This window comes from Mercurialis annua, linkage group LG1-X (genome assembly GCF_937616625.2).
Source record: "Mercurialis annua linkage group LG1-X, ddMerAnnu1.2, whole genome shotgun sequence".
NCBI classification, from domain to species: Eukaryota; Viridiplantae; Streptophyta; class Magnoliopsida; order Malpighiales; family Euphorbiaceae; genus Mercurialis; species Mercurialis annua.
Genome location: NC_065570.1, coordinates 56,270,094 through 56,341,075, shown reverse-complemented (window position 1 = coordinate 56,341,075; position 70,982 = coordinate 56,270,094). Strand labels below are relative to the sequence as shown.

The window sequence follows — 70,982 nt, the reverse complement described above, 5'->3', positions numbered from 1 at the left end:
AATGATATTGCAAAAGCTGCGGGTCATGCAATATGATGTATGTTACATGCATTTCTGCTCTTTTCCCCTACTCAATTTGGCGACATTGCTGGAACTGGCGCCTGCTGGTTCATTTATAGAATCTATTAGCTCAACTTGCTGCCTTCCATGTCAATGATCTCAGATGTGTTTATAGGCTTGTCTAGTGAATGTGGAAGTTAATACAAAGTGCAAGCTAGGAGTTTGTATCGGTGCCAGATTTTCATGGCAACACCATAGAAATCTATACCTCAATTTAACGTACTTATTTTGGGCCTAAAAGCTGAATTGTGATCAAGTAAACCTTCAACTCTTTCATGAGAGATTATATGCTATAGCATATCAGGTGACCTATTCCAATCTCATATTTACCTGTTTGGTTAATGATGTCGACATCTATAGTTACTGGATCGGTTCTTTGCTTACAAGTTTTCTTTTAATTCGTTTGTTGAAGCAGAGTTGTTCTTCATCTTATTTTAACCCTTTACAACACATTATGCTTTTGTTTTGTGGTTTCTTGGCTGGTCTAGCATGGTTTTGGTTGCAGTTGATTATTTGCATTGTATATATCAACGAAAAACATGGGTGCTTGCTACAAAATATGGATCTACTGTCATACTAGGACCGTAAAACTAATTGTCCGAACAGAATTCTATGACATGATAGGATAATTATGCTGATTCTAATATTCATTATCGTACGAGTTTGCAAAAATGGTCCTGGTTAGACAAATGAAGCCAGATGGGCAATGTGGAAACAATATTGTAGGATGTGCAGTTGCATAATTTACCAGATGCAAGGTGGTCCTTCTCATTAAGTAGACACGGTTCAAGTATGCATTAAAAATGGTTGTATGGGTTTTGAATGTTTCTGATTATGGAAATTGAAGATTGCTCAAACAGATTGTACAGTTTAAAGCTTATGGGCATGGGGTAGGGTGGCATGTAACTGTCGAACTAAAATTGTGGACAGAATCATCAAGATGGTTGTTCAAATGTTAATGCAAGATATTCTCTCACGCTTAAATCCTGCAATTTTTCTATTTCTATTTTCTGCGAAAATCTACCTACCTTTAAATTTGATGAGAATGTAATCTCATCATTTTAACTTAATTTGGTGAATCCTGCCTATTATGAATATGATGATAGTGTAATCAATATGATCATTTCAAATTGCTGCATTAACCTGTATGAAGTTTGTGAATATTAACTTCCCAATTTTCTCTCTCAATTAATAGTAAATTAGAAAATCAATTTCCAACTTGGGAATAGTTTAATAAAAAATATCATGTTTTAATTACGTCATGGTGATAAATGATACTAAAACTTTATACTTGCATTTCAGAAGTGTTGCTAAAACTTTAGGTTATGTAATTGATAAAGAAGTGATTATTGGGAGTGGGGCAGAGGTAGTAAATTAGAGAGTTCAAAAAGTGATTTGAAATTGAAAAGGGAGATTAAGGTAGTTTTAGGATGGGATGGTATCTTTGGACAGCAGCAGAGGAAGTCTGCAAAAGCTCGTAGGCGTTTTCAAAAAGAGCTTCTCTAGGAAAGGTTTTGGACTTTTTCTGTCACACCTTTCAGATTCCCATTTCTTTTCGTCCTTTTTTTTCTTTCTTTTATACGAGTATTATTACTATTATTTGTGTTTTTCCTATTGCTTGCTATCTTCTCTCTTTTATTTTGAAAAGGCCTTGCTTCAGTCTTCAACTCATGATACTCACACTACACTGCCACAACAGAATCTTGCTCTAAGGTTTCTTACATTATTCACTGCTTTTTTCAACTTTCACACTTTCTTTTCTGCTTTCTTCTTATAACCATCAAACGAGACATACATTGCTGACCCTTTTCTCTTCAAGTTGCAAAAAAAGCTTTGGCTTTTGTTTCTTCACTAGCAACCAAGAAACTCTAAAATGTCAATGCCAGTAAACCAGCTACCACCTGGAGTGACTGTTGCGCAAGAGCCTCTCAACACCCATTCAACTCATGGCTCAGTTGGTCCGGTTATTGCGGTGCTCGTAGTTATAATGATTTTAGGCGTAGTTGCTGTTATCATTGGAAGGGTCTGCTCAGGAAGGAGAATTCTGGGTTACGGTCGGTATGATTTAGAGAGCTGGGCAGAGTCAAAATGTTCTTCTTGCATTGATGGAAGAATAAGCATAAGCTCACCAGCACCAAGGTCTAATCTTTTTGCTGCCTCTGCTTCAGCTCCAATCCCTGTCCAAACCCACCAACAAACTAAGCATGAAGAACAATCTCCTCAACAACAAAATGCAAATCTTTGATCCTTCAGTTGGGTTTTTTTTTTTTTAATCTTTCACGTTATTAGCATGGTAGATTATTGTGGCATTGTTGTACACGAAAACACTTCTAAATGAAGGAGCCATCACTTATGGATGTTAAAATTACCATGCTTTTTCCATTCATTTTCTTTTGGTGAATCACTTGATAATTTTTCTAATACGGTTGAATCAACAAGTTCAACTCCATTGCACCATTCAGCTATTAAAATAAGTTTCTTATTCCTTTAGTTTGTGCTGGACTTTAAGTACAACAATCACAGAAGTTGATGCTGAATTTGTCTAAGGCGTGTATAATTAATTAATTCAACTTCTTGGCCAGAAAATGTCTAATAATTCAATGTTTTTGCCCTAAACTAATTTTGCAAGGTGACAAATTTAAGTGGGCTAGTCATCACGTGATACAGAACAAGCAGCACACTTGCGGAGCTTTTATTAATCCCAGCATTAAATTTGCCATTTCCTAAATACAGCAGGAAGTTAGAATGGCTGTCTCACATCATGTGCCCTGCACAATTATCTTCAAACTGAAATGGTCCAACATCTATGATTGATTCCAGCAGGAAATGGTAATGAGGCAGTGAGAGAGATTCAAATGTAGGTTGTGTTCTGAATTGGAAAAAAATAAAAATTCATATTAAAATTACAAAACGGAGTATAGTTATGCCCGCATTTTTTAAGAAAGCATGGAATAAGCATATCTGGTGCATCACTGTTCTTATAGTTATCCCCCTCACCGAGCTAAGCAACACTGATTAAAGTCGAGAATACGCAAATAATAATCTAGAAGAGCTAAATATAATGCAATAACTAAGTCAAGAAGTAAATAAGACGATCTCTTATAGCAATTGCAAAACGAAGCCATTGTTTAGTTACAAGGACAGTAATTTAGACTGATCCAAACACAATTTAGTCTAACCATTGTTACTTTGAGGCCGCTTCAACTTGAGAAGATGTGATAGACCTGCAATTACATGTAACCGGCTGCTTGGAACGCCAGTTTTTGCCAGTGCCCTCCCATCTTTATCCAACAGTACGAAGCAAGGAACATATCTTATGTCATAATGGAGGAGCTGCATTAAATCAATATCAAATATCAGCCAAAGCATCATATCCGGAGATAAAATGATAATAATACGGGTGGGAAACTCGCCGAAGAAAATCAAACGTTCAAAAGCCTAATATCTAAGGTAGTAATCTATCTCATTCCTCACATGCCTGCTTAATATTCCTATATTTTTATTTTAGGCTGGTCTCATTATCAATTATAATAACACAAATAACAGAAGCAGGGGCTAGGAGCTAACATTATACCGATTTTCATGAGACTTTTCAAACATATCTTAGATTTAAGAATCACTTCAAAATTCTGTAAAAGAACAATAAAATCATTCCCGGCCTCTACAAGTCATTGAAGAAGAAATAGAATGTTTTTTCATTATGATTAACTATAATTGCACAACATAACTTGACAATATTCTTGACCAGCAGAATGAGTAATGTTTACACACAATAATCAAGAGGCGAGTATAATATATACCTCAGGCAGCCATTTCTCATTCTCTGCATCAGCCATAACAACATTGAGCCAACCTAAGTTCCTGCCTTCGACCTCCGACACAAAATTAAGCAAAGAGTTGCATAGGCTGCATTTGGGTGAGTAGAATTCAAGAACTGTAGCTAGTTTCCCGCTAGCTAACGCTGAGGCAAACGCTCTTTGCTCAGCTTCTCCTTGCTCGTCAGGAGTCAACACCTTCAGTGGTTTAGTTTTGCTTGTTTGGGGATCCAATTTAATGGGATTAAAGTTACTGATCCAAGAATTAGAAATTGAATTAAATGAATTGAAAGCAACTGATCCAAGAGTGTGCATAGATTTGAATACCCAAGGAGTCTCAAATGAACAGCCATTAGGGTTTTTAGAATGTTGTTGAATATCCCAAGGCAATTTCAAGCAAAATAAAGGATGATTAGGAACAGAATCCTTCCTCATCTGCGGTCAAAACCAAAATCAACACAGCTTTAGCTTATAATGGCAACTAATTAAATAAATTAAGCACAAATTTGAATCAAATTGCAGCAAAAATAAACATTGAAAGAGACGATGACGGAATTTAGCAAACTCACAGGTTAACGATCCGTGAAAGCAGGTGGCCGCAACCGAAAGAGCGAGGGAACGACGTTGTCGATTGGGACAGTAAAAAAAGAAAAGTTGTCTTTCAACCGTATAGCTAAAAATAATTACTACGCAACTACCAGATTTTTATCAAGCACAAAAAAACGTTTCCTTGGTGCAAGAAACTGGTCGTTGATCAGCAAATCAATCCCCGGTCGATCAGGCAAGTCATGGCGTTTGCGCTGGAGCAATCAACTGTCACCGTCGTACACTGCCGCCATTGAAGAGATCAATTCGCCGTCGTTGGAGAGATCAATGATGGTGTGTACTGGATTGTATAAATTATCATTTCTTACTGCTTTTCAGTAGCTCACAGCCCCGCAGTGATAACGCTTTTGACACTTGCGAACCGTGAATAACTTGACAAAAAAAAACCGTGAATAGATATTTGTTTCCTTTCTCAAAATAATATATTTCTGACTATGTCTAATTTATTTATTTATTTTGATTACAACTGACTATGTTTATTAGTATTATTATTTATCGTCACTTTTTTCTAGTTATTTTATATTCATTCTTCATTTTATTTTTTATTTATATGAAAAACATTATTAATAATATAATAAAAATTATTGTCTCTACATGAAAAATATGTATCATATTAACATAATAAAAAATATGGAAAAATAAATTCAAGAAAAAATATTTAGTGTTTAACAAAAAAAATATTTTGTTTTCGGTTAACTTTATTTATACCGTTAATATTTTTTTCATTTATACCTAACGTGGGAAAACTTTCAACTATACCATTATCAGGGTTTTCATGTTTCTACTCTATCCCAAAAGAAATGACAGTTTAATTAATTTGAGGATGAAAACATTAAAAATAATTTAATAGAATATTTTTTATATTTGAAAAAATATAGACAAATTCTTCACCTTTAAAAACATTTAAATAAATTTTAATAAATAATTAATTTTTAAAATTTTATTAAATAAATTAAAAATGCTTCCGCACACCACCGTACTCCTTCGATTTATGAACCCGCTATCGTCCACCGGAAAAATCGTCGCTGCTCAAAACTTACCACCGCCTGAAAACTGAACAGACCCATAAAAAAAATGAACAGACCCCTAAGCGTATTCATCGTTGAAAAGATGAAAAGATCCCTAGGTCTGTTCATCGTTGAGAAGATGAACAGACCCAGATCTGGGTCTGTTCATAAGTTGCAGAGAGAAAATAGTATGACAGAGTAAAAAGAAAAAAAAAGCTATATTCAGGGAATATACATTAATAACGGCTTTTAAATTTGAAAGAAAGCTTTTGCAAGTGAAAAAAATTTAAAATGACACTGTAATTGAAATTGTGTTTAAAAATAATGTTAAAAAAACAAGATTGAACTAAGAAAAACGAAAATTGTAGTATAAATGAATTCAAAAAACTAAAGTGTTTGATATTGATTTCTTTTGAGAGTTTATGAGCTTTTGCTGATTTTTGTTGGGTTCTAATCCTTGTCTTTTTCTGCTTTTATAATGTTTCTTCATAAAACTGTCAAGTGCTCACTTATTTTTCTGTGTTTTTTTATTTTTATAGCGTTTCTTTTAAAAATCGTTAGATGCTCATTTCTTCTCAACTACCTACGTTCTTCACTTTCCACTTTATCCACTTTCATAAGAACCGTCATTTTAATAAACTATCACTACACGTGTTAAAATTAGAGATTAGGCTTTAGGTAAATTGGAGATTATAGGCTATAAGCTTTTGTATTTAGAATTTAGCATCTCTTTATTTTTTTTTTGGACTCCTAAACTTCTGGATTTTCAAATTTTGATGTAAACAGTTCCAATAAAATTTAATAACAATTAGTTATGCCCCATTCAATAAATATTTTAATTTTATTAACATTAACTTTTGGTTTATGGGTCATTTTTTAAAATGTTTTGTTATTTATTTCTATTTTGTTTATTTTCTACTTTTTCTCTTTTTAGTAATTATTTATAAATCTAAAACTTATTAACCATCACTGATGATTTATACAATGTGCTAGAAAGGTCATAAATTAAAATATATAATTGCAACAAATTTGATTTTTTTTATCAACGAAGACTATGATATTAAGGAAAGGCCTAATTACTTAAAAACCACCCACCTTATAACTTTTTTTCATTTATACCATGACCTAGGAAAAAATTTAATTGTACCCTATTTTCGATTTTTATGTTTCGTTTGTACCCCAAAAATAATTTTTTTGATAATTTAATTAATTTAAAGATGAAAATATTAAAAACAAGATAGATAAATGACTAACATTAACGTTTAATTAGAATATAGGTTAAAAATGAAGGAATAATTTAAACTCTTTTTTAAAAGAAAATAGGTCAATTCAACTCATTAGGGTAGAGATGAAACATAAAAATAGAAAATAGGGTACAATTGAAAATTTTCCTAGGTCATGGTATAAATGACAAAAAGTTACAAGATGGATGGTTTTTAAGTAATTAGGCCTTAAGGAAATAAAACAAGATTACACAGTAACTATCTCAAAAACTTAGCAATGTAATATACAAAACTTGGCTAAGTCATGAGCTTTTGTGTTGAAAATCCGAGAAACTAAACTAAATTGTGATACTTGAAAACTATTTTTGAGTAACATTAAAGGCATTCCCTTCAAATATCACATGATTCCAACCTTGAGAGATTGCCCATAACATTGATTCCCTCAAAGCCAAACACTGTAGATTCCAAATGTGTCGAAAGAACGCTGACTTGAATATGTCTCCAATGATCAACTGGGATAGCTCCCATTATTCCAAATTTCAATTGGGCATTAACTACCGCATCACAATTCACCTTCAAATAACCTGGAGATGGAAAAGCTCCAATATTATATATGAGGGGAGATAGAGTTAACTGAAATTGAAATATATAGCAGTTTGGGAAATATATGAAAATTCTACTCAGACCTTAAATCCTTAAATACTGATATCTTGAACAATAGGAGTAAGATGTTCAAAGGCGTTTGTGGGAGAAATTGAACGCACAACCTATCAGTTTGCTGCTTAGTCTTATACTAGATATAGCTTATTGGTCACTAAGGATTAATATCTCTAATCATGAATTTATATTTCAATGAAATCTCAATATTGTTCTATCATATGAAAAATAATATAATACATGCATAGATCAGGATTTTGTCATGCGATAAAATTTTCCACAAAAACAATTCCTCACCAAAAAACACTAATAATAAAAAAAATCAGTCATCAAAATAAATTCATTTGGATATATGGCATTATTGAGACTTAAAGTAATTAAATGTAAAAACTAGATTATCTATAATAGGAGCCCGACGGTGGTCTTATCTCTATAACTTTTTTGAGAAGGTCTTATCTCTATAATTTAGAGAGAGAGAGAGAGAGAGAAAATTTCATAGAGAGAGAAAGAAAAAAAATTGATGTTTTCGTTAGGAGATAGTGATCTTTGATTTTTAGCTGAATATCATATCTTAACTCGTTTATTTCACTATTTGTGTTGTTTTTTTGAATAATATGCTCTGCTTATCGGAGCTTTATGAGTTTTTTAGTTAGAATATCAGTTTATTTGTATAAATTCCTGGATTGTTAAAAAAAATCAGCGTTTATTCAAATTTCGGATTCAAGTTCTTGAAGATGTAAGGTTATCATATCATTGTTTGAAGTATTAGCAGCGGAACATGCGGTCAATAGAAGTTATAAGGGGATAATTGATATCAGAGAATTCTCAACGCTTGAATTCGTCACATTTATTAGTCACCCGTAAAAATTGGATATTTAGATTTTTATTATTGTTTCGATTCTAATTCGTAGAACGATTATAGAGTTTCATATTGTTTTTCATTTTTGTAATTTAATCTGCGATTTATTTTGATGTTTGGTTGTACCCACTTAATACTATCAATATAATTATTTTTAACAAAAAAAAAACTAAATTCTAATATGTTTAAATTAGAAAAAAGAGAATAATTTAAAATATTATATGGAATATTAAAAAATGAGATACTTAATAAACAAATATATGTTAGGGATGGAGTGGGTGCCAAATTATATAAAAAATTCAGTTTCAGTTTTCCCAACTGGAGCCAGGCTGTAACATGGAGTAAAAAATTTGCTAAGCCACCAAGTTGATCTTACATTTGAACTTTGTGAATAAAGAAAAATAAATTTTAACAAAAAAGGATAAGATCATCATATTAACAATAACAGCTAAAACAAACTAGAAGTAACTGATAGTCTCATTTGAACCAGAACTCATGTAATCTCTCACTTCCCTAGCAATCACATTCCTCATCGCATCCCAAAACCCAGCTGGCAAACTCTCCGCCCTATTCTCCGCCACCATTCCACCACCACTACCGCTATTCCCACTACCAAGCCCCGGCGGCGCCAGAGTCAACGCGGTCAACGCATCTTCCTCTTCTACTTCCATTCTTGGAATATTAGATCCCAATGGCGAAAACGAGTCAACACCACCACAAACACCACCGCCAACAACCGTTTCATTATAATTTCCGGCGTCATACTTAATACTAGTATGTTCTTTGGCCCTACGTTTCAACGTAGAATTCCAATGATTCTTGACAGCATTATCGGTCCTCCCCGGAAGCAACCGAGCAATGGTGGCCCAACGGTTACCAAACTTAGCATGAGCGGCCAAGATTGTCTCATCTTCTTCAGGTGAAAATGGACGGTGCTCTACATTTGGACTGAGCTGATTGCACCATCTAAGCCTGCATGATTTGCCTGACCTACCCTTTATGTATTTGCTAATTAAAGACCAATTTCTGGGTCCATGCCGCTCAACAAGACGAGTCAGAATCCTGTCTTCCTCCGCACTCCATGGACCTTTTATTTTTTCAGCTTTACCTGAACCTATTCTTGGCGTATTATTATGATTAAAATGATTGCCATTGAGTGAAGATTCTGAAGAAGATGATTCTGATGAAGAAGAAGAATTAGAAGTAGAGCACATGTTATTAGTCATTCCTTCCATAATCACACAGTTGAATCAAGAAAATGGAGTGAACTAGGTTATAAGAATTTAAAGAAGAAGGGGACAACAGAATAAATGAAGTAATTGAAGAAGAGAATGAGTGTATATATATATATATATAAAAAGAGGGTACGGAAATGGGACAGAGAGGTGCATGAACTTGGTTTGGTGCCCAATGAGATGTGTGTATTTTTAATTTTAAGCAAATAAATTGGGTTTCTTCCAGGAAACTGGCTTTTATAAAGTTGGTTTAAAAAACTCTCTAAATCTTAAACTGGACTTGGGCTCTGCTACTATTTTTAATATTTTTTCAGGATTTTCTTTCTGTGACCAAATTTTATGGCAGTTCTGTGTCTGTCTGTCCTTGTTATTTGACCATTTTAGGGCATCAGACATGTTTTATGTCTAGCTAAAAGATATGTATGTACACTCAAATCTTTAAACCAAAACTTTATCTTAGTCCTTTGACAGATAAGACTATTAACTTTTACAAACTAACTTGCATGTACGTATTGGTTTTGCTAAATATGAATTGTTTGGTCAATTATATTTGTACATATATTTTAGAAGTTTTCAAATTCTCTATATAATATAGTTTGGTAATTGTTTTCATACTGAAAATACATTTTGTGTATGAACTAAAAATTAAAAGATATGAGAGAATAAAAACTATTGCAAAAAAATGAAATAAAATATTTCAATAAAAGATTATATTGAAAGAGAAACACAATAATTGACGATTAAAGACAACCACTTATATTTTTACGACGCATGTGAGTTGGTAATGCTGTTTTTTTAGTTTAAATGATGTTCCAGTTTTAAACTATACTCGTATATGTATCCACTTAAATTTTGGGATTGCATTTTACCTCCTATAAGGGAACTATCCAATTTAAGTAGGAATTATTCTGGATATATACAACTTAAAGATGTCGTTTGATAGTTAAAATTCATCTAAGAAACCTCTTGTAGCATGTACTAAAAACGATTGTCGCTTATCACATTCCTTAATTCCACTATATATGTCTCTTAGTTATATTTTATATATGTTTAGTACCTCGACTACAAAATAAAAGAGAGAAAAATATGACAAAAATAATCGAAGGATGAAATGAGATATATAAAGAGAAAAACTACTAATAGAGGTAAAATATAATTATTTGATAGTAATAGTGATCAGCGACTAAAGTGCGTCCTCTTAGCTTATCCTTCGTTTCTGTTTAGGGATTAAAGAATTAAATCGGACCAGCTAGTTAAATTAAAAATTGGCAAATTGTCTAAATTGGTGATTGAACCGGTTCAACTAACGGTTGAGCCATGAGCTGTACAAGTTAGGTCCATAAATTTTATTTGAAAAATTATTCAACTAGTTCAATTGACGGTTAACCGATAAAACCAAAATTAATGGTCTTACAGATTGGGCGATCTATTTGATTTTTGAAACACTGCTTTCGCCCTCTATATACGTTTGAATTGGGCATTGGTAAATTGAGCTTATTTGGCTTTAAAACAAACTAATAAATTTGGATACAAATTAACGATAACTCTATAAGGGGATTTTGTATTCAAATTTATTGCCTCAATCACCATATATCGCTAAAAAAGGAGAAATTTTTGAGGGAACCAAGTTCATCATAACTTTATTTAAACTTAGTCTTTTTTGTTAGCAAAAGCTATTAATTTATTGCCACACTAGATGAACCGACTCTTTTTTAAGGAACTCGAGTCATTGGAAATTTTTCAATTAATATAATTATAACAAAAATCTTTGTAACCTTTTTCCTAAAAAAGGAGTTTAAAAAATAAATTTAGCAGTAAATTATACATGAGGTCGAGTGAATAAATTATTAGCCTACTGGTATCTATTTTATAATTCAATGCCATTGAACTTGCAATGTAAAAAATAAAGCAAAATTAACATTATTTAGAATGGGGGCAAAAACAGGAAATAATGGAAACTTGAGGGATCTAAAATGCAGGAAAAGATAATACTAATAAAATCATTCTCGTACTCGCACCGTAAGGAGAAAATAACGAGGCGTTTAAAACATGAGCTGTTTGACACAAAACAAACGTTTCCAAACCGGAAAGTGGGTCCAACGACTTTTTTGACTACTTGGGATAGATTTACAGCTGTAAGTCCAAATCCGTTAACTCAGTCACTCTAATCAACGGCCTCAATTAACCGTCTATAAAGTGACTCTTCTAAAATAAACTTTGATTTTCTTCTTTGGAAGATGACTTCAACATTTTTAACCACGTAGGAAGGGCCCACTCCAGCCTGTACGAATCTCACGTGATCTCTAGTTGAATTCCTTTGACTTTGTGGTCTAATCCCAATTTTGCTCACTCACTTCTGTTTTCGGCGCGTGCTTCGCACTACGTGAATAATGGTTTAACACCTTGTCTTGTACTTAAAATAAATTAAATTATTCTCTCTATATGATAAAGTTATTGAAAACTAATCATATGGACGTTTTTTTAAGCATTTTTTCATCAAACAAATTGGCCCTTTCCATACAAAAGAACAAGAAGCTCGCAAATGCTTTTTTCTTTTCAAATCATTAGTAGCAATTTAAGTGTTTTTATGTTTAGTTCCAATTCATTTCATTTTTTTGGCAATGTAATGTTTAAGCATTTTAATTGTCAGTTATTTCAATTTCAACATCCAAATAATTATAATTTTTCATCTCAAAATAATTGACGTTTTTGTCATTTTAAGCTGTATGTAATTATTTACTATTTAAACTATATATATAGTAGTAATTATACTAGGATGTATTATGAAAACAAATATTATTAAAAGCTAAAAACATTATTACTGCACTAAATAAAATAAGCATAATATTTTATAAATAATTTTATTTTGTTTGAATAAACTAATATGTATAATAATGTACATGTCTTAAATTGTACATCAATTTGAAATGAAAAAATAATATATTTTCTAGTAAAATTTATAAGAGATTTTTATGCTGAGAAAATAGTTTAACAGATTCGAAGAAACTAATTTTAGCAAATGAAAACTTTTCATTAACAAATAAAAGTTAAGTTTAAATTATACAAAACTTGAAATAATAACTTTGCATGATCATTCTTTTATTTAACTTTTTCTTTTTGACAATTGGGGAGAGAAGTGAGCGTTTGTGGAAGGAATGAATCCCACGACTTAGCAGATTGTTACTCAGTACTTATACCATTTGAGCTATATATAGTAGATTATGTTTCGAATGTAATTATGATATCAAAAGACGCTTGATTAAAAAATATTGAAAATTATTTTAAAATAGGCCTAATTACTTAAAAAACCCCCACCTTGTAATATTTTTTCGTTTATACCCCGACCTAGGAAAAAATTCATTTGTACCCTTTTTTTGATTTTTCGTTTTCAACTGTACCCCAAAATTTTATTTTTTGACAATTTATTTAATTTAAGGATGAAAACATTAAAAATAATTAAATAGAAGGATTATATCATCTTTTTTCTGTTTGAAAAAATACAAATAAGTCCTTCAACTTTAAAAATGTTTAAATAAATCCAACAAATCAATTATATTTAAATTTTTATTAAAAAAACTAAATAAATTAAAAAAACATTTCCGACAAATCACCGCACTCTTTCAATTTATACATCGCTACGGATTTTTTTACAAAAAAAATTATTTTTTTATTTTTTTCCGGGTCGCTCGAAAGGAGGAGCGACCCGCTCTTCCTCCATGGAGGAGGAGCACAGATCTGCTCCTCCTTCATGGAAGGAAGAGCAGATCGCTCCTCCTTCCATGTCAGGGAGGAGCAGATCGCTCCTCCTTGGCAGGTAAGGAGGAGCAAATATGCTCCTCCTTGACAGCAAGGAGGAGCGATCTGCTCCTCCTTGACAGCAAGGAGGAGCGATCTGCTCCTCCTTGCTGTCAAGGAGGAGCAGCTCCGAGGAGTCCGCGGCTCCTCCTCCGACGAACGGAAAATTCGATTGTTTTTTTTTTAAAAAAAAAATTATATAATTTTACGGTTTTGTGTTTAAAAATTATTTATAGATAATACAAATTTAATAATTATTATAATTTTAATTTTATAAAGAAGAAGGTATTTTTGTATTAATAATAACATTAAAGTCTAATTAGAATATAGGTTAAAAAACGAAGGACTATTTTAAATTTTTTTTTAAAGAAAAAAAGTTCAATTTAGTGCTTTAGGGTAGAGTTGAAAACGAAAAATCAAAAAAAGGGTACAAATGAATTTTTTCCTAGGTCGGGGTATAAACGAAAAAATGTTACAAGGTGGGGGTTTTTTAAATAATTAGGCCTTTAAAATAATGTTATCACCATCTATATATATATATTAATATTCTTTTGAAAAATAAGACATGAGTTTATATTCAGCTTGCATGTCATTTTTGGAAGGCATTATTAATTCAAGATGATAGAGATGTGATTTTTTCTTTCTGTTTCGATTGGAATTGGCCAATATTCTGTGATGGATTAAATTTCTAATTTTAGGATACAGTTGAGGTAAAATAATATCACCAGTGCACAATGGTAGTATACGCGCTTAAAAAGGAAAGGAAACTACATCCCGGAAGCAAATTGCTACATCATTACATCTTAGCCACCCACGTGGCAGCATTAATGGATTTTTGGAGTGATCTGGTGGACTTGTGATGTAAGTTTAGCAAAGAAGCAGTTGGGCAGTTGATACTACAGCTGGCAATCACCACTCTGACTCACCGACTGATAGCTTCACATTCACTTAACATTATATTCAATATTCACCTCCAAAATCTCCAATAAACTAACAAATTTCGGAGAATAGATATTCTCTTTATAAATTGAATCTACAGTCATTTAACTTCTTTTTTTTAGGAAATCTACAGTCATTTATCAGAAAAAGCATAAATTTAAAAATAATTATTAAAATTACCTTAAAATTATAAAGGATTAACTATATAAATATGTATTTAAATTATAACTGAACAGCCTTCAAAATTTAAAATAAATTTTTTAAATAAAATTAAAATTGATTAGAAAACAAAGATTTAAGTTATTAAAATTTATGTATAGATCAACAAGCTCGAAGTACTAGCCTCTCTGCTCTCCTTTTTTTCTCTGAAAAAAACCTAGCCGTCTATAGCTTTTTTTTTCGATTCTTCTTCGGTTGTCGTCAATAGTTTAGATAATACCGTTGACGGTAACCATTTTTTCTTTTATGTTATTTTAATTTCACATAGTATAATAAATAGCCAAATTTTTTCATTTTTTTTTTGAGGGATTAACATTTATCGACAAAGCGCAAATCCAATTCAAATTTTCATAAATCAAGAATCAAAGATAGAGTGCAAATCTTTCAATAATAAAGATGAAATCGTTCATGGGCTATAATAGTTTCTTTATTGTTTTAGTATTGTAGTATTCTGTTTTGAGAATTCTATTTTGTCCTTTTTATATGAAGGGTTTGTTGTCCTTTATATGTGAAACGTCCTTTCTATGTGAAAGATTGTTGTCTCTTTTTTACGAAGGGTGTTCATGTGTTGGTTGTATGCGATGTCACAACTATAGTTTCTGATTTCATAAATCAGTTTGCAGGTGATGGTGAAGATTGAGCGAAGATGACACTTTATTGGCGAAACAGTTAGATAATTTATTTTTTATTTTCATAAGTAGATCTGGAAATCAGACAGCATGTTGTCTGTTCCATGTCAGGTTATCGGATTCAATTTTTGAATTTTTCCGAATTTCTTACAAATGTAACTGTTTCATATTTGATTAATGAAGTTTGATGAATTCTCAAAAAAAAAAGTTATTAAAATTTATGCTAAAAAGTACCACATGTTTTATTCAATTTTTTATATAGGTATTAGAACTATTAAATAAAATAAAATAAATAATTTTTTAAAGTTCTTTTATTTAAATAGTTTGATGAACTCTTATTTGTTTAATATTTAAAATAAAATCTAATTATATGTATATATTGAATATTATTTTAAACATATATGGTTGAATAATTAAATATTAATTATTTAATATGTGCAGTCTTCAAGCCATATGTGATGTACTATAATAAAATTTGAATACAGTATTGTTATTTATAATATAAGTATGGCATAATGTTATTTATATAAGTATGGCATAATGGCATAATTTTAAATACATAAATAACTATATTACGTTACATTTCAAATCAAATACGGCCAAAATATATAATTGATGTAGTTATTTTATACATGTCACGTTTCTGATCATATAAATAAGACAGAGTGTAGCTAATAATTGTATATGTTCGAATTTATTGCCAAATAAATGTTTAGTATGAAAATAAGCTGATCTAGGTTTAAATTGGCAACAGCCCTAACAAATGAAATAAAGAATAAAAACAGTGTTTGGGAATTGGGAGTTCAATAATAGTCTACTAGCAGTTGCAGAATGACTGGTCTGTATTTTGCAAGAGAGTAGATATTTTAGAATGATAGATGCGATGGAGATAAATTGTAGCCATTTGATCTGTAACAATCATGGCCCACCGTGTTCCCTTCCAACCCAATTGCCGGTGGGTTTGGATTTTGGTATTGCTATTGGCTTATTGTCTGAAGCCGCGTGGTCGTTTTAAATAGTATAGTTTTGTCGTTTTATTGAGTTGGTCAAACTCTGTTGACCTTATTTGTTCTTTGCTTTGCCTTCTTCTTTCTCTCAATTTTTTGGACCTATTTTCATGTGATAAATATGTAACTAATATCATACATATTGTCTTGGTATTAATGATCACAGTGTTGACTGTTCACACCATTATAGTTTAATGACTTTTACATAAGAGAACGAAACGAAAAGCCAATGAATAGAGCTGTAAATGAACCGAGATGTTTGCGAGCAGCTCGACGTTCGACTCGATACGAGTTTAGTTCGTATTCATTTATATTCTAAACAAACTGAATGCAAACTTGGTTTTATGTTCGTTTATAGTGGTATTCGGCTCGTATAGGAGCTCGGTTAAAGAGTTTGCAAACATACTCATGTAGAAGCTTGATAAAGACATTATCATGTATTGTGTTTAATTTGTTCAGTTTGTGTTCATATTCGTTCATTTATCTGCTAAAAAACGAGCTCGTGAATAAGCTCATTTAGCCTATTTGCGAATTTGTTTGTTTTATCAGATAAATGAACGAGTTCGCGAACAAACTTGTAAACAGGCTCATTTATGTATTAATTGAGCTCGTCCGTGAATTCGTTCACGAGTTTGTTTGCATAGCTGCTAAATGAAAGAACACGAGCAGAAAACGAACTGAACATGAACATTATAAGTTTTAAATAAACAGAACATGAACACCTCGTTCAAGACTCGAACGAACATAAACAAAAAATGAATACTATAAATTTTAAATGTACCGAACATGAACACTTGAAAACTCGGCTCGGCTCGTTTGCACCCCTACCAGTGAGGTCTAGTTCAAGTAGTTAAGGCTCTCTGGTGCATTTCTGAGATCTAGGTTTCGAACTTCATTAGGGCTGGTGGTTTACAGCCATTTAAAATTTAGAAAATCTAATCTCTCACTAATTGTTAATGTAACTAGATTCTACCTCAATCCAAAAAAAAAAAACGAAAGCAACACATTGTATATTTGTACTGTAATAATAACCTATTAGCTTACTGAAGTTATAATAAAGCGGACTCGGAAACATTCTTACTGAGGCGGATCTATCAATCACCTCTTGTTTGGTAACTATGATGACTGCAGCAACATATATTAAAAATCAATCACTAACCTACTAGAAAACATTACTACAAAATGGCAGTCATTATTAAAAGTAAGTTGCAATGCGGGCAAAGTTAATTGTTCAAGTTTGATTTTTATAGATCGGATGGGACCTAACAAACTCTATATATTCGTGCCTACAACTAAGAAGTCATAAGTGTCAATTGAGTTCGAGTTAGCTTTCTTTTGTTTCAAACTAATAGCATTTTGGATAGATACGTAAAAAATAGTTATAATTAATAAGATAGTTATAATTTTTTTTAATCCATTTTTTAATTTTTTTTTCCTTTTACATTTTTCAAGATATACTAATAGCATGTTAATGATTAAGCTTTTTATTAATATTTGTTATTCAATAAATTGAGTAATCTAAAATTTTGACATTGATATTAAATTTTTGTTGCTCTAGATCACATGAGAATACTGTCGGTTCCTATCAGTCTTAACAACACACCGGACAGCTAGATTTGGACTTAGGACGAGAAGAAAAAGGTTATCGGTGAAGAGTGTCTACCGTGCATTGCATGGAGAATTTGTTTAGAACCACCATAACCAACCGACGATAAGTTGGAACCGTCTCTAGAATGTTAATGTACCGCTGAATTTAAAAAATTTTATGGAATTTATGTGCAAGTTTTCTCCCAACGGCAATAAATTTGGCAACCAAACATTTTTTCATCTAATCTCACTGTGCTATTTATCATGAGGGAAGACTCAACATCTTACATTTTTAGCGAATGTATCTTCGTAAGGAACTGCTGGAATCTTGAAAAGTCAAACGTTCCTAATTGTTGCAACTCGAACATAAGAGTTTGGTGCGGTTAATGGTTGGAAAGCTTGTAATGAGATGAAGCATACATGATGGCGATAATTTGCTGGAAAATCTGGCAAAACAGAAACAACCTAGTCGGGAACCAAAGGAACATTGAAATAGTCATCGTCAATCCAGCAAGTCATTAGGAAAAATGTGAGAGAACTACTGAAAGGTGTACCAAAGCTTGGGGTTGACAATGAGTACAAAGTTATAGCCCGGAGAAGACCTACTACTGGTTGGGTAAAAATCAACGTTGATGTATCCATTTTCCACAAATGAACATCGAGTTGCGTTAGGTTGTGTCGCTCGAAATGATAATGGTATAACCCTTGAAGCACAACGGGACGATTTCTTGGGGATTATAATACTCAAACGATTAAATTAATTCATAAGTCTCTTAGCTAGATGAAAAAGAAAGGATAAAATTATTATAAAATCAAACCCTCTAGACGTCATTTCATATATCATAAATTCTAAAGGGATCGAAGGTGGAGTTTTATTCAAGGATTATACTTACCTAGCAATTTTTTTTATTAATTTGTCTTTTGTGTTTGTAAGGCAATTGCGTGTGAGGCTGCATGTTTATTAGTGCGCAATCCCCGTTCCTTGTCAAGTCATCCGGATTGGTTTTTAAACTTTCCTGAATATTTTACCGATATAACTATTTTCGCTATTTGATTAATATAATGTCAATACGTTGTCAATGTCAACGTCCAAAAAGTGTCAATAATTGAGTTCTTATAATTTGAAACAAAATTAACACAATTTGGGACAAAAGGAGTATATTTTGCAGAACATCATACGCTATATTAGGTATCTTAATTTTTTATTGGCTTAATCACTCAAAAGCCCCTCACCTTTAATTTTTTTTTTCAATTGCACCCCGACGTAGGAAAATTCTCTCAAAACCTCCCACCTTTAAATTCTTTTTCAATTGTACCTAAAAGTATTAAATTGACCTATTTTCACATGAAAAAAATTTAAAATAATCTTTTATTTTTAATTTATATTCTAAATAAACACTTATATTATTAATAATGTAAAAAATCATTCTTCCTAAAATTATATCCAATTATTTTTTAAAATCAAAACTATAAATATTTTCTATTCAGGGTACAACTGAAAAAAATCTAAAACTGGAGGGATTTTAAGAGAATTTTCCTACGTCAGAGTACAATTGAAATAAAATTTAAGGTGGGAGGATTTTGAGAGAGTTTTTCACCGTCAGGGTGAAATTAAAAAAAAGTTTAAAGGTGGAGGGCTTTTGAGTGATTAAGCCTTTTTTATTTAATATTCCCTCCATCCCAAATTGATAGGCACTATTTTATTTTTTTTGTCCCAAATTATAGGCAGTCATTTATTGCTTAAATGATAAAATGGCGTAGATACCCTCATTAGTTATAGTATATTACATTAAAAATAGAGCAAACACCGCTAAGATTCAAGTCAACACTACATTAAATAAGGGTAAGTGTGGTATATTTTTATGCAATTACTCATTTTATATAGATTTACTAAATATTTTAATACTTGTGTTTGTCCTAAGCTGTCTATTAATTTGGGACGAAGGGAGTATTAAATTAATTAAAATTATTTTATATATATTTATATTTTAGTGAATGTTATAATTTTTAATGATATATATAATGTACGAGATATAAAAATAAAAATTAAATAAATTAATTAATTGTTTCATCCGAAAATAATTGTCTACTATACTATTTTTACACAGTTTAAAAAAAAACACAATTAGTATATTAAATTTTTATGAATTTATCTTTTTTTTTATATGCACTCGTTAAATATTATGATTAACTCTTTTTTTTTGTGAGATAACAATAGTAAATAGTAGACTTAAAATGAAAAAAATATTTAGAAAAAATAGCAAACAGTTAGTTTAAGACAAAAAAACATCTATTTTTAAATTATATTTGAATGTTAAAGGTCGTATTTCTTTTTGGAAATGGAAGGACTTTTGGTATCAATACATTGTTAGTGTCAATGTTCCAACTTTTTTACATTGACACAAAAAATAGTTAGTATAATAGAATTGAAGATTTGAATTATCTCAATTTTATTTTAATTTGGAGTTTAAGTTCATTGAATTTACACCATTCATTAATAAATAATTAATATAGATTAAAAAGTATAATTTTAACTAAATTAATTTATACCATTTATTTAATAATGAATGCTATACATAGTGAACTTAACATCCTTAAGTTGAAATGAATTTAAAAAAATCTTAATGCATAGCGTAGCACATCTATTATCAAGAAAGTTCTTAGCAAAATTTTTTTAGAGGAAATTTCATCAGACACCACCAATTATCTATTTATTCTCACAATACAAATACGCATGTCTTCCTTCATAAATACATCAATTTTCTTCCTCCTTTTTTCTTTACATTTTTTCTTAATTTTTTTACCTTCAAAATATTAAAAGGTACAGAATCCTCATCACCGGTGAGTGGCGTTGATGGACAATGAATGCAATATTCGTATTTTGTTGACCTTTTCCGTTGAGCTTTCGGTAATTTATTTATTTATTTTTATTTATTTAATTGTTTTTTTCTTCTAGTCGTTCGTTGTTTCGATCGTAGTTCGATTCGCGTTTGATTTGGGTTGAGTCGGTTTGACCCATGAATTACTTAAGTTCATGCAAGACCATGCTAACAAGACCATTTAAATAATATTTTCCGAAACAGATTTTAAAGCGGAAACTCAATAAACTTGTTTTGCTTGTGATTTATAATTTGTTCGAGTATTGTGTTTATTCTGTGTGGCTATGTCTTGACTTATTAATTGTGATAGTCCTATGTGGTGTCTAGTACTCCCTAGAGTTAGAGTCTGTTTTAATAATTATTTATATTTGTTTAAACTCGTCGACTGTTCGTGTTTCGAAGACGAACCATGATTAGTTGCTTGCCAGTTGTCACGGGGATAGCAAGCAGTGATTTTATATTTATTATTTTATCGCTTTATTAATTAAATTGTTATTTTTGTTATATATGCAGATTTCAAACTGTCTTTAGCATTATGGCTTTTAGTTGGAACATGCTACCTAACGGGCATCATTAAAACTGCGTGCGCACCGGTATTGATCTAATTAAGGTTTATTGTGAATTGGGGTAACTCGATGTGAGCCTAGCTCTCGGGACCCGGTAGAGTAACTCGGTGTAGCTCAGCTCTCGGGATTAGGCCTTTTGGATTAAAGTATATATATTTAGAATATTGTGTTTAGGGTTCCAACTATTAATCGTAATGCGTATATAAAATGTTTTAACCGTTTTAAAGGTTTTCCACTTAATAAATGCAAATAGTGGTATGGACTCATCTCAGTATATCATACCCCGTTGTTTTCCCCATTTTTTCAGGTTTATGTTTTGAGCGAGTTAACTGATCTCCCACTCTTTATTTTCCTCGGAGGTTCTTTTATTTTAAATAAAGTTGTCAAACTGATTTTATTCTTAACCCGCAGTAGAAACTAGAAGTCTTTATTATTCTAGTTTATTGTCGGATTAGTTCAACTAGGTTTATTATTGCTTAGGTATATTATTGTTAACTCTGATTTTATTATTTATGCCATATTGGAGACTCGGATTTGGTCGAGCATTTTTTATTTAAATGTTGAATATTATGAACTGCTAGAATTAGGTTGGAGTCTCGGTTGCCCCCCGAGCAGTGGTTTTTTGCAGGATTATGTGTTTGTATGTTATCCGTAAGACTAGTTAGGGGTTTTGGTACTACATTACCCATACCCTAGGGCCGGTCGCGATCCACGAAATTGGACCGTAACAATGAAGGAAAGGTTTTTAAAGGGTCTTCCCTCTGTTTTTCTCTCTGTGTCGTAAGGCTGCGGCTAAAGCGGCGATGGGTTGCTGGTGTTGGGTTGTCGATTGATGGGTTTGATGGCGGCATGCTGGGTCGGCGATGGGTTCGTTGGATTTGCTGGTGGAGGTGTTGACAGCGGTGGGATTGTTGACATCAAGAGCAGCGACAACCACAATAACGGCGCTGGATCCGGCTGGGATTATGATTAAGGCTGGTTAGAACAGATTTGTGAGTTAAAAATTTGAGTATACCAAAATTTTGTCTATGTTTCAATTTGAAATTCAAAATTTCAATTCATATTAAAGAGGTACCAAACGTTCGCCTATATATCAATTTGATTTCAATTTTGCTACCAAAGTACTGTACAAGCTGACTTTCTGTTTACCATATTCTTAAATATTTACATTATTTTATATTTATGAATCTTAGGAGTCTAATTTATTTTTAGTAAAATAATAGTAAACTGTTGATAAACGGTTTGTAAACTAACCTATCCTTTAGTAAACTGAATTATCTTTTAGTAAACTGTTAGTACATTAACTTATTTTTCAATAAACAGATAGTACATAAGATAAAATTTATTTTTATTATAAATAGAAATAATAAAGTTGAAACTAATTTAGAACAAGTTTTATAATATTTTTAGTAAACCAATAGTATGTCTTTAATAAACTGTTAGTGAAAACAGATATTTAGTAAACCGTTTGTAAACTGCTAGTAAATTGAATCGCATTTTTGCAAATGAAAAAAATATTTTTATAAAAAGATTTAGTCAAATTGTATTCAACGAGTTTTGGTCAAAAAGTACTTCTAAAAATGAATATGTGTTTGATAAGTATTTTTCTAAAAATTATAATTTTTTATTATAATTTTCTAGCTTCCACTTACGGTTAGATTCGAATATCTTTGAGTCGGATCTTCGTATTCAATGAAATGATATCTTTAAGCTAAAAGAAACTGTCAATTGCTTTTATTTTAAAATAATATAATTGATAAAGGACAGGTAACCATAATTTTTTTGATAAAAGCAAGATTCAAGATTTAACATGTCTTAATTTTAAACTTTAACAAATTTAACACAATAATTAAATACAATATTTAGAAAATAAATATTATATCTAATTTTTATTTTAAAAATCTGTTGACATCTGTTGTAACATTTACAATTCGTAAATAATAATCCATCTTTCTTACTCTATCTCCAAAAGAAAAATGAACATGCAATTATTTTGACCAGCAATTAGTTTTAGATGATAATGGTGGTATGACTGACATTATTGATTGGACTCATATGAGCAGTCATCAAAATGGGCCTTTAGTCTATCTCGGACCATTAGAGTTGCTTCTTCTAGGAGCACCAATTTGGGCCTATTAAGCGACTTCCTTCTCTTTGCCCACTTCCCATAAAGTTTGCACTATAATTATTTATTTAATTTAGAGGAATTTAGGGTAATTTACACAAATCCCTCAAAAGTAGTCATGTATAATATTTTTTTTTATTTTTGCAATAATCTCTCAAAACAATAGAAAAGTTTTCACAATTCTCTCATGACAAAAAATAAGCTGATTTTATGTTAAACTAGGACAATTATAACCCTTCAAAGAAATATTTCACTACACGAAGAGACAACCTGCACGTGGTGTATTTCGTTACTTATATCCCTTCTTTGTCTCTGCCAACACGAATTGTGCATGTCTCATGCCCTTTTCACTGTTTTTATCCCAATTTCTTTTTCAATTTCAAACATTGTTTCTTTAAATATTGCATTGTTCAAATAAAAATTGTTATCCACGTGGTAGAAAATCACTTATAGTGAATGTGTGGTGATTATTATCTAAATGGTAGAGATTTTGTTTTTTCATAATAATAAATAGAGATGATATATTCTATTTATTTTTAATTTCTTTTTTTATTTGTAACATTATATGATGAGATTAGTCATATTTATCGAGAGGAGAATTTCACGGCGGATCATTTAGCATCGCTTTGCAATGATCATAGTGTGTGTTCATCCCCCGATCAGCTTAATGCAGTGGCTCAATCACAATGTGCAGGGGGTTCGTATAATCGAACAATTCATATGTAGTTTGTTATAAGCTTTTGCTTTTTTCCTTGTAAAAAAATAATTCCACCATTAAACAGAAAAAGAAATTAAAAAATGAGGTGTTTTTGAATGATTACGCCTTATTTAAATTGAATAAATTAAAATTAGAGTTTATGGAAAGAAATGGATTATAATAATTTTAAGCCAGTGCATGTGTATAAGACCAGCTATACTACATTTGTATAAACTTATTAGTCTCCTTGGCATTTGATCATATAGGTGCATTGGTAAGGCTGTTCTCTCATTATTGTAGGGCAAAGTCATGAGTAAAGAAGGCAGTTATAACATTTAAGCATAAATTTGAATCATGAATGGACAGATGTAAATGGTTGCTTAATATTGTACGAGTTTTCTTATGGATTCACACAGGAATTTCTTTTCTTTTATGCCCAATATACATTAATGTATAATCATCTTATTGGAGAGTAACTAACAAAAAAATGAGTGGTCCATATTTATGCATAAACTTGTTAACTGGAGGTGACTATGTTTCTCAAGATAATGATGGACATTGCAGTTGGAAACATCATTTCACATTTGGTGCATCCCTATATTCATCTCCACTCCCCACTGCAACTGCTTCATTTACGGCTGTGCACTTTGTGCTAATCGAATCATATTAAAATTCCAATTTTTAAAAAAATTCAATCGAACTGAATTTTGAAAGAATTAATTTATTTCTGATTAAACCGTTTCGAACTAATCGATTTGATTATTTTAGCTTAATTTACACTTAATTAAACTGAAATTTTATTATGTCCAAAACTGAACAAAAATGCCTAAAAAGACTATGATATCAAACTGAACTTAACTATATTTTACAATTCGATTTGGTTCAATTTTTATGCACGTCCAAGCTCGTAGCTTCATCAAATCTATTGATTGTTGACAATGTCCTTTGAATTGTATTTTTGTATCAGGCTCAGATTGTAAAATTGAAAACATTTTAAACATACACTTTATCAACCATACTAGACATTTTAAATATTCTAAAGACAGTTAACAGAAGATACATTTTTCATCCTCTGTTTTTCCCAAAGCTAGTCTCTCTGCAAGCATGAACTTAAAAGCAACTGTAATCCATCACCATGGATCAATAACGATAGCCTATGACTTCCAGGGATTTTGTTAAATTTAGTGATTAACACTGAAAAGTAAGATATTAACAAGAAACAGCAAATTTCAAAACCAAACCAACTCTTATCCTCTCTGATCAATAAACAAGCAATTCAATAAGTTTGTTGGGTAAGTCAAAAATACATACATATATTTATCCTAAAATGATCTATTGACCCCTGACTAAGAAAATGCTTAATTCAGGCCCTGCAACACCATCAGGATTAATCATATACAAAGCTTCAGAATCCTTAGAACCAACCACTCTATCAAATCTCGCTCTTATATACGTCAATTCCCCATCTGCTGTCTCCTTCTCATTAGGGCTCGGAAGAACACCGGCGCCCATGGAAACGCCTCTCAGGAGCTGCATAACATGAAGCTCATCATCAGACATTTGTTTCCTTCTTATAGAGTATCCAATTTTTCTTCCATTACAATACACAGCCCACACAAATTCCTCCATCACCTTCTTCTTATGAGTCCTGGTTTCGCTTTCCAGCGCGATTCGAACTATATCTGAAGCCATTTCTTTGTGAAACGACGCAGTGTGAATTGGTAATTCTATAACGAACATTGGGACGCAATGAGGATCTTCTTGTATGGCTAGACTTACTCGGCCTTTACGATAACCGAAGAGTGTACCTGTGGTTGCGCTGTCTTTTAGTAGAGGCTTTCGGGGTCTGCCGAGAAGTGCGACCATTTTGCAACCTGATGTTAGCATAGGGAAGAGCTTGAATATCTTGAAAAGGCCACCGGAACTACTGGATTTTGATCGCTTCTCTGTGGTTGTTTGGCGGAGTAAAGATAGTATGGCTGGATTATCCATGTGGAAATATGGGCTAGAGTGTACTGGTGGCATTTTGTAGGACTTTTGTTGCGAAATTTTCAAGAAAATGTTTTCAGAGTAGTGAAAGGTGTATTTTGAAGTGGCTAGTGACAACTTATGAGATACTTATAGAGAAATGGAGAGAGAATTCAGGAGGCGGGCTTGTCTGTGTTCAGTGACAGGTTCTTCATTACGAGTTAGATTGAATCAACTAAGTAGTGTGGCCTAGTGGTACGGACTCTCTTCCATGCTGTGGAGGTTTTGTGTTCAAATTTTCACACCCACATATATTAAATTTCTTAAAAAACACAAGTAAAGCCACACTGAGAATATGATGACATTAAATATCTAGCTATTAACACCTGAAAATCTAGCAGTCGATTACCATCTTTGTTAAAAATTAATAATAATAAAAAAAGTTAAATTGAATCAGAATGGTAACTGATGATTTAAGTTGTCAGTTGAGATTAAAATTGTAATTTTAATATTTTGTATACATTGATAGACAAATATTTATCGAAATTGAATCGTAAATCTACTTTTTATGTGATTAATAAATGACTAAAGAATAAAGATGAAGTTATAAACTGCCAACAACGGATTTTGGAACTTTTAAAGATTGATCAAACTCTAAAAAAGTATCATAAAGACTATTTAATAATTAATGTTATTCTAAATCTGATTTAATTATCTGTAAGAGGGAAGGTAGTTGGTCACTTTGGTTGTGTTGTTTTAGAAATAGGAAAGAAGAGGAGAGACCCCTCCAAGCGAAGTGATGTGACCAAGTTTAGTGATTTTGAAAGTGATAAGATAAGAGAGGTCGGAGTCGGACCACATAATGTGGGGAAACTGAAATTGAAATGGTAATGTTGGGTTGAGCATGTGCCTCTCTCATTATCACACTCACAATCACTCCCCTTTATGCCTTTTCCCAACCCCATCCCTAACTAACTCTCACTAATTATTGACTTCCATCTATTTTTTCTTTTTAAAACAATTGCTATTATTCTCTTCAGTTTCCATCTCAATTACACTTTTTTTTATTATAATTTTTAAAAAATTACGTTAGAGCTGAGTATCGGTTTGGTTCGATCGGTTTGGTTCGGAATTTTCCAAAACCGATTAACTAAAGTTTGAAAAAATTTCAAACCGAACCCAACTTTTAGTTTGGAGGTAAAAAAAACGAACCGTGCCGCACCAGCTATAATTGAACATGACGTGCTTGTTAACAGAAATTATTATATCATTGATGAGCAACAAATAGCTAAAAGAAAAAGTTATAATTCAAAAGAATAAAACGATCATATTCTGAAGTTAGAAACTTGTCAATTTTATCCTATTTCGCATTTTATCGTTTCAATTTTATCCCAATTTCTTAATTTTTGTCAATCTTTTTACTTAAATGATGAAATCATTCAATTAACCATGTTTAAAGATAAAATTAAATTCATTTTCATTCAAAAAAAACAAATAAGTACTTTATTTTTAAAAACTAAATAAAAACTATAATCAAATTAAAATTAATTTAAATTCTTAACTAATTTAACTAAATCTAAATAAATTTTAAACATGTACAATTAATAATATGCTATACATGGAGAACGTTTTTGAATTTTTTTCCAAATGAAAAAGACGTCAATTTAATATTTCAGGTTACAATTGAAACGATAAAATGCGAAATAAGATAAAATTGGCAAGTTTCAAACGCCAGAGTAGGATCGAAAAGGGATTATAAGGGCGGATTTTTTTAAAATATTAGGCCAAAAATAAAAGTTTGTAGTATTATTTAATTCTAATTAAAATAAAGCGAAATATATTTGTAGGAGTTAAGAAACAATTTTAATAAAAATTTAACCCAAAGGAAGGGCTTAGCGACCTCTCACATGTACATCCTGAGGTGGGGAGTTCGACCTCGACTTTTGCACATAATCTGATTTAAAATTTGATTAATATTTATCCACTAACAACTAACTGACATGTATACTACTTGAAGTTGATGAAAAAAACAAAGCAAATTTAGATCAAAATAAAAGCCTTCAAAGGGCCTGAATAGTGCCTTAAATGATAAGTTTTAGACTTAAAAACGTAAAATTACGGTTAAATTTAATATCTATTTTAGTCTCTTTTTGATTATTTTTAAAATATTACAAGTCTCGTAATTTTCAATTAAGTCAAAAGTTATGTCTCTCAAAAGATTAATCCTCCCGAGTCAATTGATTTGAACCGTATCAGATAAACCATGGAAGAATTTCATTCATGGCATTAAATTTTGGTTATTATTACCATATATATCACCTTCATCGTTTTTCTCGATTCAACCTTTCCAAATTTTTCATCAATATACTCCGTTTTGCGTTTTATGTTTTATTATTTGTAAAAGTAATGTCGTTTTTGGCCATGTGAATGACTAAAATGACCTCGTATAAGATATTTAGCTTATATATGTCATATACTGAAAAGTTGGAATATATAGTAGCACATCTTAAAATTGTATTTAAATCGGAAAAATGCGAAAAATGTTGATATATGATAACAATAACCCTCAAATATTCCAGCAAACTCAAAATTGATATTATATTATATATGAAACATATAATTTTTTAAGTGATCTTTGATGCACATGTTTAGCAGAAATGTCCAAAGAAAACAAGTGAGTCCAAGAGGGGGTATCCTTTCGATGCAGACTTAAATAAAAAGAGGCAGCACTGTCGGCATCGCCTTCTTGCACCTTCAACATTTTGACAAATACTAAATGAAATGTTTGTTGAACCAGGAATCTTTCTCTATATATTTTCTTGATTTCTTCTGTCTCTAATTTTAAGGGTCAGTCTGGTCCAAATAAATGGTACATTTTTTATAAAATCTAAATGAATTTCGATAAAATATATGTTTGATATGTTAATAGAATTCTAATTTATTACTATTTTTAAAATATTAAAAACATAAATCATATAATATTAGTATTTATTTTCAAATAAATTTTAAATAAAATTTATTTAAACAGACGTTAAAAAGGTTTGTTTGATTCAAATGAATTTCCAACTTTTTATAAAATTCAATTGAATTTTTAAAATATATGTATATGGTTTAAATGAATTTTTACAAATTAAATTTGTATTTTACAGTCCTTTATTTTATTTAAAATTAGATACCAAACATAATAATTTATTTTTAAATAACTTTTAAATAATTATTTTTAAAAAAATAAAAAAAATTGAATTTTACACTAAAATTAAACCAAACAATACGTATACTTGCTTGATCTTAGAGTGCAACTCAGTATAATCAATTTGTGAGTGCTTATTTGAAATTAATTCAAAATATTCAATATTGATTTGATATTAATCAAGTCACAATAATTGAGTTTGAATTACTTGAGTCAATCATTAAATGCAACAACTCTTTTTACTTTTTGAGAGAATATATAACAAATATGAAATAGCAATTTCATAAAATTATTATTCCATAAATTAAATAGAATAAGTATTCTATTCCGGACATATTTCACAAACCAAATATAATCTTAAAGTTAAGTTGAATTAAACCATTTTACTCGACTTGATTGCATCCTACTCTATCGGATGACTCTTTCACAAAAGAAAATTGTGAAAGATTGTTATCCTTTTTCATCCACATCAAGTAACCGTACATCTTTTACATCCATATATGATCAGATTCACTGCATATATGATCGCAATCTTTTTGACTTCAAGCTCTACACAATTATCTTTTTGCTAGAAAATGATGATTTATGAAAGTATTTGGCAATTTATTCGTTTCCAGAGCAATTATATGTGGCAATTGATATGTTCGCAAAGCAATTGTAGGGCCACTTGAAATTACTGATATGTTCCATCGAGCATGACATAAAATTAACAATTAATGTGAAAAATAAAATTGAATGCTAATGTCTGGAATGGTTCCTATCATATATCCCTAACATTCTAGTTTCTTGAACAAGTGGCCCTCCTTAAAAAGCATACAAACATCAAGCACATGTATTGGCAAAAAAGTTTGACATGTAACATATATTTTGCTCAAAATCATATGCCAATAAAGAAAGATAGGGATCCATATTATAGTAAGTGGAGTCACAAATTCTTCATTGATGCAACATAAAGCTGAAATAACCCATGATCCCATGACTTTCGATCATCAACTGAGCATCACTTTTTTTATTTAGGATAAATTATCGATCAAATTCAGTGTCACTTTAATATTACGTTGCTCTATTTACTATCACTATTTTAAAAGTTGAAAGGATGGAATGATTTTATTTGATCGAGCATGAAAAAGTTTGATCATTCGTTGCCAATAGTTGATTTAATTCCAAATGTATGTTAGAGTAATGTATGAATTTACTCCTTATATAGCAATTTAAAATTTGATTTCAATCTATGTCTTGTATATCCATATAGCATTTGGATATGAAAAGTACTTTAGATCTATCCCTCATTTAAGATGGAAAAAATTATATTTTTTGGTGTATTAACTTTTTTTATTATAAAATTTTAGTGTTTCAACTTTTATTTATCTTAAATTAGTTTTTCAATTTTGTTACCATTTTTTGGATTATCAAACTACTCATAAAATAAAAAAATAAATTTTAATTTGCTGATATTGTTTGTTAGTTTGATTCAATATAGGCGAATACACTATTTGCACAAACTATCATTATTTTTTACTTACATGACAACGAAAATTAATTAAATACATAACTTATGTTTTGTTTTTGCAGCGCACCAATGGCCGAAAATGACAAAAAAATCTTCTTTTACATACTTCAAAAAAAGAATAAAAATTTAAATTCTGAACTAGTAGATTTAAAAAAGTTCACATACCATTAGTATACTTGTTTCCTTTAAATTGCCATCAAATTTGATTCAAATATGACTAGATTAATATTTGATTTTATTAAAATTTACGGTCAACGAATTTATAAATTAGTTTGATTAAAGGCATTGTTATTAGGGGTGTCGAAAAACCGAACCAAATTGAATCGAAAAAATGAATGGAATGGTTAAAACGGTGAAATTGGAGTGATTTGGTTTAGAGTTTTAAAAAATACCGGTTTGTGGAGATGATTTGGTTTCAGCCTGCGGTTAACCGAACCGAACCGAAAACCGATTCACAAAACGACGTCGTTTTGAATACAGGTAAAACTTCCTAAAAACCCCCAGCATTTGTAACCCTAACATCTACCCCCTGATATAAAAGCCTAAATTTTTAACCCTAACCCTCATTTCTCTCATCAGCCGCCTCTCTCTAACCTTATCCCTCTCCTCTCTCTAAAACCTAACATCTGATCTCTCCTCCTTTCTTCTCTCTCGATGGCGATTAAACCTAAAACTAATCTCTCATCTCTGCTCTCAATCCTCTCTATCGATTGATAACCTCTCATCATCTATCAATCTGTTCATTTATCCTCTTTATTATCGATTAAAACTCTCATCATCAATCAATATGAACATCAATCTGGTTCTACTCTTCTCTGTCGATTAAACCTCTCATATTGTGTTCCTGGCTCACTGGTTTTCATCTTTGTTCCTCTGGTTCTCATCTGGGTATTTCTGGTTTGCATTCGCAGAGGTTTTGGTTCTAAAATACCTTTGAATCATGGTTGTATGTCACTGTTTTGGTGCTCAGAGGTTTAATCGATAGTAGTTTAAGGTAAATTTTTCAACTTTTCCTTATTTCTCTTTTTCATTTGAAAATAGTTTATAACTTCCCTGTTCTAACAGTTTTCTTCCTTTTCTTGTTTGTTTACAGGGGGATCTGGGTATTTCTCTGCTTAAGCCTTGATTTTAAGACAAGGCTTCGGTGGAAGTTGTTAACTTTGATTGTGTTTGAGGTATTTTAACATTCTGTGACCTTTGATATTCTGACTTGGGTTCTATATTTTGATTTCTGGTTATGTTATTGATTTCTGGATCCTAATGTGATTTCTATTCTGTTTTGCATGAATAAATGACTGGATTCTCAAAAGGTTAAAGCTTTGGTGGAAGCTTGTTTCTTTGATAGAGAGGTATTCTGTTTCATACTTTGATAGAGATGTATTCTGTTCCTTTGTAGTTCTTATGACCTGTTTGCTAAATTGTTGTTTATGTTCTGTGTTGCATGAATATATGGCTGGATTCTTTTAGGAAAAAAGCTTTGGTGGAAGCTTGTTTAATTTGATTGAGAGGTAATCTTTTCCTGTGTGCATTAGACCTTTAATGTTTTTGTAATTCCCTTGTAATTTGTTATTGGTTATGGACTTGATTTCTGATGTTTGGTTCTCTCTATCTTGCATGAATTGTTGGTTGATTTCTGTAAAAAGAAAGCTTTGGTGGAAGCTTTGACTGTGTTGTATATAAAGGTAATATGTTTTTTTGCAAGTTGCATCCATTATTGCTTTAAGTTTTAAGTCTGGAATTTGCATACAGTATTGATCCCTTTGTTCTTTTCTTGTATAGATGGACCCTGAAATGATTGATTTAGCTGCCCTAGAAGAAGTAGCAGTTGATGGCCAATCTCATGTTGGTTCAGATGCTGCTGCTTCACCTGGGCAGTCTCAATCTGGCAATGTGGAAGCCAATACTGACCCTGTTGCTGATCATGTCCCTAATGTGGAGGCAAATCCTAAAAAAAGGAAGGAGAGTCAACAAAGATCAGTTGTTTGGGAGCATTTTGATGCAATCAAAGATGGCAAAGGTACTATTATGCAAGCAAAGTGTTGCTACTGTGCTAGGGTATATAACTGCCATGCTAAAAAAATGGTACCTCTACTTTGAGAAGTCATTTAATTAGATGTACTAAACACCCACACAGTGTAGAAACTAGGCAAGCTTTACTCTCTTTTCAACCTATTAATGTGGAAGCTAGACCTGCTGATAATCTGTTTTCTGTTGCTACTTGGAAATTTGATCAAGAAGTAGTTAGGAAAGCAATTGCATATATGATTATAGTTGATGAGTTGCCATTCAAATTTGTTGAGAAACAGGGGTTTAGAAGAGTGATGAGTCTTGCTTGTCCTATGTTTAAAATGCCTTCTAGGTGGACTGTGAATAGGGATTGCTATGCTATGTTTGTTGATGAAAAGTTGAAACTGAAACAATTTTTTAAAACTCATAGTCAAAGAGTTAGTCTAACAAGTGATTCTTGGACTTCTAATCAAAGATTGAACTACATGTGTATTACTGCTCATTTTATTGATAATGATTGGAAGTTGCATAAAAAGATTATCTCTTTTGTTACATGCTCAAGGCATAAAGGTGAATATTTGTCTAAGTCTATGGAGACCTGTTTGCAAGAGTGGGGGCTAAAAAATATATTTTCTGTTACCTTAGACAATGTTGAGAACAATACTACTGCAATGGGGTTTTTTATTAAGAAAATGTTGACTTGGGGTAGTACACATGTTAGATGCAAGTATGCTCACATGAGATGCATTGCACATATTTTGAATCTTGTAGTGTCTGATGGTTTGAAAGAGTCTGGTTCATCTTTTCAAAAGGTTAGGGGAGCTGTTAGGTATATAAAAAACTCACCTCTCAGACTTAGCAAATTTAAAGAATGCAAAAAATCACTTGATTTTGAATGTAAGCGTTCTTTGTGTCTAGATGTGCCCACTAGGTGGAATTCAACATACTTGATGTTAGACACTGCTTGTTTGTACCAACCTGTTTTTGAGGAATATGAGGATGTGGAAGCTTCTTTTAGAATTGATTTGGGAGATGAGGTGCCTGATAAACATGATTGGGATAAGGTTAGGCAATTATGTGTGTTGTTACAATATTTTTACAAGATGACTTTGAGAATTTCTGGTTCTCTTTATGTCACCTCTAACAACCACTTGAATGAGATTTCTGATTTGTCAACTATTTTGCAAGATTGGATTAAGTCTAGTGATTACTGTCTAAGATCAATGGCAACTAAAATGAAAGATAAATTTGATAAGTACTGGGGTGATCCTAATGTGATGAACAAGTTGATTTTCTTTGCAAATATTTTAGACCCCCGGGACAGAATTGTTTACTTGGAATATACTTTGAATCAAATGTATGGCTGTCATGCTGGAAAGTTTTTGTATACTTGTGTGATGGAGGATCTGGCTGAGTTATTCAATGACTATGAAGTTATTTATAAGAAGGAAGTAGCCACTACTGCCACTGGGGGCAATGGCCAATCAGCAGAACCTGTTGCTCAATCCTCCCAAGCTAATTCTGTGCTGAAAGAACGATTCTTACAGCAAATGTTAGAGACTGGTGGTGTGAGTGGAAGCAAAAAAAATGAGTTGGAAATTTATCTAAGTGAGGCAGTAGTTGCAAATGATGCTAGTTTTGATATTCTGCGATGGTGGACGTTAAATTCTGAGAGGTTCCCAGTCCTCTCTAGAATGGCCCGTGATATTCTTGCAGTACAAGTCTCAACAGTTGCTTCAGAATCAGCCTTCAGCACTGGAGGAAGAGTGCTTGATGACTTTAGGAGTTGCTTGACTCCTAAAATAGTGGAGGCATTGGTCTGTATTCAAGATTGGCTAAGAGATCCATCTAAGCCAGTCTCTATTGAGGAATCACTAGAAGAGTTGGAGCAACATGAAGAAGGTACTTTTTTTTAAGTTATTCATTCTTTTTTTTTTTCATGTATTTTAGTTAAATTTGTACTAACTGTAATTTGTTTGTGTTTTTTTCTCAGGTCTTCAAGATCCATCTACTGCTCTTAATGAACAATAGTTTGTCTTCTTGAAGTCCTTTTTTATTTACTGTTTGCTTGCTTCTTTACTATCCATTTACTTATCTAGTCCTTTGGTGGTGGGAGCCTTTGCTGGTTCTGTTGGTCCTATCTTTGCATTGTTTTGCTGATTATGTCTTTGATAATTGATAATGATAGATTGACATGAGATTAGAGGTTGAGTTTTGATTTCTCTGTTTTATGAGGGCTGTGATGATGCTTCCACTGTCAATGATTTTAAATACTTTAGGTTGTAACTGTTGAGGCACTGATTTTTAATAGTTGCCACCTTTTATGACCTTAGTGTTTTACTTGATAAATTTATAAGTCTGAGCCCTGTTACATTTAGCATTGATGAGATCAAACTTCTCCTTTTGGTTTTTGATTTCTGGTTATGTTATGTTTCTGAATTTTTCTTGTGTTAATCTATCATTAGTTATTATTATGTTTGTTAAGGCTATGATGAAGCTTCCACCATTTGAAGTCTTAAATACACTTGACCATTGATTGTGCGACATAAAATGTTGCCTCTCAAAAGAGTTGAGATGTTTTGACTTAAAAATTTGAAGTCTGAGCCTTATATTGTATTTTTTCTTTATCATGTACTCCCTCCGTCCCGTTTAAAAAGTCCCATATTCCATTTTGGGATGTCCCATTTAAAATGTCCCATTACTATTTTTAGAATATTTTTCCATTGAATACCCTATCTTACCCTTATTTTAGTTATCTTAAAAGAGTTCTATGGAAAATTCCACTATCATTAATAGGGGCAAAACATGAAAAAACATGAAAAGACAAGAAAAATTAATGTTTTCTTAATCTGTGTGTAAAGTCAAATGGGACTTCTAAAGTGGGACGAAGGGAGTAATGTATTTTGTTGTTACTCTTTACTGGTTTCTTTTGCTGTTTTGTTTATGTTTGCATGAAATCTGAAATTTTGCAAACTGATTTTGGTGGAGGCATTTTTTGGTGGAAGGATTTTTTGGTGGAGGCATACTCTGAGTCTCTGACTGCAGTATCAGTATGCATTGCATTTTAAATGCATACTGTTACCTAACTTAAATTTTGCAGTTTTTAAATTATAAACCTTCACTTTTGGTATTTTGATTCAAAGCAGTATTTTTGAATGCCTGAATCAGTTTTTTGTATAGCCTATTTGATTGTAAAGTTTAGTAATTCTGATTTGTAATTACTATTTGGTATGTAAATTTGCAAGTTAGGCTATTTTTGGGTAAATTAATTGTAATATTATCAGTTAGGTTCTTTTTTTTACAATTTATGATGAGTTGTAAACTTGTAATACTGTTAAAGTTTTTATTTAATTATTTAATTTTTTTTTAAGTTTTTATAAACTGTGAATTCGGTCACCGACCGAACCAAACCGCTTTAACCGAAATTTCGGTTCACCGAACCGAAATAACCGTAAACCATACTAGGGAAATTTGGTTTAGGGATTTAAAAGGTGGTTTGATTTGGATCAGAGGGTCTGGACACCGAACCGAACCGAACCGTGCTCACCCCTAATTATTATGGACTATAGAGCTCCAAATGACATTGTAAAGTTGATCTAAAAAATGATTCCATAATCTTAGCTGCCTTGTAATTATTAAGCCTATGATGGGTTTGGCTCTTGATGATCTTATATCACTTATCTTAGAGTTCAATCTATGTGACATTTAACTGACTTTGGTTTACTTGTAATTAATCCCTAGTTTTAAGTGAGAAAAGAGGCCCTTCATGTAATCTTTCTTGATCTTCTTAGATCATGATTGTGACCCACCATCAAAAAGAACAAATATTATAGCTTCTCCCATTGTTAATTATTATTTGATTATATTATCAAAAGCCTAATAAGATCAGAAGGCTTAACTACCAATTACCACATCCAAACATCCAGATTTTTTTAATAGTGAGAGAATATATATATTTATATTGCAAGTGGGTTTTATAATATTAAAAACTTTGGTTACAACTTAAAAGATGGGCAAACATGCACCAATTTGTATAAATCAATCTAAGTGTAGCATCTAGCATGGGCAGTGCCTCTATTATTTCATCAAATCTAAATGAAAAAAATTAGTATAATAAAAGTGTAAGCAAAATGAAGCTATTAATGGCACAATTTCTTCTACATATAAAAGATAGATAAAAAACTGGATTAAATGCGAATTAAATCATGAATTTAGCGTGATTTATAAATAAAATTTAAAATTTTACAATATCAATTAATAACTTTAATGTTTTGGCAAAGAACAATGATTTCTTTGTTGTTGAAAAAATACTGGCGTGATCAAAATACACACCGTTCTAGACTTTCATTATTTATATCAATATTTTTTCAACAGAAAATAAGTCAATATTCCTATTTGCTAAAAGATGAAAATTTATGACTGATTTTATCATGTTTACGGTTTATATTTTATTTGTAAATTATACTGAAGTTTCTGATTTAATTTACGATCATTTTAAAAAATGCTTATTTATCTTTAGAAGATGCTTATTGATCACAAGTGGGTTCTGCTATTGGCCTACCGCTTCAGTACCAGATGACATTCCGTCTGTTTGCAGTAGTTAGTTGAAAGCATTATCGATAATCAAAAATGCTTTTAATAACAAAGTGAATTTAGGCATGTATACTTCAGCACATCACATATATAATTGTTGTACTATAAAACTTGAGCATATAATCTAAATAATTTATGTACTAGTATAATTTAAGTATAGCATGGCGCTATTTCCAAATCCCTCCGTCCCGTTTAAGAAGGGACATATCTCTATTTTTTATGTCCCATATAAGAAGGACATATCGTGATTTTTGTGCCATTTTATAAGAAATTGTCTCTTATACCCCTATTTCTCTTTTTATAATTAATGATTATTACTCTACACACAAACTAAAAGGCAATAATTAATAAGGGTAAAACAAAAAAAACCAATAATAGTTATTGTCTTTTTAATATGTGTGAAAAAGGGATATATCCCTTCTTCAACGGGACGGAAGGAGTATTATGGATAAGATAAGATAAAAGTAATTGAGATAAAAGATCAAATATGAGGGGCTTTAAAATAATTTGTTCTAAAAAAAAATGTACCTTCATTAAAGATAATTGTTCTTTTTGGGAAATAATTCATCAATTACATGGGCTGCGGACTTTCCTAGGGCTAGAGCTGGACTTATCAGCTATATTGCTGAAATGGGTTTTATATAGAAATAATTAGGCCCATACTAAGCTCAAGCTGCAAGTTATGGAAGGTGGAAATTAGACTCAGCACTATCAAAAGCCAAAATATTCTCCTTCATACAGACACGCTTATCTCTTTGCAAAAATATATCATTCTCCATCTTTTTTACTTTATTTATGTTTTTATATTGAAAAATACGATTTTTCTTTTCTCTGATTCTCCATCAACAATCACCACACCTTGCTGCTGGATTTTTAATGTTAACGAAAATAACAGTAATACTACCGGTAAAGATGCTAATCGTATTCTTGTTGTTCGATAGAAGGTTTCTGAAGATATTCACGACGAGATTCAGGGTCCGATTGATGAAATTGGTGGTCTAGAGAAAGAATGTGAGGTTGGAAGCAACGCCGGTGAGATCGCAAAAGCCGCTGCTCCGGTGATTGAATTAAAGAGAAGGAAATCGAGAGTGAGGAGTGTATCTGTGTCAAATAAGGAACCCAGTAGTGGGTATGGGTCAGTGTTTTTATGCGATGAAAGTTTTTGATAAAGAAGCACTTGTTATAAGGAATAAATTGCAGAGAGCTGAAATGGAGAAGGAAATTCTGGGTATGCTTTTCCAATTTTCAATTAGATTCATTTATTTTATTCTTGCACTCTAGTTATTTGTGAAAATGCCTCTAACAATATAAGGTTGTGGAGCAGCAACAACAACAAAAATGAAGCAAATAACGGATCCATTGAGGCAGCATGCGAAGAGCAGCAGCAAGAAGAAGATGAATCGCCATCCGAATCGCCTATCGGCGACTTGTTATTACACTCTCAAACACCACCACCACCGGGAGCTGAGCTAGTATGGGGGACAGTTCAAGAATATGCAAAGAGGCTGGTGTATGGTACACCAAGTTCACAAGTAATATTGCAACCACGGGAGAAAGATAAATCTATCCAATTTTCTGTTATTTGGAGATTTGACAAGATAGTTATCATGCTAAACTAAATAAGATTTTTGTATTCATGGCCTTAGCTTGTGAGTGATGTATACATATGTATGCATTTTTTGAATCAGGATCTAGTTGTGAATTAGGATCTAATTGCGAAATATGTAAAAATCATAATTTTCACATAGAGTAGAAAAAATTATAAATATGAAGAGGTTGTTGTATAGATTAGTCAATCATTCAAATAAACTCTTAGAATTTTCATAACATAGCAAAATTGAAAACTTTCTTTGTATTAGTCTATAAAAAAATTATTTTAATTTTGTTGTTGGTTTATCAACGGTTTACTAATAGTAAACTAAAAATTTTAATTTTAGTAATACTGTTAGTAAATTTTAAGTTAATTGTTGGTAAATTTATAATTATCTTTTGATGATGCTATTGATATTTTATGTAATTTTTTTTTCATTTGTGTATTTGTAATGGTTTTGTTGTTGGTTAACTAATGGTTGACTACTGATACACCAATAATTTGAGTAGATTAAGTAATAATTCATTTTAACATTTTATAATTTAAAAATAAAAAACACTTTATTTAAATAAATAATTTTTGATGTGATTATATGATTAATAAATTGTTGGTAAACTGGAATTGTGTATTTTAAACATACTGCACTTTTAAAAAAATTAATAAATTTATTTTTAGTACATTGTTAGTTAACCGTGAGTAAACCGTCGATAAATTTATAGTTAATTTCCATCTTTTAAGAAATTAATATAATTTTTGTGATAGTACACCGTGAGTAAACTGCCGATAAATTTATAGTTAATTTTCAAAACATTATTTCCGTCTGTTAAGAAAAATAGCCATCAAAGTCGCAATCGTAAAGGACAAACAAATATAGTAAATTGATAGTAGACCAATAGTTAACTACCTATTAGTTAACTAATACTAGACCGTTAGTAAATTGATAGTAGATCAATAGTTAACTACCTATTAGTTAACTGGTAGTAGACCGTAAATTAACTACTCATTTAGTAAACCAAAAGATAAACTAATTTTGTATATATTTATAATATTGATAGTAAATCAATAGTAAATTTTTCTTTTAATAAATTAATAGTAAAAATTGTATCCTTTTACCAAAATATTATTTCCATCTTTTAAAAAAAATAGCGAATAAAGTCGCAATCGTAAAGGACAAATAAATATAGTAAATTGATAGAAGACCAATATTTAACTACCTATTAGCTAACCGATAGCTGACTATTAGTAAATTGATAGTAGACCAATAGTTAACTACCTATTATTAAACGGATAGTAAACTATTAGTGGGTGTTATCAAAGACTTGCAAGTATATAATGAACAATTAAAGTGATAGCAAACCGATGATAAAAAAAATTTAAGTAAAAAAAATTAAATTAATAGTAAATTTATCTATTGATAAATTGAAAATAAATTTAACTATAATAACACATTTTATTTTTATTTAAAATAATTTCTATAAAAATATAAAGTTTTAAGGTTAATCTCTCAATTGATATTTTAATGGATGAGCATAATACACTTGGATTAAGAAAATAAACAAACAAGATTAAAATATGATGTTGCCTTTCATCAAAAACTAAGCATACACATCTTTACTGCACGCATCATACACATTTTCATTATTCTGAATCATATATTCTTCTTTATGATATTCATTTCTTAGATCGAAAAACCTAACACAACAACTTTGATCATTTGCTTTTCTAACAGGTAACCATCGGGAAACCATCACCTCCACCGTTTGATTCTACACGTTCACTGACGCCCAGGAGTATAATGGCTGTGCTATTGTTGAAACCCATCCTCTAAAAATTTCAATTCAAAAGTTTTAACCTTTAAATTTTTTATACAAAGATTTCTAAAATCACAGAACCCATTTCAATATTTCATTTCAATAGTTTCTAACAGTTCACTAAATGGTTACTAATTTTATATATTTTTGCTGATCCACATCGGGAGCATATTGCATTTCTTTTATATCAATACAGGAACGTGAAGATGGCTGAAAATATTGAGAGTGACGAAGAGGTTGAAGTTAAGAAGATGAATGTGGAAGCGAGAAAGGCAAAAAAAAAATTTAATACTTATGACTGTCTAGTATATGGATTTTCAGTTTTAGTTGTTTGTTGGAATTATTTTGTTGTATATGATTGTTTTTCTAAACCCATGAATATTGGTTGTTATTTTTGTTTAGTTTTATAAATTCAGTATCTATTAGTACAATGTTAGTTAACTAATAGTAAACTATTTTTTAATATATGTTTTACTTTATTATAAATTATAGGTAAATATTTGGCAATCTAATAGTAAACTTCCGATATATAATTTGATAAACTTTTATATAGTATACCAGTAATTATAATAATTGTCTAATGATTATTATTATTTTTATGTCATATGTTGGTAACCATTTAGTAACTATTTAGTAAGGCTTTGCTTACCATTTAGTACATCTTTTTATTTTAATTATATCTATTATTTTTTATTAAATAGTTTCTAACGGTTCACTAAAGGGTTATTAATTTTATATATTTTTGCTGATCAATAGCGGGAACGTATTACATTTCTTTTGTATCAATATAGGAACATGAAAATGGCTGAAAATACTGAGAGTGACGAAGAGATTGAAATTAAAAAGACGAATTTGAAAGAGAGAAAGGCAAAAATAAAGAAATTAATACTTGTGATTGTCTAACATATGGATTTTCAGTTTTAGTTGTTTGTTTTATTTTATCGTATATGATTGTTTTTTAAAATTGGTTGTTATTTTTGTTTAGTTTTATAAATTCAGTATTTATTTAGTACATTGAAAGCTAACTAATAGTAAACTATATTTTAATATATGTTTTACTTTATTATAAATTATAGGTAAATATTCGGTAATCTAATAGTAAACTTCCGATATATAATTTGATAAACTTTTATATAGTATACATGTAATTATAATAACTGTCTAATGATTATTATTATTTTTGTGTCATCTGTTGGTAACCATTTAATAACTATTTAGTAAGCTTTTGGTTACCATTTATAAATTTATTTTATTTTTTAAAGTTGCTGATTTTTAATAATAGTAATATTTGTAAACTTTTAGGTCAATTATTAGAATATTTGAATTTTGGGTAAAATAAATTTTTATTGGTCAGTAAAATGTATTTTTTATTGTTGGTGGAATATTTATTTGGTTATTAATGGGTACTATTTAGTAAATTATAGTTATTCTACTATCAAATTTATTGTGATAGACTGATAGTAGACAATACCATTTATGAACACCACAAACATACAATTACCTCTTTTTCAATAAATCTGTACTTAAGATTTTTTTGAAAATCAAACTGAAAGATAATTTGATAATCATATATTCAGTTTTGGGGAGAAGCAGCTTCTGTCAATTCTTGTTCCAACTTATTCAGTTTTTTGAATTTTCATTATGAACATAACACAGTTAAACAAAGTTTCTATTACACATTATATCAAACACTTATTGTGCATTTTTTATATTCCTACAATTTACAAAAAATCCATAACCCAATTCTCCATTATATATTGCCAATTTATCATTTGTACATAAATTCACTTCTTCTCTCCTTAACTCCCACTGCCAATACATTATGAGATCTGGAAGCTCATGCCTGGCCATTAAATTACCATTTCAAACCTCCGCTAACATCAAATAGTGCAATGAATATCTTCACCGGAAAATCAACCCGATGAGGACAATTGCGGCGACTGTCTGAAATTTCTCGGGTCTTTGCATATTTACATAAGGATCACGATGATGATGTTGTTGTCCGTTGTACCCATGATTCGCCGAAAAAGGATGCGGGTCTCCTCCTTTAACAGAACAAAACAAGAAACTAACACATGCGAGTGAAAAATAAAATAAAATAGAAGATTAAAAAAAATTAGAATGGATTGAGTTACCAATTCAAATGATTGAGTTATCAGTTCCAACCCTAAAACCCACCATTTCCGTCCGTCGCCGCCGAATGCTTTCATTAATAACCACCATTATCCTGTTTTTTTTTCTTTCTTAAAATCCGATTGATTTCTAAGAACAGTGATTGATCAAAGCAATTTTATGTAATGGATTGAGTTAAAAACAGTTTTTTGTTTTGAATTTGAAAGAAATCGTTGTGAGCAAGTTGAGAGAATCTTTGTGATTTTGAATTTATGATTTTGAAGGAGATATGTTTCCTATTTTATTGGAATCGTAATTTGGCAAGAAATTTCTGTCAAGCCGTAAATTTCAATAGATTTTTCAAGACTACCTATTAACTTTTTTTTTTTTTTTTGGCAAAAAAAAAAGTTAATAGGTAGTCTTGAGAATATTTAGGTGTTTCAAGGGTATTTGTCTAAAAAACTCTTATGGAAGCATAGAAAGCCCGCAGCTTAGAGGTGCGTGTTAATTACGCACTCGATATGTGCCACGTATAACCTTTCCCGCCCTTTCTCACATCACATCACACAACAATATCAATATCCGATCCAATTGATCTTCAACTCTGCTGACTTCTCGATATCATCGATTTTAATCGGAATTCATTTATACACCGAGGGGATGGCGCATATCAATTCCTTAGAAAATGGCGTAGCAGCTAAGGATTATACGGAGATTATAGTTGTCCGTCATGGAGAAACTCCCTGGAATTGCGATGGAAGAATTCAGGTTTCCTCCATTACTTTAATTACATGAGACTACACTTTATTCCAACTCTTTACTTCTGATGATGATAGTAATTTTTTTTTTGATTTTGAACATTACTAATTTCGGCAGGGGCACTTGGATGTGGAGTTGAATGATGTTGGGAGACAGCAGGCTGTCGCAGTAATATCAAAATGTTATTCTTGTTATTTTTTCTTTAAATTAAGAATATATGTGTATTTTTTTTATGTTTGTAATGATTCTTTTCTTTCAAGGTGGCTGATCGTCTTGCAAATGAGAGCGAAATCTCAGCCATTTACTCTTCTGATTTGAAACGAGCTCGTGAAACTGCTCAAATTATTGCAAGCAAATGTAATGTTCTTGAGGTTTGGTTTTCAATTAGCCCTACCCTCACTGGCATTTCTTGGATATTAATTTTGTTGATTGTCATATTGTTTTAGTTAGGGTTTACGTATGTGAAAGAAGAAAAGGAAAAAGTATTTGGAGTATATCTTTTTGCTTGTTAATTACTACTTCAAAACTCATGCTTAAAATGGATTCTAAAAGAGAAGTTTCATGAATTCGGTTCTCATTCTATGAACTTCTCTAATGATTCACACTGAGATTAGTGTATCCGTAAAAAAATGAAATCCTTTCTATTAAAAACTGAAACCTGCTACTAAGGTGGTCATTCCTCCTTGTTTTACCAATTACTCCCTCCGTTTTTTTGTTGTTGTCCATTTAGCCAAAATTTTACATACCAAGATAGTGCCTTTTTTGTCTTAATTTATAAGGAGAAATACTAATATAGCCCTATTAGTCAATAAATGCCTTTTAAATTAAAATATAGAGTCATTTATTAGGGATTGGTAAATTTGGAAATTAAGGATAAAAATCATCTTGAAAATCTAAATGGACAACTAAATATAGATAAAAATATTTTGCTAAATGGACAACTAAATAAAAACGGAGGGAGTACTTATTATTATATTAGTATCAAGCAGACACCTCTTATTGGATCTTGATAGCGACCTGATAATCTATTTTCCGAAGATAATGCATCATTTTGCTCGAGGATTCTTAGTTTATGACTTTATTGAAAGTAAGGATATAAAGTCCTATTGGGGGGAAATGCAGATTTCTGTAATTGTATGTTATAAATCAAGATATAATTAATATTTGGAAATTATTTGAGAAGATTATACCTTTGGATTTTATTTTGTACTTCAGGAATGTGGTTGGCATGGGTGTAATCACTTGACTGAAATGTTCTCTTTGCTTTTGTACCTCCTATTTATATAAACATCCATCATCTGCAGCCTCAAATTTGCTTCACAGGTCTACTAGCTTCTGTTTTGGTTATATAGGTTACAGAAGATCCTGACTTAAGGGAAAGACATCTAGGAGAACTCCAAGGTCTTGTGTATCGTGAAGCAGCTAAGCTTAAACCGGATGCTTTTAAGGCTACTTTACCATTATCAAGAACAGATCAAGAAATCCCAGTATGTGATTTACTCTTCTTAAACTTGCAAAAAGAATGTGTGATTACTAGTTACTGTTAATGCAGCTATTTTGAAACTGCACGAGGTATATAAAGCTTTAAGGCATTGCCAATTCATTTATTATGATTCCAAGGAAATTTGTGGCTACCTGGTATAAAATCTGTAATGGGGTAAATCAATTTTACATCGTTAATGTGATTCTGGTAGTTTTTTTCTTTTTTCTGGTACATTGAGCTGGAGCTGTATCTGTAAGTAGTATTTTGTCAATTCATAGTCTATATTTGTCCTTGACATCTAGAGAATCGATAAATCATCCAAATACTATAATAATTTTTTAATCTGATAGAGATTCCATTAGCTTCATTGTGCTGTGACATGCAGGGAGGCGGAGAAAGTTTGGATCAAGTTTATAACCGCTGCACAATCTCATTGCAGAAAATTGGAAGGAATCATAAAGGTGCATTTTGGAAAATAAAATCCTGGTCTTATACTGACCTTGCTACATTTCTCGACAGATATTTGCTTACTAAAGTATTTTGCTGGAATAATCATTTATTTATTCATTCCATCTGGAATTGGAAATGTCTGAACTGACACAGAGAATCATATTCCTACTTGTATACAATCCAGTTTTAAACTCCTATAAAAGAACCACTTTTACTGGATGTTCATTTTGTTTTCCTTAATCAACTTATGGGATGACAAATCCAGGTCATTAATATGCATCTAAGTTTGTTTCCATGATGGAATTTTCTGATTAGTTAGCCTTCAAATTCAATTTCAGGACAAAGAGTGGTAGTAGTAACCCACGGTGGAGTAGTGAGAGCATTTCACAAGTATGCAGCTCCAAAAGAAGAATCACCAGGCAAGATTAGGAATGCATCTATTAACATTTTTCACATCGATGGGGACGACAACTGCACTCTCACAACCTGGGGCGATATCAGCCATCTTAGTGATACCGGTTTCCTCGAGTCTGCTTTTGGTGGTGATGGAAATTCTGGCTAGCTCGTGCTTTCCGCAATCGGCATTTAGATCGCCTGGCTAGATGATATTACCAGCAGTTTGTTATGTAAACTCACCAAGTAATCAACATAGAATTGCCAACTCTAGCAAGTTAAACTTCCAATTACTAGGGGTGAGCCGTGGGCCATTTTCTTGCCTGCACTTGACTAAGTTGTGCGATGAAATAATCAAGAATGAATGAAGTAATAGTATAAATGGAGAAATTCTAAGGTAGATTCAGTCCACCATGTCATCCGTGGACTAAACCAATTATATCAGAACACCTCATTAAAATGAGGGTATTCTTGTAATTTCGTTTGTTATTTGCATACACTTTTGAATAATGATATTATAAAAATACTCTCATTTTAATAAGATGTTATGATATGATTGATTTGGTTTACGGATGACGTGGTGGACTAAGTCTACATAAGAATTTCTCGTATAAATGTCGCTAGTTCAAACAATTTGCAGTGCAAATGCAAACCATAAGAAATAAATGAATATCCAGTGTTACGAAAATAAACAGGGTTTCTGTTCTGTATTTAACAGAAATAAAATAATACTTTCTAATGTGATGATGTCTATCCCCTGTTAGTCAAACTCGATGAGTTTCTCAAGTCCTGCCGCATCAGCAGCAGCCTCACTCACTCGATTGTCTGCTACTCTTTTTTATTGTTACTCTTCTTTTACCCTCTTCAACTTGAGCAAACCTAATATTCGGCTAATTACTTCTCCTATCTCTCGCAAGAAACAGCAAAAGCAACTTAATTATCATAATTATAAAACGATGGCTTCTTCAACACAACAACCAATAGAATCCAAAGTCACTGCACCTTACGGCTCCTGGAAATCCCCAATCACCGCCGACTTTGTGTCCGGAGCCTCCAAGCGACTTGGCGGCACCGCCATTGACGACGATGGCAATCTATTCTGGCTCGAATCTCGTCCCAATGAAGCAGGGTACAAATCTATTAGTTATTATCGCTTTTCGTATTGTGTTTGTTTGTGGATTGTAACTACGCAGATAGACCTTGTATTTGGTTAATGTTTTCTTGAAATATTTGCTTCCTTAGTCGAAGCGTTCTTGTTAAAGAAGGGGATCCACCTACGGATATTACCCCTAAAGAATTTTCAGTGCGAACAACCGCACAGGAGTATGGAGGTGGTGCATTTACGATATCAGGAGATACTCTTATTTTTGCAAATTATAAAGACCAGAGACTCTACAAGCAATCTATTAATTCCCCAGGTGATTTTCTTTTAATTTTTTACTATTTCTTTTTGATAAATGAGAACGGATGGCAAGGCAGTAACTGATGTACTCTCGGTTTTATCAGATGCATCGCCAGTTCCAATTACACCCGATTATAGGTCACCATCTGTTTCTTATGCTGATGGAGTCTTTGATTCACGTTTTAACCGTTTTGTTACTGTAATGGAAGGTAAATTTATAGTTTGTTAATTGCATTTAGAAGTTTGTGCCTGGAATTTCTTTTAGTGAAGCAATTTTTGTTATGAGTTTAATCCTTCTTGTTCAACGTGATAGATCGTCGTCAAAGCAGCATAAATGCAGTTACGACTATTGCAGCAATCAGCCTCAGTGATGAGAATGCTCAAGGTATAATATAAGATTGTGTATAAAGAATAGATTCATCTTGTTGTTTTGAGAAGCTGGCAACTAATTGTGTTTGTATTTCTTTTGATGTTTTTGGCATCCAGAACCACAAGTAATAGTTAGTGGCAATGATTTCTATGCATTTCCACGTATGGATCCCAAAGGTGAACGGATAGCGTGGATTGAATGGTGTCACCCTAACATGCCATGGGATAGAACTCAACTTTGGGTTGGCTATATTTCTGATACTGGGTAGGTTAAATCTGCTTATGACTTATGATTTGTGTTTCAAGAACTCTTCACTCCCTAAAACTTATTTGTTAGTTATGTTGGCCTGCAGTGAACTTTGCTTTTTCACATTTTGTGACGATGTCCGCAAGATCATTGTCACGAAAGGCTTTTGTCTGAGCCAGCTACTCCCCTCAATTTGCTATTATGTGAAGCTCACGTTTCTCTATAGAAAAATCATATATGCTTATCTTTTCTGACACAGGGAACCTGCTGAACTGTTGGGTTTAGACTTGTGACATAACTTACATATGGTCACCCATCTTTAGGACAAATATGAGACTGATTCTGTTGTACACTATGTCTATTTTGTGCTATTTATAATGCAGATAAACGTGCTTTTAAACCAGTACTTCTATATACATGAATGTTTGAACACCAGCCCTCTGAATCTTGTTCATATTGTGTCCCTTGTTCTTGTTTTCATAGTCTGAACTTTTGCTTCATCTCATTCTGCTCTTTGGCAGTTTTGTTTCAAGTTTTAGCCTTGATTTTTTTATTCCAGGACTAGTTACCACGAAAGATGACCTTGGTTTTGGCCTTCTTTTTTGTATTTTCTTCTTGGTGTAAATTTCATTTATGCTGTCATGCAGAGATGTCTACAAAAGCATATGTGTTGCTGGTTTTGATACTGCAATTGTTGAATCTCCAACTGAACCTAAGTGGTCCTCCTCAGGTACTCATTCATTTGGTGAATGAATTTTGTAAAATGACCATGAAAAATTTATCATTGCTAATGAAGGAGATCAAGCATGTAGCAAGGGTGACTAGAGAACAAATCCTCCTTTATCTTTATTGTTGATTAAATATTATTTCCACATCATTCTCATAAAAAAAACACATATTCATGCTTGGACCTAGAACTTGGACACTAATTGATATTAAAACCATATTTTGTTATAAATTCCTGTAAGTGCAGCTTATGTTTTATTCCAGTGTAAGCTAATAATGTTCTACTATGTATTGATAAAATGTTATTTCCACATCATTTTCATAAAAACCCATATCCATGTTTGGACCCAGAACCTGGACATTGTATAATGTGAAAATCTTATTTCTGTTATAAATTCCTGTGAGTACATTTTATGTTTATTCCTCTGGAAGCTAATGATGTTTACTACAGATTTAAGAGTCACTAGTGAAATACCAATAGCAACCTAAGAGCTAGCCTCTTCTTAATGATGTTCAGCTATTGATCTAGCTGGAAATCATTGTGTTCTTTTGTATAGTGATGGCTTTCCGTAATGAATGCAGGGGAACTATTCTTTATCACTGATAGAAGAAGTGGATTTTGGAACCTTTACAAGTGGGTAAGTTCTATTACTATAATGACAATGTTTTTACGTTCTCCTTTTTCTGAAGGACCTAAAGTTAGTCTGAGGACACTTGCTTTGCCATCTGTGTTTTGAAAGAAATTTGAGAAAACAGAATTGTAATTGTCTATGAAATATAAGCACAACAAATATATAGGATGGACAAATGAGTAATGCATTCTTCATTTTTAAGTTACTCAATCTTGATACAGTCATATGGTAAATTTGATGATAGGTTGGCTACACAAGAATTGGCAGTGATAAATGTCAAGGGGATCTTAAATATATGTAAAAGCAATTGTAAACAATTATGTGCTGAGTATTGGTATTTAGTAAATTAAATTTCTTTGAAGCAACTGAACCTTAGTAATATTTTTATTCAAATTAGCTGCATGTTAACTACAATGATAATGAAACACCACCTCATCATAGGAAATGGCATAGGGAAGCCTATCTTGCACATGAGAAAAGGAAACTTAATGTATGCAGTACTTTGGAACATCAGTTTTTGGTCAAAGTACAGTGGCTTTTCTCTTCACATGCATTGTCTGGACATGTTTATCTGGTCCGTCATCCCTTAATTTAACATTCCTTAAATTGATTATTCTAGTCTGCTGCAACAGATTGAATCTACAAATGATGTGCAACCTCTCTATTCATTGGATGCGGAATTCTCGAGACCGTTATGGGTATTTGGCACCAACTCTTATGAACTTATCCAAAATAATGAAGGAAGGAACTTAATTGCTTGCAGCTACAGGTATTGCTGAAAATATTGCTGGGGCATGCTTTTGTCACTTTCATTTATTAGCTAGTTTTTGGCATGCTCACCGGGACAAACGGCTGAATATAGTGTGAGAAGCTTTGATGCTCTCTTGCAGGCAGAAAGGAAGATCATATCTCGGGATTTTGGACTGTGCTGAAAGCTCGCTATCTCTGCTTGATATTCCTTTCACAGACATAGATAATATTGTACTCCCAGAAACCTTATTATTTCTAAGCTGCAGCCACTGAAATTCCTCAATTAAGATTTTAATGGCAGCTATTTAACTTTTGTGATACAGATTTTTGGAAATCATTGCCTATACGTTGAGGGAGCATCTGCATTTCATCCATCATCAGTGGCTAAGGTGCTGCCAACTTTTTTTTTTATAAGTTTAACCTGGGCACATATAGTCTTATTTAATTCTAAAGATTGTCATGCTTAATTTTATCTATTAGTTTTTTTCCCTTTCAGGTGAATTTGGATGTCCAAGAATTCAAAGTGACTGATTTCAAGATTGTTTGGTCCTCATCACCTGATAGTTTAAAGTATACATCCTATTTCAGCTTGCCAGAGTTCATTGAATTTCCAACAGAAGTTCCTGGTCAAAAAGCATATGCATACTTTTACCCACCTTCTAATCCCATGTACCAAGCTAGTCCAGAAGAAAAGCCTCCATTGTTGCTGCAAAGTCATGGTATTTAATGGCTATTTGCCCCATATTAGATTGATCTCATCACTTGGATGTCTTCTGATTAAGATGCTGTTTTCTGAACTTGTCGAGTGACCTGTCTTTATTGTCCTTTATATTGACTAAATAAGAAATTCGCTCTACTAGCAAAAATGTTATAGCATTGGAAGTGTTTAAATTTTGCAGGGGGACCTACCGCTGAGACACGTGGAATTTTAAAACTAAGTATTCAGTATTGGACCAGTCGAGGTTGGGCCTTTGTGGATGTAAATTATGGTGGAAGCACTGGTTTGTGACATTTTCCCTTAATCATCTCCATTGCATTCTGAATTCCATTTTTCCGAGGGATCTTAAATAGAATGTATGAGTAGGGAATTCTGATTGTATTAGCTGTTTAACCAACACATTGAACCCTTGCCCCTTGCTGCACATCTTAAAATAAAGGAAAGAATTATGGCCCTGTAGTGTTATGTTTATGTGTTGTATGGGAAAAAAATCAAATTTATGTGATGTTGCTTGGATATTGTTTTGAAGGTTATGGTAGAGAATATCGAGAACGATTACTAAACAACTGGGGAATTGTAGATGTTAATGATTGTTGCAGTTGCGCTAAATTTTTGGTAAGTATCTGTCTTTCTTTTCCAGTAGATTCTATGTTGTGCTAGAATTAGTACTTACCCATTCATAATTATGCACATTTATTTCTTCAAGGTGGACACTGATAAGGCAGACGGGGGACGGCTGTGTATTACTGGAGGCTCAGCTGGTGGTTATACAACATTAGCTGCCCTTGCTTTCAAAGACACATTTAAAGCTGGTGCTTCATTGTATGGTGTGAGTGCTTCATCCAATATCGAAATGAACAATTAAAAGAGTACCCACATTCCCTGAATTCAGCTTTAAGTCAACAAACACTGTCTTTTGCTGATTCAAACTGATAGCTATATGTTGTTGATTCTACTTTGGTCAACATTGATTTTGGCTGCCATGACAAAGATTGTAGCCATCCTACAAATCTGATTTCCAGTTAGTTCTTAGCTTTTAGTTGGGGTGGAGTCTAGAGAGTTCTTTGATGGGGGGTAGCATGTAATGATAAACATTAAAAGTCATTAATTTTATGGTTTATTTCTACAGTAAATGGGTTCCTTTTGGGAGTGGTTTAATACTGAAAATATACAATTAGTATAAATATTTGTGTTGTTTTTCTTTTCCTTTTTCTTATGCATAACTTGTATTATGTGGAAATTTAAGAACATCCATGAAGTTTCGTTACTTCTTATTCTGTAAATTCTGAGTTTTGTCCTTTCCCTTTTGTGATATTTTTTCCTTGATAGCGAAACTGTTTTCATTCTTTTTTGGTAGGATCTTAAAGATTTTTCTTCATAGTACTAATGTCTGGCAGATTTTAATGTTTGGCTTATTAACAGGTAGCAGACTTAAGCTTGTTGAGAGCGGAAACTCACAAATTCGAGTCTCGTTACCTTGATAACCTCATTGGTAATAAGTTAATTAACCATATCTCTAGAATAGAGAGTTTATTTTGTGTTTCATTTTGTGGGTGACGTAATCCTTAACTGAACGCAGGTGATGAGAAGGAGTACTTTGAGAGGTCCCCAATAAATTATGTTGATAGATTTTCTTGCCCTTTAATTCTGTTCCAAGGGTTAGAAGATAAGGTAAACGTGCTATGTTTTATCTATTTTGTATTATTTTGGCTGTAAGAATGATGTGAAGAAGAGTACCGATGAGCCAGGAATGAGAAACAAGAGATCTATTGCTAAAGTTGATTATACGCAACGAAACAGTATTAAATTTCATAAACATATGAAAATCTTGGCTGCTTTCCGAGTTAAACTTGACAAAACTATCATTCTATTTATCATCTATTATAGGACTGAGATTTTGGCACAACTAATTAATTTATCATGTTTCCAATTTGAGCCAAGGATTATATTTCTGTAATGCAAGTAAGAGTGTTCTGATAGATTGTAACGTGAATATTGTAATTTGAAGTCATGCATCATTTCTTGTCTTTATGTTATTATATCTTATAGTACATATATTCGTGTTTAAAGCATCTTCTTTTCATTCTGCAGGTTGTACCCCCTGATCAAGCTCGTACAATATACAATGCCTTAAAGAAAAAGGGTTTGCCAGTTGCCCTTGTTGAATATGAAGGAGAACAGCATGGTTTTCGAAAGGCATTTACTAGTTCTGTACTTTAATATTTAATCTGACCATGGAATTAGTAAGTGAGAGTGACACAGAAGCTGGATCTCTGATTATTTGCAGGCTGAGAACATTAAATTTACGCTGGAACAAGAAATGGTGTTCTTTGCACGCTTAGTTGGACACTTCAATGTTGCTGATGACATTACTCCAATCAAAGTTGATAACTATGACTAAGCATGCGCTATCAAGGTATCTGGTCCCTGGAATTTTCTGTATCAGTTATATGTTGACTTTTACCCGCTTAGATATAAAATTCTGCCATTAATTTTCTAGTTTCAGAACTTGAGGGCTCGGCGGAGCTTGAGAAATTCAGATGGCCAGGAAGAACTATAAGCTTGTGCGGTAACTCTGCTTTATCTGATGTAAATTTGGGGAACCTGAAAAAATGAATAAGCTGCCTTCTTTTACATTAAACAGAAAATGTCTTCTGTTGGCATAACCATATCAGAAATTTGTCATTTGAAATGTTACTTGAGCCATGGTTTGGTTGGTCTTGTTGTTTATAGAGTGAATAGGAATGACATTATCATTGCAGCCCCTGTTCTGGTGATACATCAACCCTTTGCAAGTTTATTGTGGTTTTTTTCTGTGCAATTTGTCAATAATAAATTTGTGTATCTTTGGAAGTTGAACAAGACAATTACGGTTTTAATTGTTGGTTGCCAATGATTTGCTGGTTCGAAGATTTGAAGGATTAACAATGCTGTAGTAACTGCCTGTGTTGGTGGTTCCCCTCGGTGTTCTAACAACCGAACCGGACTGGCTAGTTCAACTGGTTCGACTGCAAATTAAAAATCAGGCTTGTCTAGTTCATTCTTAAATACTGAAGTTCCAGTTGAATCCCTTTGAATCTGAACAAATACTTACAAACTGGTGAATTGATCAGTTGAACCGGAGTTTTATGTTGCCCTTGTTCCCTGCCCTTCTCCACTTTACACTAATTTGGCAGGAAACCTAAATTTCAACTTTACTAGCATGTCTTAAAGTCGGTTAAGTAGCTAGTGGGCGGTATGTGTGGGTGAGATATAAACTCTCTATTTGCGCCAGGTGCCCAAATATAGGTTTTAGTATTAAATTGCTGGGCCTCACTTAACGGATATGGTCGATGGCATTGTCAAATCTGATAATATAAAAAGCCTGTGACGTTACCCCTGTTCTAGAAGAAGACAATTTCTTCTATTGGCTAAGCCTGATCATTTTCAAAGCTTAAGATATGCTAATATATTTGTGAAGTCTTTCTAAAACAGCTCATCCTTCATTAGACTTGCATGACACATGTCCTGTTCTGCTATGACTTTTCAATTGTTCCACCACCACGGACGCTTGACAGACCTGCTAAAATATCATTTTAATGTTCAACTCATATTTCTCAGTAATCGTAATCCATGACCAACTACTATAAGCTTTCATTTCTATTTTTATTCTTTTTGGATTAGATAATTACCTTCCTTAAATTTATTCAAAATTATTATTCTCTTTAATATGGTTTTCAAATTCTATGCTATTAAAAATTTATGAAACAACAAAAAAAACAAGCAAAACATTAATCGAAAATGAAAAGATTCAAGCCGCGAATCTCGTTAAAGGTGTCATCTTGGGCCACAACGATGAACAAAGTTCCGTTATGTGCTAGTGTTTTGATTTTGAAACACTTCTAATCAAACTTTCAAACCGCTAGATCCGTTGAAGTTTCATATTTTCTGATCTTCATCTTCAGTAGATTTTTATCATCAAAATATCTTCGATTATCAAGAAAACTCGACAAAAACTATAACAATCCTTAAATAAATTTACAAAGCTAAGACGATTTATTGATTAAAAATCAAAAAAAATATAAATATAAACTTAATATGAACGGAGAGGATGGTATTCTGGTTAAACCGGAAAATTATCTTCTCCCACCCTTCAAGATCAAGTTGAGAGAAAATTTTTAGAGAGAGAAATAGGTTGTAATTTTCTAAGGAGTTTAGTTATTTAATACTACTTAAATGTCAGCAAAAAATAATACTCCCTCCGTCCCGTAAAGATAGAAAAAGCACCCATTTTACAAGAATTAAGAAAGTAGTTATTTATAGGTAACTTGTGATAATTTGTCTAAATTACTATTTGTAATCAATTAGTTATGTACATTTCCCAAAGCCATTTTACTAAATATAACACTTACAACTCTTTTTTTTTATTTTTTCAAAATATGCATTTAATGTTTTATGATAAGCATGTAGGGGTATTTTGATAATTTTTGACTTAATTAACTCCACTTTTTCTATTTTTATGGGACAAAAAAAGGTGGTACTTTTTCTATCTTTACGGGACGGAGGGAATAGTAAATTTTTAAAATTAAAAAAAACAGTAATTTTGTCTTAACTCTTAAGTGAGTAGTAATTAACTCTAATTTTTTTTATGAATAATATTATTTGTGTGCTCCCTTTTTATCGAGATGCTATTACTAAAAAGTAAAGTAACCTGTAGTGATTAGCTGCATGCAGAGCTTATGCTTTATCTTTCTTGGAAGTACTAGTGAATGACAACCAAAGATGCTCAATAATGCTCAGAAATTAACAAAATTCTGATTAAAAATTGGGAACTGCAGAAATCAAATGATATAAGATAACAAAATTAATTTATCTGAGACTTGGTTCGGATATGGCTGTAGTAATATGTACCATCCTTTTACATACAATTGTAAAGTAATCTCAAAACAAGAAATGAATGTAATTCATATAGCTCTCTACAACTTGTTCGTCATTATCAAACATGGCTAGAAGGCAAATCTTCCCAAAATGCCTGGTTTATAAGGCAAGTAAGTTTTCTTCTTCATATACTCAGATGCCGCTTTATTCGTTTTGTAATGCAGTTCATGAGCCGACACTTGCCCCTTCTTCCTCGACCCCGACGACCCTGAACCGGTACTGTCGTTCGACCGGAAGCTCGAGTTCTTTGCATCTTCAGGTTTTCTAAAGAATGACGGATAAAGCTTATAATCCTTATCCGATGCTCTTCCTTCAGATGCGCTCCTGAACAGTAGAAGATCCTTCAATCTCCATTTTCTTGAAGAACTCTTATTCTGAGATACAGAAGATGAAGCAGTTTTCGAATTTTGAGCAGTGGTAGATTCTTCTTTAGCGTTGTCTTGTAACTTTATTTCCTCTTCTTCCCATGGATATTCCGATACTCTGTACGGAGACAGCGATCTCGCCGCTCGCCGGCGGCTCGCACTAGATGTTAAATTCACCGGACTTCTATCTCTACCTCTTTGATTTCGAGTATTTTCAGCTGCTGTAGCAAATGGATCTGAATAATCTTTCTTCTTCCTCGGCGAGAAAGCCTCACGAATCATTTTTTTCCCTTGAGCTAGCGGTGATCTCGGCGATCTCGGAGACAAAAGAGGACTCCTGTCTTCATACTGTAGTCTAGGAGGCGGCTTCAGCGGCTTGATTTTACCTCCGTCGAAAAGATCTTCAGCAGAAAGAGAAGTTTCTTCTAACTCAGACCTAAAATCAAAAGCGAACTCATCTCCTTTCGGCGACGGAGATCTCGGCGTGCCAGGTGTTTCCTCCCAATTAAAAGCAAATCCGGCGCTGTTACTATCTTCAAACTCGTCAAAAGAACGATAAAACTCGGCGATTCTGGAGGGACTGGAAGGAGCACTGAGAGAAAAATCACCCAAACGCCTGGGCGTAGACGGAGCACTCAAGAACGGCATAGGCCTGGCATCGTTGAAGTCGAAATCCATCGTCGGTGGAGGTATAGCAACTTCTAACCTCAGCATAATTATCTTTGAATTAAGCTTTCTTGTTTCTTTAATTACTGCTCTTAATTAAGCTAATTATGCTTTTTAGTTTTTTGAATGCTGAATAATCCTGTGAGGTTTTAGAGAGAGACGGAGGTAGTTGTGTGAGTATATAAAGGGCGAGATAGGTGGAGAAAGAAGAAGGAAGTTGCAGAAAGAGACAGACAGGGTGAGATGAAATTGTTGACCATTTGGGGTCGCCGCCTTTTAATATTTAATTATGCATTTCATTTTTTTTTATTCTCTTTGATTCTTGCTATTGATTTTCACATGGGTTCTTTCATTTTTGGTGGATTTTTATGCCATTAGGTTAAAGATTGTGTTCTTTCTGTTGCTGCTCAATTTTCCTTGGAGGGGATTAAGAGAGTGACATATAGAATTAGCTAATCCTGAGACTAAAAAATACTTCTAGACTAAACCTCATTTGTTATGTAATTTTAAAACAAAAATATAGGATTTTCGAGCTAAATTTGCTTCATACCCACGTTTTATTTTCAGGAATTAAGTAATTTGACATCCGAGGTAATTTTCATCTACGTAATATGAACCTTCCTCTACCTTCTATCATATTTTTTTTTTCTTTAAGTTTTTAATACTATTTTGGTTTCAATACAACTGTCTATTTTTTTAATATTTTTTATCTCAATTTTTTTATTCATTTCCGGTAAATTATAAATCTTAAGATTTATTTTTGTATTGTTCTTATTCAAAATCCAATGGAGTTAGTATCTATTAAAATATATAATGACTACATTAAATAAGGGTATAGTAAAAATTTACAATATTAATTATGTTTTTTTTAGATGTGTGATAATAAGAAAGTGGACAATTATATTGGAACATAGAGAGTAACAAATTCTTACCTTTAAATGAAAACAAATTATTGTCTATTTTACAATCTATTTATCGAAAAATACATATTTGAACGCTTATAATACAATTGATTGAAAAAAAAAGATACAAATTAACATATCAGCGATTTTAGTGATATTTGATTCAATATTGCGTCTTTGATTTGTATTTTTTACATTTATGATTTTCATTTGCCAAACAAGTTAAATTATTCATGTCTAACATTTTTGACTAATTATTTTATAAATGTACGATAAAGATTTTTTTTTGTATTATATTTAAAAGTTAGAGATTTTATGGTTATAAATTAAAATAAAAGGACTTTACAGGAAAGGAGATATAAGTTCAAGGACTGTGGGTGAAGCTCTAATTAATATATTTTGTTAGGTCTAAGCACCACAATGGTTGATGCTTGTTATTAATAATTTGTTATGCATGCTAACGAATCAAATCAAGCTAAAATTATAGGAATTAATAGTTAATTAGTACAATGATTAGAGATTTCAAAATATAAAGGTAGCAAGTTCTATTGTTTTATATTGAATTAGCAACTTTTGCTTCTTTGAAAGAAAAAAAAAGCAACTTTTGCTTAATATGGCTAGTTGTTGGATCCAGCCATAATTAATTATGGGGAAGGATAACTAAACAATGAAGACGGGCCCTTCAAATATTTGTCATGCTTTTTTTACCAATATTTTTTTTTCTAAAAAAAAAAAACAAACGTGACAAATTTTTTATTTTTCTATTCTTGTTTTAAAAATAAAACGTGACAAATTATTCAAACATATAATAATAAAAAAAAATTGGTAAGGTAGATGTCAAATATTGGTAAAAAAAGCAGATTAGAGAAATATAGTCAAGGCTTGAATGTCCACAATAATTGGCTATAATAGTGGAGGCGTATAGCTCTTCTACGGTCAACATTTGTAACCCTAACTTTTGTTACTGATAATTAGAATTGCATTTTTCGGCAAAAAGTATTAGAATTGCCTTTTCCCTTATTACATATTGGTAATACGGTACATATAAACAAGGAATAATGACAAAAATATCTAAAATTTTAAAAATATTTACAAAAATATCTGTAAATTTTTTTTATTTATAAAAATACGACTGATTTAAAATTAATTACAAACGTATCAAAAAATAAAAATTAATTATAAAAGTACGATTTGTATAATGTCGGTATAATTATGATATAATTTTGGAATACTAAAATTATAAATCAAATAATTTAAAAATAATATTTGGTTTATTATTAATATAATTTCAGTATATTTTCGGTGATCATAAATTTATATATATATTTTCTAGTTGATAACACGTATATTTTTTTTATATGTACTTTTCACTATAGTTGGTAATGAACTAGAAAATTTATATATTGTTGGTATAATTTTAGTATATTGTTAGGTTACTATTTAGTATGCGATGTGGTGTAATGTTGATGTAATAATATAATTTCAGTATATTTTGATGTGTACACTTTTGGTATACTGTTGGTATAATTTTGGTATATTATTAATTTAATTTTTAGTATACCATTTGATGAAATTTTGGTAAATTTTCATTTAATATTAATAAAATCTTAGTATGTATAATGTCGGTATAATTTTGATATAACGTTGATAAAATGTTAATATAATGTTAGTTTATTAGTATGCTGACATTATACACACAGTATACACCGTATGTTTGATATTATTTTTTACTTTTTTTTACTTTTGTAAATATTATTAATATTTTTGTAAATGAAAAAAGTCAACATGTAGTTTTGTAATTATTTTCATTTTTTTTAGTAAATGGTGTAATTTCCTCTATGAATAACTACAAATCACCAAAAATCCAAATAGCATATCCATTTAGTGTAAAATCAAACTCAAAAAATTCAAAACGTAAGTAGACACACAAAATGGATATATAATTCGGACTCTTGAAATAAATCGAAATACAATTTAAAACTAAAAATTTCATACCAAAGACACACAAACAGCCTCAACCAACAGTATATATAAATCACCGACCTAGATGTAAATCGACCGCAAATTAGTAAGCATTAAAGAGAGCATAAGGATCTTGTACATAATAAGACTTTGACGGGGATCAAATGGCTGTTCATGTACTTTTATTGTTGGAGGCTTGATATTAAGATTCGATATAGATCCAATCGTGAAAGCGGAACCACTAACTTGATGTCTAGAGACGGTTTGATTCGATTCGGAACTATTATATGTCCAAGGAGCAGAAGGCACTCAGTTGTTTATGTGAAATCAAGGTCACTCAGAAGTCTTATGAAGAAGATCATGAAAGCAGTTTTCCCTCGTGGCTGGCGCTTGGTTTCGTGCAGGCCTTTGCCTTTTTGCCTCAGCATTACCGAAGCTCTCACAGATGATAATGTCATCACATCCTCGATATCAATACGGTACTTATGCGTCCCAATTCAAGGAAATGGGAAGTGCCAGGCGATCGTGTTTTTCACAGGATTTCTCGTTACTCATGTCAGGGCATAGAATGTCTAACTTTTTTGTCAGAATCTCGACAGTAATGACGCTCTCTCCTGAATTGTGCAAACCTGAACGCAACGAACAACATGAGAGGCGTAGAGACTCAAGGGCAAGACGTAAGTATTATTGCAAGTCAATACATTAGAGAGCCGGATATCCGCCGTTTCGGCTACCACAATAGTGTATTATGAAGCCGTGAACTCTGCTTTTGCGGGTACTCTGATCGTTGAAGGAACAAGCGCAATAGCACCTGGTGCTCCCTGAGCTCAAAGCTCCGCACTCCTGACTACTCTCGTTTATCATTATCCACCTCCAGCTAATCCGAGTGAGCATTCAAATAAAATATCTGACATAACAGAACGAGCGACGCATGCACTAAACAAATTAAAAAAATATATTGTAAAAATGCATACAGCTCAACAAATTAATATTGGAATTAGTGAGAGAAATAACACATCACAAATTCTATAAAATATAAAATACACGCCTGCAAGTAAAATTCGGACTCTGATACACTTTCTGTATTTTTTTTTCTCTTTTTTCTTTATTTCGACCCAACTTGATCATTAGAGTAACGTTTAATTTTTTTTAATTAGTATGCTTTTATCTTCAGATGAATCATTTCGCCACCAAATGCTCATAGATCACTGTGCAATTTATTATTTATGTTTAGAAGTTTAAATCATACAAAAACTATTTATATGAATAATCAAAGTGAAGTGAATAATTTTTAAAAATTGGTGGAGATGGATGGATAGAGCTATATCATCTAGAAACAAAACATTTAATTCCATGAGAAGTATAAGTGGATCTAATTCACCCGATGTCGCTTTGATTTGGTTAAGTAATTAATCTTAACAAGCTCATTCTTTTGAGAAATTCTTAGATAGACTCGGTCCACCACGTCATCCGTGAACTAAGCCTATCACATAATGACACGTCATTAAAATGATGACAATCTTGTAATATTACTATTAAAAAGTGTAAATAAGTAATAAACGAATTTACAAGATTGCCATCATTTTAATGACGTGTCATTATATGATAGGTTAGTCCACGGATGACATGGTAGACTGAGTCTACCTAAGAATCTCTCCATTCTTTTAATCAATTTTGATCACATACAACGAGGCACGGTTTAACTTAATCATAATTAAAATGGACAAATATGGATTTTCTGGGGGGATCAATCAATTATTCTATTATAGAAATTAGAAACACTATAAAATATTGTACTATGTGAACATAGTAATATATTAGACTGATTCGTGCTTCTAGATTAGTAGTCTCTGTTGGAAAATAAACTCATTCTGTTTATATCATTATAATTTAGGCTGCGTGGTTGCTACTGTTTTGGTCCTTTTTATTATTATTTTCTGTACACATCAAATGGGCAGGCGTGCACGCATATATATTTGAATTAAATTAATAATTTTATTTAATTTATATATTACTAAAATACCATTTTTTAGTTAGAATTATGCTACCTATAATATTCTTGTTAAATAGGTGATTTAATCGATTAATTCAGCAACTATCAAGCGACAGTTAGTTGGGACATTTGTCAAAATATTTGGCATCTCAGGTCGTTTTTTTCATTTTGGCAATTAGCAATATTAATACATTGGATAATTCAACGGCTCATGAGTTAGCTTAAGAATCTAAAGCGAAATTTTTATTGTTTTATAATGTTTTTTTTCGTCTATCTAATTCTATTTTTGGTAAAAGAAAACGACATTCCACTGTATTTTTATTAATTAAACAATCTTAAAATAACTATTTGAATGCATGCAAAATTATTTAAAATATTAAAAATAGTATTAATTATAGTTAATAAAATTATAATCAATCTAATTTAGCTAACCACTACTAATTTATTTAAAAACATTTTAAATATTTATTTAATTAATTAATTTTTAAAAATGAAACGTTACTTAATATTTATGCCACCTAAAATAAAAATATTCCATCAATTTCCCACGAATGGAGCATTATTAAATCAGCCTGACATGAAGACGAAAAAAAAAGATCCAATTAAAAAACTTAAAATTAAGATTAGCAAAAATTACAGCCTTTTTATTTGATTTAAAAGATATCAAATACGTAATTTGAATCTAATCGGTTGAAAACACTTAGGCACCGTTTGGATTGATGGATTCTAAACGATGGATTTTAAACAATCAATGGATTTGGACAAAATCCATCGTTTGCCTAAAAAAAAATTAATAGAATCTATGGATTTATAAATTTCCTTATTTTTTACAATCCATCATTTTTGAGGGTTTTGATTTCCCACCTACTAGGTGGAAAAGTCCAAATCCACCATTTTTTATGAATGATGGATTGTTATATTATTATTTTTTTTTTATAAATAATGTTAAAAACCATTGATTTTATTTTCAATTCAAACGATGGAATTTTAAAATATATGGATTTAAATTCCATTGATTTAAAATCCATCGATTTTGTTAAAATTTATGGATTTTAAAAACCCTCAATCCAAACGGTATCTTAATTTTCTGTATTTGACGTCCACTTTTCCCGCCATTCCTACAAGATATTGGAAAAGGTAAAATGTTGGAAGATATTTGGAAGCTTTTTTTTTCAGAAAGATATTCTGAAAGTTAATCACCTTTTATTTTAAGTTTTGACTTCATGAGAAGTGAAATGTCAATCCTAATTGCCCTTTTTGGTACATACACAATGTAATGCTACTAACCCTAATAATCTAAGAGATAATTAGCCCATATACGGGCTTTGGCCAAATTAATGAGAATATTACGGGAGCAAAAGTCCAATTTGACTTTTACGTTTTCCACAAAATATTTTTAAATTAACAATGTTTCCTTTTCACAAATACAAACTTTTAATTCAAAAAATAACAAGCCTTTATTTGTCTCTATCCACGATCAATTGAATGTATCCATATATCATTGATATTTCCTAGATTCTCTCCCTAATTAACTCATCTTTCTTATTTACAAAATCTTTCCCATTTTATTTTGATTTTTGATTGAAAAAAATTTGAAATGCTGAATATTAGGTCTTCCTCAAATCAAACTCCTTCCGAAAAATCCTAAACCAAGAAAATCTAAATGAGTAAATCGAAGAGGGTTGCTAGCAAACAGAGGTAGAATTCACTGAGCCTCCATCTTCGAGTAAGAACCGTAGAGTTCTTACTAATCAATAAGACATTGATGGTGATTTCGAGGCTTTCACGGTCACCAGCGATGAGAAGAACAAACCAGTGGTTACTCTTTCTCTCTCTGTTAAGGTATTTGAAATTTTAATTATATATTTTTAACATTCAATTTTTATTGTTTATCAATTTTTCTTTATTTATGTTATTGTTGGGTGTTTATGTGTCTGTTCTTTGTTTGTTGGTTTTGAATGTTTATGCAAAGCATATGATTTTATATATTTTAACTAATTATTGAATAATATGTAGAACTAAATTTAATATAATGGTTAATTTATTGTTGTTTTTAGGTATATTATATGTTTTTTTTAATTTTTTTATGTTTGTTGCTAGTGTTTATGATTTGATACCTGTTTATGTAATTTTGGAATAATTACTTACAAATATACTTGTTAACTAATGATTATTTAATGGTTAACTGATGATAATTTACTAGTGTTTTTTATTTTGATCCAGAATCTTCCAATTCCAGCAGAATTTTCCATTGATAGTCATTGTGAACGTATTGCTTTCCTGTTTTATCATTATGGTAAAATGAAGCAATCCAGTAACATTGACAACGATGAGAAGGTGGAAGCAAAACCAAAGATGAGGGGGGAAGAAGGATTAGATGTCCTTATAGTTTCGGAAGTTTTAGACTTTATATTTAGTTTTAAATTGACAACATTTGTTATTTTATAACTGATTTTTAGCCAAGTTTGTTTGTCCTTTATTTTGTTTTGAAAACAAGATGTTATTATCAAACATATATTTGATTTTATTTACCATTTACTCACTTCAAGCATTTTATTATTTCATTAGTTTATCATATATGTAGTAAATTAATAGTTAACTCATAATTAACCATTACTTAACTAGTAATATAACATAATAATAAGTAGTATATTTTTTGTCAACTAGCAGTAATTTACTATTATTTTTTTAAATGATAAGAGGTATACTATTGTGGAAAATTCTTATCAGACTATTAGTATATAATTTATGTGGTATATTAATAGTTAACTTATTAGTTAACTAAATAATAATTACTATACTGGTTAACTAACAGTACTTTACTATTATCTTTTAAAACGGTAAAAAGTATAATATTGTGGTAAATTTTTAAATGATAAGTAGTATACTATTAGTTAAATTATAAGTAGTTTACTATTATCTTTTTTAATTGATAAGAAGTATACTATTAGTTAACTATCAGTTAACCAAATGTCTACATAAAGATACCTTTTAATCACTAAGTTTATCAATAACATACGATATGAATACATACTTAATAAAAATAATAATCTCAATTTAACAGTACGTAATTCAAATACAACCATTAAAAACATAATTGTTCATACACTAATAAAATGCTAAAATTATCTTCATTTTGGAAGATTACGACATGTCTTCTTGATATTGCCCCCGTATATCGACAGCTTGCTGATTTGATTCCAACTGATATTTAATGTTTAGTCAGTTTTTCCATAGTTAACCTTCAGTATGCCATGAATAAATGTTTTCAATGTCTCAAAATCCGCATCGTCTTTAACTAAAATTCCTTTGATCTTATAATTTGAGTAGTTTAGATCTTGCTCCCTTATTCCATCATAGTAAACTAGTACCTTTAATATGGTCATTCCTGCACTGACATTATATATATTTGTTAAAAACACATTAGTTAACCTTTAGTTAACTATTAGTTAATTTTCATAAATTTATAAAATAATTTTGAAAATGTTTTTCTGGAAATAACCAATTAAAGAGGCAGGTTTAAACTAGTTTATATTGCATAAAAAAGCCATGAAATTGCTGAAAACAATATATTTTTTTAGTTTTCAAATACAAACATGTAATTAACCAATTACAACACAAAATTTCAGTTGTTCATTGTTTTTTTGTTTAATTCCGAATCTACATAAAATCATTGCGTCTTCCAAATTATTGGTTAACATGTAATTCGCCAATTAGAACACATCATTTCCAGAAAAAGCTTCCTATTCAGTTAATTACATAATGAAATATGATTTTGAGAACACTAACCTTTTTGATTTGATGAGTTCTTGATTGTCTTCTTTGCTGAATTCTTTTTGTTTCTCAATGAGTTTCTGATTTGCTATTTTCAAATGGTGTTACGTTTTTAAAGAATCATTGAAATTCCATTATATATGGAAAGCTTGTTAAATGCAACGTTATTGCTCTTTATAAATCTTGAAGATTTTTAAAAATATATTCCCAATATGTTAGTTTGCCCATTTGTAGGAGATATTAAAAGTCATAATATCTAGTTTCCTTATTTCATGCAAACCGTATTTCTTATATTAAAATTGATATTTATGCAATTTGAAAGTTGGTAGATGTATTTTTCAATTTTTCTTTTTGCTCTAGTAAAATTTAGATTATTTTGATATATGTAGGGTATTTGTTAAAAAAACTTATAATTTAATTAGATCTTGGCTCGACCCATCTTAGATCTCTAAACTATACGATTTTAATTTATCAAATTTTTTATTTTTATTTGACTTTTTTATGTCTTTAAATTTTTTTTGTTCATTGGATCCTTAAATGAATCTCATTTGATTCATTGGGTCCTTAAACTTTCACTTTTTAATTCATTGGATCCTTAAATGGTCTTTAAGTGGAAATCCGTTTAAGAACCCAATGAAACAAAAATTGAAAGTTTAAGGACCTGAGAGAACCGAATAGAAGATGGGAGATCTGATATACCAAAATCGTATAATTTAGAGACTCCAAAATGAATTTAACCTTAAATCTTTTAAGAACACAGGTAACTCAAATTTTAGTTAGATCAACATAACTTAATTCTAATAAGTTTAAATAGGCTTAATGGTGTGAAACATCTAAATTTTATTAAATTGATCTATTTATTTGAAATTTGACTTATTTTTTAAAATTTATTTATTTAAACCATGTGTTATCTCAATTGACAATTCTTCTACTTGACAAACATTCTAAAAAAAATACACATTTAATGGCTACGTAAGTACAATTATATAAATACAATTAATTTGTACAAAACAATAAATTTAAATTACTCAAATGAAAAAGTTTGATTTTATAAAATAAATAATAAAAGATATCCGCGAGATCCGGGACACAGTTTGACCGCATCAATTCAAGTGCTACTATTTTTTGTTTTACTTCTATGAATTTGGAATCAAATAATGTTGGTTTTATATTAATAGATGATGGTTTAATGCAATACAAGAGAAGAGTTACGTAAAAGCAACAAGAAGAATTGCTCCCAGAGAACTGCCTCATTGATACCCAAAATCCCCCTTTTTTTATCCCTTTTTTTTTCTTTCAGGAACGTCTCGAAATAATTCTTGGAGCAGAGGATTCAATTAATCGAGATTCAGAAGCTGAAATTTCACCAATTGGGATTATATTAGAACCACCCTATTTTTTAAAATAATTATAGCATTTTCACTCATCTTTCCATGATTCCCGTCAGTACCCATTATTTGCAAAATAATTTCAAAAATGACCCTTTTCTAAATTAGGACTCATTTCTCATGCTTTTTATTTTTTTCTCATTCTTTTAACATCACAGCCGCCTCTCTCATTCTCTCAAATTTCTCTTCCTCTTTTCCTCTCTTCTTAAATCTCTCTTTAAAAAGTCAGCGCCTCTCAAATCTACGAGCACAAAAAATCGACATTCTTTCAGTGGTTTTCTCGACGACGTCTTTTTTTCGGTGGTTTTCTTGACGTTGTCTTTCTTCCGGTGATATTCTCAACGTCATCTTTTTTGACGTTGGCTTTTTTGGGCCATCGCCCTAAGATGGCATGGCCATCTGGGCCATTGCCATCTTAGGGGGCCATCGCCCTAAGATGGCAATGGCCATCTGGGCCATTGCCCTGATTTGGCGATGGCCTGTCACGACCCATTTTCATGAATCGAGACCGGCGCTAGGGTATGGGTATGGTTGTACCAAAATCCGTAGCTAGCCTTGCGAATAACCAATTTATAACATTTAAAACAATGTACCTGCATAAAACCACATGCTCGGGGGCAACCGAGACTTCAGCCTAATCTAGCGATACATATAAACAATATATATTTAAAGTACGCTTATCTTAAAATAATATCTAACAGCATGGCAATAATATATAATACCAAATCACTATAATCATGCCAAATCTGATAAAATAATAGTTGAACCATGCCAACCAACAATAGTCTAAAAATATAAGTGTAAGACTAAGACATAAAAAAAAAACTAATACTACTACTGCGGTTTAAGAGTTTAAAACAGTTCGACTCTTTTATTTCTGAAATAAATAAAGAACCTCCGAGAATGAAGAATCGGAGATCGACCAAATGCTCAAATCACAAACCTGGAAAATTTGGAAAAACAACGGGATCAGATTTACTGAGTAGAGTTTATATAACCATTTACATTTATTAAGTTAAAAAAAACTTTAAAACATTTAATAAAACATTTTCATTATGGATTATCAATGAAACCCTAAACCACAATTCTAAATCCATTGTCGTGTCGGTGAGACGTATCTCAATAACCGATCCCCGACTATCACTTAATAAACAGTGAGCCCAGGAGACGTATCTTCCACCGGTGCCCTCACTAAGGTGAGACGTATCTCAAACCTACCTCAATACCATAATAATCATTACCGGTGCGCACGCAGTCCCGATGATGCCCATCGAGTAGCACGTTCCAAATCAAATCCACAATGCCGAAAAACAGTTCAAAAGCTGTTTATACATATACATATACAAAATATAATATTTGCTTAATAAAGAGGTAAATAGAGATATAAACTCACTGCTTGCTATTCCACGTGAAACCTGACAAGCAATCTAACTCTGGTTCGCCTCTGAAGTACGAACAGTCGACGGGTCTAAATAAGATATTAAAATCATAATTAAAAACAGACCCTAACTCTAGAGAGTACTAGACACCACATAGGACTAGCAGAACATAATATCAAGCCACATTTAAATAAACACTTAAATTAACACGATTCAATCACAACCCAAGTTATATAGTACAAATCATATAAACGCATTTCGAATGATTCGTAAAAATAATTTAAAAAAAATCCAAGTTGAAAATCAAATCAGTGAGTCAGCCGAGTTATTAAAACTACCAAGATTCTTCCCACTTGTTGGACGACTACAGTCCAGCCCAATCCAAAAGTTTATTAAATTATAAACCCGAGTTTATAAATTAAAATGCTTGATAAAAATAATCATCTATTTTAAAGTAGAACTCAATAACTTCAATTTCAAGTAACCCAAGTTACAAATCAAAAACTTAACTTGAATAAGTTTTTAGAAAATTATAGGGGCTAAACTTTAAATTAGCCAAGTTGACATATCAATCAAAATTAAATATAATTACCCGAGTAATTATATTAATTTAGGTTTTAAAATAATTATCATTTTCAAATTGACAATTTATAATTGAAACGAAATCCCAAAGTTCAATATCAAAATCAACAACCATAGATGTGATTAACTAGAATTTAAGTTAAGGAATCGATTTGTTTAAAATAAAATAACTTAAGGACCACTCTAAACCTTTACCCATCACTTTCCATCAACATAGTAAGGCCAAATTTACTTCTGCCATGCACATAAATCCCCGCAACAATTCAACAATATAAAGGTTATCATTTTCATTTAATATTTAAATAATCAACAAATTGCCATTAAACCCAATATAACTTCCATTAATTATAAACTAACCAATCAAAGAACTTCTAAGAAATCCAAATTCAGATTTGGACATCTTTGATTCACGTAAAGCAGTAGCACATTAATTGAAATAAAAACGTTAAAAAAGTATAGTGTAACTATAAGCTGAAGAATTGCTACATAAAATTTCAATAAATTTCCAGCCATACTACTCATAATTAACCAATCAAAAACCAATCTTAATTTCATCCAAATATGAAGACATCACTAACCAACCACTAAAGCTAAAGAAAATTAAAAAAAAAATCATACCTTGAGCTTCAAAATTCGAAACCCTAAAATGAGGAAATAAGATTGCAAACAATCTATTTACTTCAAATTTCTTTAATAAATCGGCTATGGTAATGATTAGGGGAAGATTTAAGTTAAATTAGTTGAGTAATTGAGAAAAAGAGAAGGAGAAGAATGAATCAAGCTGATGGGGAAGAGAACGATGCTTTCTCAACTTCCACAACTCTCTTTTTAATTTTTAGGTTATGTAATATTTATTTATTATTATTATTTTTATAATTTAATCATTTGGGCCTAGAATTTAGCCCATGTCCTTCTAACTTACTACCAGCAGGTTGCCGAGGTACATCTGACACCTCGCGATTTCTCGATATTCATAATTTGTATTCTTTTATCCGGTAACTATTTACTTTTAAATTCCGAGTAGTAATCGAATACTGATTTCATAAATCCTTTAATTTCATTTTATCAACCCGAGAAAGCCGATTATTATTTTCATAAATTTTAACTAACTCAAATACAGATAATTACTAACTTCATTATATTTTTTTCTTTTATTCATCAGTTATATCTATTTATTGAATTACAAAGTTTTTAATCCGTATCTATACATTTTCATTATTTTCTCCTAATTTTTAAAATTTTAGCTTTAATTCTACTATTAAATCTTAAAAAAATTGACAAACCCGGTTTTATACCTCAGATGTTTTACCTCGACGGTACGGGGTATTACATTCTCCCCAACTTATTAAAAATTCGTCCTCGAATTGAGAACAAAAACGACTAACGTAATACACAACATAAAATTACATACAAAACGCATATAACCAACGTAAAACTCACAAACCAGATACCCAAGGTAATCAAGGACAACAATAATAATAATTATGCGTAACGAACTCTGTCTGTTAAGAATATTCCTCAACCAAGTAACCAATAAAACTAAAACCCTGAAGCAGTTAAGCCCTGTCGAGTTCCATTTAAAAACATAATCCGGAAACCTTTTCAAACCATTTGGTAAAACAACTAAAAAAAAAAAACAAAATGGTACTCAGCCGAGTCAATCAAGACTTCCAAGCTTAAATCACGTGTCGGGCGACCCAAGTCAAACCCGAACCTAAGAAACCAATATAAACTAATGTTTAAAATTTGAAAATTCATTTGATAAAACAACATGAAGTTTGAAAATCAACGGAACTCAACATTACTTAACTAGTCAACAATTAACAACACACACCCAGAGTGTTCGATAAAATCTAGAACAACAAACATGCTAAAAATGGCACCACAAGTCTCAACATAGTAATTTCGTGCTTAACGACTTAAGCGCTTGCGTATACAAAACTCAACAGGTTGTTCCTCGAACGATAACTCAATATTACAACTCATACACTAAACAATCTCAAATGGTCACAAAAAGTAATAACACTAACTTTCACTTGACATAAATGATAACACCATATCTAGGTGACATTAACGAGAGAAAACAAACTCTCCCACTAAAGTTTTGACTGAAAAACTTAAAATAATCTAGAACGAAACCTCGAATCTCTCGCAATGATAACTCCAAACAAAATTTCCACTCGGGAAGGTCAACACAAGACGAAACACGTCGAAAACATATGGGGTATTACATTCTCCCAAACCTATGAAAAACTTGACCTCAAATTTTTTTTTAAATCTGAAACCGACTCGCAGTTTAAACAGTCACAACACACTTATGCGCAAAATTCCGATTCTAATAACTTAGTGCCCCAACGATCACTCGATCAACATAATGTAAATAATCAACAATTATCCAATTAAGAACCACAATTACTCTTTACAAGTTGGCTTCCAAA

General features: G+C 31.4%; 9 protein-coding genes and 1 long non-coding RNA gene across 11 annotated transcripts in view; 5 read left to right on the top strand and 5 right to left on the bottom strand.

The window, feature by feature from the left end:
* LOC126686641 (CST complex subunit CTC1) overlaps window positions 1-383 on the top strand; it is an 8,457-nt gene extending 8,074 nt beyond the window's left edge. The window contains exon 16 of the mRNA XM_050380785.2: window positions 1-383. This exon is cut by the window's left edge and continues 173 nt beyond it. The gene's annotated coding sequence lies outside the window, so the exon portion shown is untranslated.
* A 194-nt stretch (window positions 384-577) lies between these two features.
* On the top strand, window positions 578-2,428 carry LOC126686657 (uncharacterized). The gene has a single exon (XM_050380803.2). The coding sequence runs from the start codon at window positions 1,934-1,936 to the stop codon at window positions 2,303-2,305; it is 372 nt and encodes a 123-aa protein (XP_050236760.1). The 5' UTR covers window positions 578-1,933; the 3' UTR covers window positions 2,306-2,428.
* A 178-nt stretch (window positions 2,429-2,606) lies between these two features.
* LOC126686650 (uncharacterized) lies at window positions 2,607-4,857 on the bottom strand. The gene is made up of 4 exons (XM_050380795.2): window positions 4,445-4,857; window positions 3,861-4,310; window positions 3,240-3,393; window positions 2,607-2,929 (listed from the first exon to the last, which is right to left on the bottom strand). The coding sequence occupies exons 2-4, from the start codon at window positions 4,308-4,310 to the stop codon at window positions 2,865-2,867; spliced, it is 669 nt and encodes a 222-aa protein (XP_050236752.1). The 5' UTR covers window positions 4,445-4,857; the 3' UTR covers window positions 2,607-2,864.
* A 3,619-nt stretch (window positions 4,858-8,476) lies between these two features.
* On the bottom strand, window positions 8,477-9,680 carry LOC126677198 (transcription factor MYB77-like). The gene has a single exon (XM_050371707.2). The coding sequence runs from the start codon at window positions 9,460-9,462 to the stop codon at window positions 8,686-8,688; it is 777 nt and encodes a 258-aa protein (XP_050227664.1). The 5' UTR covers window positions 9,463-9,680; the 3' UTR covers window positions 8,477-8,685.
* A 15,395-nt stretch (window positions 9,681-25,075) lies between these two features.
* On the bottom strand, window positions 25,076-26,202 carry LOC126677040 (protein MIZU-KUSSEI 1). Its single transcript, XM_050371475.2, has one exon. The coding sequence runs from the start codon at window positions 25,928-25,930 to the stop codon at window positions 25,238-25,240; it is 693 nt and encodes a 230-aa protein (XP_050227432.1). The 5' UTR covers window positions 25,931-26,202; the 3' UTR covers window positions 25,076-25,237.
* Window positions 26,203-30,904: 4,702 nt separating this feature from the next.
* On the top strand, window positions 30,905-34,740 carry LOC126685150 (zinc finger BED domain-containing protein RICESLEEPER 2-like). The gene is made up of 10 exons (XM_056104826.1): window positions 30,905-30,936; window positions 31,544-31,567; window positions 31,667-31,748; window positions 31,884-31,922; window positions 32,041-32,081; window positions 32,221-32,245; window positions 32,353-32,590; window positions 32,713-34,482; window positions 34,574-34,610; window positions 34,680-34,740. Exons 1-10 carry the CDS (start codon window positions 30,905-30,907, stop codon window positions 34,738-34,740), a joined length of 2,349 nt encoding a protein of 782 aa, XP_055960801.1.
* An 8,476-nt stretch (window positions 34,741-43,216) lies between these two features.
* LOC126682993 (phosphoglycerate mutase-like protein 4) lies at window positions 43,217-46,511 on the top strand. Its single transcript, XM_050378804.1, has 6 exons — window positions 43,217-43,455; window positions 43,564-43,614; window positions 43,707-43,817; window positions 44,799-44,933; window positions 45,315-45,390; window positions 45,718-46,511. Exons 1-6 carry the CDS (start codon window positions 43,348-43,350, stop codon window positions 45,939-45,941), a joined length of 705 nt encoding a protein of 234 aa, XP_050234761.1. The 5' UTR covers window positions 43,217-43,347; the 3' UTR covers window positions 45,942-46,511.
* A 16-nt stretch (window positions 46,512-46,527) lies between these two features.
* LOC126682976 (uncharacterized) lies at window positions 46,528-53,495 on the top strand. 2 transcript variants are annotated; one of them, XM_050378793.2, is made up of 19 exons: window positions 46,528-46,901; window positions 47,015-47,190; window positions 47,279-47,383; window positions 47,488-47,559; window positions 47,661-47,808; window positions 48,438-48,520; window positions 49,099-49,154; window positions 49,781-49,917; window positions 50,039-50,129; window positions 50,222-50,287; window positions 50,395-50,617; window positions 50,798-50,899; window positions 51,146-51,231; window positions 51,323-51,445; window positions 52,039-52,108; window positions 52,196-52,287; window positions 52,708-52,812; window positions 52,904-53,032; window positions 53,123-53,495. In XM_050378793.2, exons 1-18 carry the CDS (start codon window positions 46,546-46,548, stop codon window positions 53,015-53,017), a joined length of 2,205 nt encoding a protein of 734 aa, XP_050234750.1. In that variant the 5' UTR covers window positions 46,528-46,545; the 3' UTR covers window positions 53,018-53,032; window positions 53,123-53,495. The 2 variants fall into 2 exon arrangements, with proteins under 2 accessions (XP_050234750.1, XP_050234745.1); XM_050378788.2 differs by having other exon boundaries at window positions 53,117-53,495.
* Window positions 53,496-55,441: 1,946 nt separating this feature from the next.
* LOC126665235 (uncharacterized) lies at window positions 55,442-56,914 on the bottom strand. Its single transcript, XM_050357965.2, has one exon. The coding sequence runs from the start codon at window positions 56,610-56,612 to the stop codon at window positions 55,602-55,604; it is 1,011 nt and encodes a 336-aa protein (XP_050213922.1). The 5' UTR covers window positions 56,613-56,914; the 3' UTR covers window positions 55,442-55,601.
* A 10,352-nt stretch (window positions 56,915-67,266) lies between these two features.
* LOC130015261 (uncharacterized) lies at window positions 67,267-69,364 on the bottom strand. Its single transcript, XR_008790317.1, has 3 exons — window positions 69,163-69,364; window positions 67,977-68,051; window positions 67,267-67,526 (listed from the first exon to the last, which is right to left on the bottom strand). It is a non-coding gene; the product is annotated as an uncharacterized LOC130015261 (long non-coding RNA).
* Between the last annotated feature and the right edge of the window lie 1,618 nt (window positions 69,365-70,982).

Excerpts from the sequence above, each read along its gene's own strand:
- LOC126686657 (XM_050380803.2), top strand. The coding sequence starts at position 1,934 with ATGTCAATGCCAGTAAACCAGCTACCACCTGGAGTGACTGTTGCGCAA.
- LOC126686650 (XM_050380795.2), bottom strand. The coding sequence starts at position 4,310 with ATGAGGAAGGATTCTGTTCCTAATCATCCTTTATTTTGCTTGAAATTG. Across the intron at positions 3,394-3,860 it reads ATGAGAAATGGCTGCCTGAG|CTCCTCCATTATGACATAAG; the intron begins GTATATATTATA and ends GATTTAATGCAG. Across the intron at positions 2,930-3,239 it reads GCGGCCTCAAAGTAACAATG|AACACAACCTACATTTGAAT; the intron begins GTTAGACTAAAT and ends TTTCCAATTCAG.
- LOC126677198 (XM_050371707.2), bottom strand. The coding sequence starts at position 9,462 with ATGGAAGGAATGACTAATAACATGTGCTCTACTTCTAATTCTTCTTCT.
- LOC126677040 (XM_050371475.2), bottom strand. The coding sequence starts at position 25,930 with ATGCCACCAGTACACTCTAGCCCATATTTCCACATGGATAATCCAGCC.
- LOC126685150 (XM_056104826.1), top strand. The coding sequence starts at position 30,905 with ATGAATGGAATGGTTAAAACGGTGAAATTGGA. Across the intron at positions 31,923-32,040 it reads CTTGTTTCTTTGATAGAGAG|GAAAAAAGCTTTGGTGGAAG; the intron begins GTATTCTGTTTC and ends GGATTCTTTTAG. Across the intron at positions 32,591-32,712 it reads TGCAATCAAAGATGGCAAAG|AAACTAGGCAAGCTTTACTC; the intron begins GTACTATTATGC and ends CACACAGTGTAG.
- LOC126682993 (XM_050378804.1), top strand. The coding sequence starts at position 43,348 with ATGGCGCATATCAATTCCTTAGAAAATGGCGTAGCAGCTAAGGATTAT. Across the intron at positions 43,615-43,706 it reads GGAGACAGCAGGCTGTCGCA|GTGGCTGATCGTCTTGCAAA; the intron begins GTAATATCAAAA and ends TTTTCTTTCAAG. Across the intron at positions 45,391-45,717 it reads AATTGGAAGGAATCATAAAG|GACAAAGAGTGGTAGTAGTA; the intron begins GTGCATTTTGGA and ends ATTCAATTTCAG.
- LOC126682976 (XM_050378793.2), top strand. The coding sequence starts at position 46,546 with ATGAGTTTCTCAAGTCCTGCCGCATCAGCAGCAGCCTCACTCACTCGA. Across the intron at positions 50,900-51,145 it reads AAATTATGGTGGAAGCACTG|GTTATGGTAGAGAATATCGA; the intron begins GTTTGTGACATT and ends ATTGTTTTGAAG. Across the intron at positions 51,232-51,322 it reads GCAGTTGCGCTAAATTTTTG|GTGGACACTGATAAGGCAGA; the intron begins GTAAGTATCTGT and ends TATTTCTTCAAG.
- LOC126665235 (XM_050357965.2), bottom strand. The coding sequence starts at position 56,612 with ATGCTGAGGTTAGAAGTTGCTATACCTCCACCGACGATGGATTTCGAC.